The 72,089-nt window shown below is 43.1% G+C and overlaps 2 protein-coding genes across 6 annotated transcripts in view; both read right to left on the bottom strand.

Moving 5' to 3' along the window:
- Window positions 1-7,249, bottom strand: part of LOC139024938 (nectin-1-like) — a 16,255-nt gene extending 9,006 nt beyond the window's left edge. The window contains exon 1 of the mRNA XM_070439936.1: window positions 1-7,249. This exon is cut by the window's left edge and continues 960 nt beyond it. The gene's annotated coding sequence lies outside the window, so the exon portion shown is untranslated.
- Window positions 7,250-34,426: 27,177 nt separating this feature from the next.
- Window positions 34,427-69,073, bottom strand: LOC112072797 (poliovirus receptor homolog). 5 transcript variants are annotated; one of them, XM_070439933.1, is made up of 9 exons: window positions 48,106-48,205; window positions 47,730-47,811; window positions 46,741-47,088; window positions 42,126-42,431; window positions 40,664-40,766; window positions 40,319-40,473; window positions 39,717-39,813; window positions 39,558-39,588; window positions 34,427-39,146 (listed from the first exon to the last, which is right to left on the bottom strand). In XM_070439933.1, the coding sequence occupies exons 2-9, from the start codon at window positions 47,782-47,784 to the stop codon at window positions 39,027-39,029; spliced, it is 1,215 nt and encodes a 404-aa protein (XP_070296034.1). In that variant the 5' UTR covers window positions 47,785-47,811; window positions 48,106-48,205; the 3' UTR covers window positions 34,427-39,026. The 5 variants fall into 5 exon arrangements, 4 of the variants coding, with proteins under 4 accessions (XP_070296034.1, XP_070296036.1, XP_070296033.1 ...); XM_070439935.1 differs by having other exon boundaries at window positions 47,730-47,802; XR_011476336.1 differs by lacking the exons at window positions 46,741-47,088; window positions 47,730-47,811; window positions 48,106-48,205 and adding an exon at window positions 68,636-69,072 and having other exon boundaries at window positions 34,427-35,574; window positions 35,981-39,146.
- Between the last annotated feature and the right edge of the window lie 3,016 nt (window positions 69,074-72,089).

Below are 72,089 nucleotides of genomic sequence, written 5' to 3'. Positions count from 1 at the left end.
TCAACCTCCAGCTGCGTTCCCCCTCTAGCACCAGGGTCAGCGAACTCTCAAATGTTGTTTTTGCCACCATTGTAAGCCTGCCACACACACTGTACGATACATTTATTAAACATAAGAAGGAGTATGTTTTTGTCATAACCTGGCTCGTGGGAGGTGACAAAGAGCTCTTATAGGACCAGGCCACATATAATAATAATAATCAATGATTTTGCTCTTTACTTAGCCATCTTACAAATAAATCCTTATTTGTTCATCAAAAATGGTCTATAACTCACAACAGGTTAATGAGAAGAGTGTGCTTGAAAGGATGCACATAACTTTGTAATGTAGGGTTGTATTGGAGAGTCTTAAATCATTTTCCAAACAGTATGTGCCTGTATTTAGTTTTCATGCTAGCGAGGGTCGAGAATCCACTCTCACATAGGTACTGTACATGGTTGCAAAGGGCATCAGTGTCTTAACAGTACAATTTTCCAAGGCAGGATACTCTGAGTGCAGCCCTATCCAGAAATCTGTCAGTGGCTTCTGATGAAATTACAATTTCACAGAACCGCTTGTTGCAATTTTGATGAGGCTCTCTTGTTCAGATATCGGTAAGTAGACTGGAGGCAGGGTATGAAAGGAATAATGAATCCAGTTGTTTGTGCCGTCCATTTCAGGAAAGTACCTAATTGCGTACCCATGTCAACCAGGTGCTTCGCTATATCACATTTGACGTTGTCTGTAAGCTTGAGTTCATTTGCAGACAAAAAAATCATACAGGGATGGAAAGACCTGTGCGTTCTCCTTGTTAATGCAGACACAAGAGCTCCAACCTCAATGTTGTTCACACATTGAATATAGTTGCGGAGAGTCCATGTAACCCTAGATTCAGATCATTTTATTTTTTATTTAACCTTTATTTAACCAGGTAGGCTAGTTGAGAACAAGTTCGCATTTACAACTGCGACCTGGCCAAGATAAAGCAAAGCAGTTCGACACAAACAACAACAGAGTTACACATGGAATAAACAAACATACAGTCAATAATACAATAGAAAAAGTCTATATACAGTGTGTGCAAATGAGTTAGGATAATGGAGGTAAGGCAATAAATAGGCCATAGTGGCAAAATGAGTACAAATAGCAATTAAACACTGGAATGATAGATGTGCAGAAGATGAGTGTACAAGTAGAGATACTGGGGTGCAAAGGAGCAAAATAAATAAAACAGATAACAGTATGGGGATGAGGTAGTTGAATGGGCTATTTACAGGTGGGCTATTTACAGGTGCAATGATCTATGAGTTCCTCTGACAGCTGGTGCTTAAAGCTAGTGAGGGAGATATGAGTCTCCAGCTTCAGTGATTTTTGCAGTTCGTTCCAGTCATTGGCAGCAGAGAACTGGAAGGAAAGGCGGCAGAAGGAGGAAATGGCTTTGGGGGTGACCAGTGAAATATACCTGCTGGAGCGTTTGCTACGGGTGGGTGCTGCTATGATAACCAGTGAGCTGAGATAAGACGGGGCTTTACCTAGCAAAGACTTATAGATGACCTGGAGCCAGTGGGTTTGGCGATGAATATGAAGCGAGGGCCAGCCAACGAGAGCATACAGGTCGCAATGGTGGGTAGTATATGGGGCTTTGGTGACAAAACAGATGGCACTGTGATAGACTGCATCCAATTTGCTGAGTAGAGTGTTGGAGGCTATTTTATAAATGACATCGCCGAAGTCAAGGATCGGTAGGATGGTCAGTTTTACAAGGGTATGTTTGGTAGCATGAGTGACGGATGCTTCGTTGCGAAATAGAAAGCTGGTACTAGATTTCATTTAGAATTGGAGATGCTTAATGTGAGTCTGGAAGGAGAGTTAACAGTCTAACCAGATATCTAGGTATTTGTGGTTGTCCACATAAGTCAGAACCGTCCAGAGTAGTGATGCTGGGCGGGCGGGCAGGTGTGGGCAGTGATCGGTTGAAGAGCATGCATTTCGTTTTACTTGCATTTCAGAGCAGTTGAAGGCCACGGAAGGAGAGTTGAGGCATTGAAGCTCGTCTGGAGGTTAGATAACAGTGTCCAAAGAAGGGCCAGAAGTACTCAATGGTGTCCGCGTAGAGGTGGATCAGAGAGTCACCAGCAGCAAGAGCGACATCATTTATGTATACAGAGAAACGATTCGGCCCGACGATTGAACACTGTGGCACCCCCATAGAGACTGCCAGAGGTCCGGACAACAGGCCCTCCGATTTGACACACTGAACTCTGTCTGAGAAGTAGTTGGTAAACCAGGCGAGGCAGTCATTTGAGAAACCAAGGCTCTTGAGTCTGCCGATAAGAATGTGTTGATTGACAGAGTCAAAAGCCTTGGCCAGGTCGATGAATACAGCTGCACAGTATTGTCTCTTATAGATGGCGGTTAAGATATCGTTTAGGACCTTGAGCGTGGCTGAGGTGCACCCATGATCAGCTCGGAAACCAGATTGCATAGCGGAAAAGGTATGGTGGGATTCGAAATGGTCTGATCTGTTTTTTAACTTGGATTTCGAAGACCTTAGAAAGGCAGGGTAGGATAGATATAGGTCTGTAGCAGTTTGGGTCAAGAGTGTCTCCCACTGAAGAGGGGGATGACCGCGGCAGCTTTCCAATCTTTGGGGATCTAAGACTATACGAGGTTGAACAGGCTAGTAATAGGGATTGCAACAATTTCGGCTGATAATTTTAGAGAGGGTTCAGATTGTCCTGCCCAGCTGATTTGAAGGGGTCCAGATTTTGCAGCTCTTTCAGAACATCAGCTATCTGGATTTGGGTGAAGGAGGATTGGGCAAATTGTTGTGTGGTGTGCAGGGCTGTTGACCGGGGTAGGGGTAGCCAGGTGGAAAGCATGGCCAGCCATAGAAAAATGCTTGTTGAAATTCTCAAATATTGCGGAATTATCGGTGGTGACAGTGTTTCCTTGCCTCAGTGCAGTGGGCAGCTGGGAGGAGGTGCTCTTATTCTCCATAGACTTTACAGTGTCCCTGAACTTTTTTGAGTTTGTGCTACAGGATGCAAATTTCTTTTTGAAAAATCTAGCCTTTGCTTTCCTAACTGCCTGTGTATATTGGTTCCTAACTTCCATGAAAAGTTGCATATCGCGGGGGCTATTCGATGCTAATGCAGAACGCCACATAATGCTTTTGTGGTGGTCAAGGGCAGTCAGGTCTGGAGTGAACCAAGGGCTATATCTGTTCCTGGTTCTAAATGTTTTGAATGGGGCATGCTTATTTAAGATGGTGAGGAAAGCACTTTTAAAGAATAACCAGGCATCCTCTACTGACGCGATGAGGTCAATGTCCTTATAGGATACCCGGGCCAGGTTGATTAGAAAGGCCTGCTCGCTGAAATGTTTTTTTTGGAGCGTATGACAGTGATCGGGGGTGGTCGTTTGACCGCAGACCCGTTACGGATGCAGGCAATGAGGTAGTGATCGCTGAGATCCTGGTTGAAGACAGCAGAGGTATATTCGGAGATCAGGTTGGTTAGGATGATATCTATGAGGGTTCCCATGTTTACAGATTTGGGTTTTACCTGGAAGGTTCATTGATAATTTGTGTGAGATTGAGGGCATCAAGCTTAGATTGTAGGATGGCTGGGGTGTTAAGCGTGTCCCAGTTTAGGTCACCTAACAGCACAAGCTCTGAAGAAAGATGGGGGGCAATCAGTTCACATATGGTGTCCAGGGCACAGCTGGGGGCAGAAGGTGGTCTATAGCAAGTGGCAGAGGGTAGAGACTTGTTTCTGGAAAGGTGGATTTTTAAAAGTATGAGCTCAAATTGTTTGGGCACAGACCTGGATAGTAAGACAGAACTCTGCAGGCTTTATCTGCAGTAGATTGCAACTCCGCCCCCTTTGGCAGTTTTATTTTGTTGGAAAATATTATAGTTAGGGATTGAAATTTCAGGGTTTTTGGTGGTCTTCCTAAGTCAGGATTCAGACAGCTAGGACATCCGGGTTGGCAGAGTGTGCTAAGGCAGTGAATAAAACAAACTTAGGAAGGAGGCTTCTAATGTTAACATGCATGAAACCAAGGCTTTTACGGTTACAGGAGTCAACAAATGAGAGCGCCTGGGAAATGGGGTGGAGCTAGGCACTACAGGGCCTGGATTAACCTCTACATCACCAGATGAACAGAGGAGGAGTAGGATAAGGGTACGGCTAAAGGCTATAAGAACTGGTCATCTAGTACTTTCGGAACAGAGAGTAAAAGGAGCAGGTTCAAGGCATAATGTACAGATTCAAGGCATAATGTACAGACAAAGGTATGGTAGGATTTTAATGCAGGTGAGGTAAACCTATGCACTGAGTGGCGATTAGAGAGATATTGTCTCTCGAAACATAATTTAAACCAGGTGATGTCACCGCATGTGTGGGAGGTGGAATTTAAGGGTTAACTAAGGTGTATTGAGCAAGGCTAGAGGCCCTACAGTGAAATAAGGCAATAATTACTAACCAAAACAGCAATGAACAAGGCATATTGACATTAGGGAGAGGCATGCATAGCCGAGTAATCATAGGGGTACAGTGAGTGGCTCGGGCCGGAGACATGGCGATTCACGCAGCTAGCGGGCCGGAGCTAGCAAGGTAGCAGAAGGGCCTTAGAGGGACGTCGCGATGGAAGAAAGTCTGTTGTAGCCCCTTCATGCTTGTTATGTCTGCAGACCAGTTGTCGTAGATCAGCAGGGCTTCGTGTGGTAAAAGGGGTCTAGGCCAATTGCCAGAATAGGTATAGTGGCCAAAGAATTTGTCCGATGGGTCTCTTAAGCTAACAGTCCGATATGCTCTAGACAGCTAGCGGGCCACGGCTAGCAGGCTAGCAGATGGGCATTGAGGGGACGTTGCGACTTAGGAGCAAGTTGATAAACCCCCTCGGGCGAAATACGTCGGTAGTCCAGTCGTGAAGGGTCGGCGGGGGTCTAGGCCAATTGGCAAAAGAGGTATTGTAGCCCAAGGAGTGGCTGATGGACCTCTTCGACTAGCCCAGAGGTGGGCCTAGTAAGGCATGCTCCAGGCTAATTGGTTCTTGCGCCGGGACAGAGACGTTAGCCAGGAGTGGCAACTCGGATAGCAGCTAGCTAGCTGCGATGATCCAGATGAAAAGGTTCAGAGCTTGTGGTAGGAATCCGGAGATATGGAGAAGAAAAATAAGTCAGATTTGCTCTGGTTTGAGTCGCGCTGTGCAGACTGGCGAGAGTTGTCTAGGTTAATGGTAGCTGATGACCGCTAGCAGTTTCTAGCTGGCTACTAGCTAGTTTGCTGGCTAGCTTATGTTGAGGGTTCCGGTTCAGAGGTAAAGAAATAGCAGACCCTTGGGTGAGGTGGTTTGCAGGAGAGTATGTTGTAGTTGAAAAAATATATATGCGAATAAAAAAAAGATATATACATGGGACACGACAAGACGTTCAGGCAGGAAAAAACATCAACCAGATAGGCTAGTCGTGGGAGAAACTCATCATCATGCAAGCAGTCAGACAAGTGAAGATTATGGTCAGTAAAGAAAACTTTAAGCTCATCTCGCAATTCAAAAAACATGTCAATACTTTAACCCATGATAACCAGCGCCTTTCTTTATGTCGCTGCCCATATCATTGCATAATGCAGAAAATACACAAGAGTTCAGGGGCCTTGCTTTAACAAAGTTAACCATTTTCACTGCAGTGTCCAAAACGTCTTTCAAGCTGTCAGCCATTTCCTTGGCAGCAAGAGCCTCTCGGTGGATGCTACAGTGTACCCAAGTGGCGTTGGGAGCAAATGCTTGCACTCGTGTTTCCACTCCACTGTGTCTCCCTGCCATGGCTTTTGCGGCATCAGTACAGATACCAACACATCTTGACCACCAAAATATCCTCTCCTGTTGTCCTGGTTTCCAGTGGTTTGCAGAAAAGGATGTCTTCCTTAATTGACCCTTCTTAAACATAACGGACATACACCAGGAGCTGTGCCAGGCCCGCCACATCTGTTGACTCAGCCAGCTGTAACGCATAGAATTCACTGGCTTGTATGCGAAGCAGTAACTGTTTCAAAACATCTCCTGCCATGTCACTGATGCGTTGTGAAACAGTGTTGTTTGATGAAGGCTTTGTCTGTATACATTTTTTGGCCTTTTCCCCCAGCCATATCCGCGGCAGCAGGAAGAATTAAGTCCCCCACAATAGTATGGGGCTTGCCTGTCCTAGCCACTCGGTAGCTCACCATGTAAGACGCTTCTACCCCTGTCTTATTAATAGTATCTGTTGGTTTTATACGTCTTACTACTCGAAAGTCGTCTTAATTCTCACTCAAAACTACTGTGGCTTATTTTTCAAATTGGCATGTTTTGTTTCAATCTGTCTGCACAAGAGTGAAGGTTTCATTGGGAGTTTCATTGTGAGAGTACTTTTGCACGTACAACAAACTGTGGCTGAGGAAAGGCACTACTCCCAATATAAGTGAACCCCAAATTAATGTAGTTCTCATCATATTCGCGCCTCTTCGATGGTCCCACGTCCCTGTCTGTTGTTTGGTGCTTTCCCGGGTAAGGGGGAAGTAGGTTTTCGGCTGCATCAGATTCAGAACTGTCAGTGTCCATGCTAGCTGGGCTATCAACAAATGTAGAATTACTGATGCTATCATGGAAGCAGACAACTTATATCGTCTTCAGGTGCAGGTGTAGTATTGCTAGTAGTAGCTCCCACGTGGTGCAGCAGTCTAAGGCACTGTATCTCAGTGCTACAAGCGTCACTACAGACACACTGGTTCGAATCCAGGCTTTATCATAACCAATTGGGAATCCCATAGGGCGGTGCACAATTGGTCCAGTGTCATCCGAGTTTGGCCGGTGTAGGCTGTCATTGTGAATTTGTTCTTAACTGACTTGCCTAGTTAAATAAAGCAGCAGTACTACCAGTTGAGCTGGTATGTGTCTCTACAAATCCAGGTCTTACTTGTTTTAACCATTTATCATTTTTCGAGCTAACGGAATGAGCAGCAAATATATTTGGCTACATACGGACTGTTAGTGAAATTCCTGAAAGAGTAATGGTTAATGGGATTGGATGTTAATTATTTGATTAGGCTACCTACATTTGACATTGTGTTGTTATTTTGCTGAACACTAGATGGTTTAATTTTGGGGGGGGCAGTGAAACGAGTCTACTCAGTCGAGAAAGAAACATCATCCAAATGTATAGTCCCGTTGGAAAATCTAAATGGACTGTTTGAAAATGTGAATCACATTTTTATTTTTATTTGGCGTACCCCTGAAGGCATTGCGCGTACCCCAGTTTGGGAGTACGCACAGGTAGCCTAGCGGTTAGAGCGTTGGGCCAGTAACTGAAAGGTTGCTGGTTTGAATAACTGAGTTGACAAGGTAAAAAACCTGTCGATGTGTCCTTGAGCATGGCACCTAACTCTAATTTGCCCCAGGTGCTGACCCTGTAGGTAGGCTGTCATTGTACATAAGAATTTGTTCTTAACTGATTTGCCTAGTTAAATAAAGGTTAAAAAAAATGGTAGTTTGTACATGTCAGATATTGTCTCAAGAAGGCAAAATGTACTGCCACAAATCATTGCAGATAAAGTTAAGAATTACAAAATCTTCAATTCTACAACATCTACAGTACAGACCTGCACCATGATAACGATAACTTTGCAGCTTGTAGAAGTACATATTTCTGTGTTTTTGGAGCTTTGTTACTATTTCCATATCAGGAAGACAAAGGTCCTAAATACTGAAATGGTCTTTTAATTTGTACAGTACAGTTAGCACATTAAATGTGAATACAGTAATGTATACTGTACTCTATTGTGCTCTACTGTAATGTACTAAAGTCTAGTTTGTGTATGCTAGCTTACTCAATCATACACCCTAACATACAAGTGCATTGATACATAACATTAAAGTTCTGCAGTGGCAACACAGCTAACACTGTTACATATATTGTTTTAAAACAAGCTCACATCTCAAATAATTGTTGCCTAAATGAGCCATGTAAAGACAAAATAGAAAACACAACAAGCCCTATAGAAACAGGGCCACATCAGAACACTGAAAACATTGTAACAGAAAATTGTCTCTAAGACAGCAACATTGACGGTGCAAAAAAATACTTGTCTGGCTTAATGACAACATAGTTGTCACTATTATCGTCATCTGGTCACTTGGTAAAATGTGAACCCTTTTGTCCACTTCTTTGTCGGACGTGATAGTCAATCTGTAACCACATAGACAGAAAAGTGACCATAACATATGGATATGAATATTAAGTATTTCACCTAATTTGAATAACTTATTGGGTGCTGAACAGTTTTTTTCCAATATCAAAAACATAAACACTATCTTAGTTTTGGATAACTAAGGCTCCATACAGATCTGGATATTGTTTATGTCTCAGCTAATAATACCACAAACCATTAAAGCGTAATTATAATGGATGATTAGGTCAGAAGACGGAAATGCAAAAAGAGATCTCACCATGTTTTGCCTTAACATCGTAAAAGGATCGGAGACTTTTTTTAAGTTTTCGCCTAAAATGACATACCCAAATCTAACTGCCTGAAGCAAGAATATGCATTTTCTTGGTACCAGTTGAAAAGACACACTTTGAAGTTTGTGGAAATGTGAATTGAATGTAGAAGAATATAACAGATTAGATCTGGTAAAAAATAATACAAAGAAAGAAAAAACACTTTTTTTTGTACCATCATCTTTGAAATGCAAGAGAAAGACCATAATGTATTATTCCAGCCCAGTTACAATTTAGATTTTGGCCACTAGATGGTAGCAGTGTATGTGCAAAGTTTTAGACTGATACAACAAACCATTGCATTTCTGTTCAAAATGTTGTATCAAGACTTCCCAAATGTGCCTTTGTTTATAAATAACTTTTCATGTTCAAAACTGTGCACTCTCCTCAAACAATAACATGGTGTTATTTCACTGTAATAGCTACTGTAAATTGGACAGTGCAGTTAGATTAACAAGAATTTAAGCTTTCTGCCAAAATCAGATATGTCTATGTTCTGGGAAATGTTGTTGTTACTTACAACCACATGCTAATCGCATTAGCCTACGTTAGCTCAACCATCCCGCAGGGGAACCACAGATCATGAAGAAGTTTCAAAACCTGTTAGGGCGCATGAACCACTAGCGGAACACCTACAATAACATCGGGTGAAAATGCAGAACGCGAAATTCAAAATACCAAAATCGTAATATTAAACATTCATTAAAATACAAGTGTCATACATTTAAAGCTTAACTTCTTGTTAATCCAACTGCATTGTCAGATTTCAACAAGGCTTTACAGTGAAAGCATACCATGCGATTATCTGAGGTTGGCGCCCCCCCTTGGGTTGTGCCGTGGCGGAGATCTTTGTGGGCTATACTCGGTCTTGTCTCAGGATGGTAAGTTGGGGGTTGAAGATATCCCTCTAGTGGTGTGGGGGCTGTGCTTTGGCAAAGTGGGTGGGGTTATATCCTTCCTGTTTGGCCCTGTCTGGGGGTATCATTCGGATGTGGGGCCACTGAGTTGTCTCCTGACCCCTCCTGTCTCAGCCTCCGTATTTTATGCTGCAGTAGTTTATGTGTCGGGGGGCTAGGTCAGTTTGTTATTCTGGAGTACTTCTCCTGTCTTATCCAGTGTCCTGTGTGATTTAAGTATGCTCTCTCTAATTCTCTCTCTTTCTTTCTTTCTCTCTCTCGGAGGACCTGAGCCCTAGGACCGATGCCTCAGGCGACCTGGCATGAGACTCCTTGCTGTCCCAGTCCACCTGGCGTGCTGCTGCTCCAGTTTCAACTGTTCTGCTGCGGCTATGAACCCTGACCTGTTCACCGCACGTGCTTCCTGTCCCAGACCCGCTGTGTTCAACTCTCTAGAGACTGCAGGAGCGGTAGAGATACATTTATGATCGGCTATGAAAGCCAACTGACATTTACTCCTGAGGGTGCTGACTCTGCTGCACCCTCACAACTACTGTGATTATTATTATTTGACCATGCTGGTAATTTGATGAACATTTGAAACATCTTGGCTATGTGTTCTGTTATAATCTCCACCCGCACAGCCAGAAGAGGACTGGCCACCCCTCATAGCCTGGTTCTCTCTAGGTTTCTTCCTAGGTTTTGGCCTTTCTAGGGGAGTTTTTCCTAGCCACCGTGCTTCTACACCTGCATTGCTTGCTGTTTGGGGTTTTAGGCTGGGCTTCTGTACAGCACTTTGAGATATCAGCTGATGTAGGAAGGGCTATATAAATAAATTTGATTTGAAATTTAATCATATCGCAAGCCACAATCGACCCAAATTTGGCCTACCATAATAAATACTGAACCGTTTGCCGTATTTGGCCCACTTTTGGCCCACATAGGGATGGCCGCTGCCGAGGCAAAGCCAGCAGTGCCAAACAGTTGCTGCAAATAGCCCGGATTTGTCTGCTATCTGGGTAGTTTTGGTTGGTTTGCTAGCAAAGCAAGGGATAAGAATGTTGCCAGCCAGTATTGCAACCAAACTTATAGAACAAATGACCAGCCAGGATGAAATAGCATAAATTGATCTAAATAACAATTTTATTGAAAATATGTCAATCATTATTTGACTATGTTGGCAACCCCTTATATAAAAGTGATAATGCCCTCGAACCCATTGTTTGGAGAATATATTGGCACGGTTGCCAGCCGGAGACAAAATGCCAATATATCCTCCAAACACCAGCTTTTCAGGCATTATCACTTAACTAAAGTAGCTAGCAAGTTTTCTAGATAGTTGCAGTAGTTGCCTTGGTAACCAAACAAACAGCCTTGCTAGTTTAGCTAACCAATCCATCAGTCCTATCATGCTATTATGAAAAATTCTAAATGTTTTCAATTCGACTTTTGCAAGAGCAGCTCAAACGTGGAACATGTAAAAATGAACTATAGCCATTGAATTCTACTGTGCTGATATACTTATCAAAATAATAAACACTCTAGAATGCCCTTCAAGCCAATCAGAAACAAGTATTCAACAATGCCATGGTATACTGGGTGGTCGAACCCTGAATACTGATTGGCTGGCAGCGGTGGTATATTAGTAGGCTACTACAGTACAGTCCTCTAACCACAAAGATTTCAGTAATTTAAAGATAAAGATTTCAATAGGATACGTCTTCATTCAGATAAGAGCCAGGCGAAGAGCAAAAAGGAGCAGCTTGGACAAGACACTCCGCGGACGATCAACAGTCATGTTCCAAGATGGCAGCATGTCAAGTCCTTTGTCTGTGACTAGTACATTTTAACCTACTAATAACATATTTATTTATGTTTGCGTAACTTCGTTGTTGTGTAGTGCAAACTATTTTATTTTTGCTGGTGTAAAGATCACGGGTCCTCAACTCGGCACTTCATTACTTGAAGTTTACCAAAACCCGTTCTCTCTATCGCCCTCAACACCCAATCTACTCACACGCGCAAACACTCACATTGACTCACATACACGCTGTCCATCTCTCCCCTTACCTTCTTTGGCCTCTTATTTTTTTTGTCAGAGAAAATGACAATTTACGTGGTATTGCTTTGTGCACTGACTCTACTGAACTCTGGAGAAAACGAACATTGTCGCAGGGTGAGTACATCTGACAATTTGCTTTCCCGTCCATTAGAAATTTTGTATCATCTGGTAGGCTGTTTGATTCAGTGTCCTCTGTCTCTGTACAACCCTATGTGGATGAACCAGTGTCCTCTGTCTCTGTACAACCCTGTGTGGATGAACCAGTGAGAGCTGGTAAAACTTTTAGCTTTTTGCCATTCTCAATGCAGGTGGTACATAAAGCCCTGAAATCCTTAGATCAAAGAAGGTCCTGATCTTTTGGATCCCTGCTTTTTAAATCTGGCAGCTGATTTCATAGCTGAACCACTTACATATCTGTTCCATCTAACCCTGGAATGTAATGAAATTCCAAAGATCTGGAAATCAGCATTTGTCCTACCACTTTTAAAAGGGGGAGATCCAACTCTTTTAAATAATTATAGGCCAATCTCAAAGCTGTCACCCCTGGTGAAAATACTTGAAACCCTTGTAAGTGATCAGCTAAAAGAGTTATTATTTACTCTATTTTATCAATGTACCAAATTGGGCTTCAGGAAGAAGCATAGCACAATTACAGCAGCCATGAAGGTTTTAAATGATATCACTGAAGCCCTTGACAAAAAACAGCACTGTCTCACTTTTTATTGATCTCTCTAAGGCTTTTGATACAGTTGATCATGCTATACTAAGGCAGAGATTGTTGAGTGTAGGTCTTTCGGAGCATGCAGTTRCATGGTTTGCTAACTRTCTGTCTGATAGAACTCAGTGCACTCAATTTGATGGGCTTATKTCTGTTAAATTGTCTGTCCTGAATGGTRTGCCCCAAGGCTCTGTACTTGGTCCWCTCTTATTCACTATTTATATAAATGATTTAGACAAAAATGTCCAAAATGCRCAACTTCATTTTTATGCTGATGATACTGTTATTTACTGTTGTGCCTCGTCTCTTATAAAAGCTTTCCAGAACTTGCAAACTGCTTTTTATACTGTTCAACATACCTTGTGTCAATTGAAGCTTATCCTCAATACTGACACAACTAAACCAATGGTGTTTTCTAATGCAAGAAATAGACCTCTGAACCTTTCACCTATTACTACCTGTCAGGGCAAGGAGATTGAGGTTGTAACCTCATATAAATATCTTGGAATTCTAATTGATGACGGCCTCTCTTTTAAATTGCATATTCAACAACTTACAAAAAGTGAAGCTGAAATTGGGATTTTATTTTAGGAAGAAGGCCTGTTTTTCTTTTGAAGCCAGAAGGAGGCTAGTATCAGCTACATTTATGCCTTTACTAGATGGGGATATTTTATATATGAATGCTTCCGCTCAGTGTTTGAGATCAATTGACACTCTTTACCATTGCACTTTGAGATTTATTTTAAACTGCAAAACCCTTACGCACCACTGCACTTTGTATACCAGGGTTGGCTGGCCTTCTCTCGTCACTCGGAGGCTCAGTCACTGGTATACTTTTATTTACAAAGCCATTTTGGGTTTACTACCTTTTTATTTGGGCATTTTTATTGTTCAGAAATGTGGTGGGTACTCTCTTCGTTCGCTGGACTTTATYCTGCTAACTGTTCCAAATGTCCGAACTGAATTTGGTAAAAGGTCTTTTATGTACTCTGCGCCATCGTCTTGGAACACCTTACAAAATAATTTTAAACTGGAAGAACTTGTCCCGATTTGGTGTTTTTAAATCACTGATGAAGGATTTTGAGGCTGATTCCCTGACCTGTCAATGTTTTTGATTTGCTGTTTTTGATTTTGTTATACTCTTGTGAATTCAATGGTTTTTACTAGATTGCTTGTAGTTTTTCATGTCTGTCTGTAATTTTTGTAATGACTTGGTACTGCCTAGCTTGGCCAGGATGCTCTTGAAAAAGAGATTTTAAATCTCAATGAGCCCTTCCTGGTTAAATAAAGGTTAAATAAAAAATAAAAAGAGGAATATGACTAATGCAACTGTCTAACCTAATATAAGCAAATAATTAATAAGGACCTATATTCATTATTTATGTAAGAAAGTTATATAGGCTAGATCAAATTAAAAAGAATGTTGACTACACTGCAATTTATTCGAGCAATCATCACTCTTTCATGAAGACTATGCACATCTTGCAATGAAGCCCAAATATATATATATTTTTAATAAACAATAGTGCTGAGTGATTAACCACATGTCAGTTATTTTTCAGTTTTTAAAGAACTCATTTACAGACTTCAGTTCAATGCCTTGAATTACATTTCATTTCCCCCCCTGCTATGTCAATGTGTGGTTTCTGTATACAGTGCCCTCAACTAATATTGGCACCTTTGGTAAATATGAGCAAAACGTTGTCATGTATGCTCTCTCTCCGGCGTCCTGCGGCAGGAGCCGCGCGTCCCTCTCTGGCCTCTAGGTCACCAGGCTGCTGATTTATTGCGCACACCTGTCACCATCGTTACGCGCATCAGCGCATAATGACACTCACCTGGACTCCATCAACTCCTTGATTACCTGCCCTATATATGTCACTCCCTTTGGTTCCTTCCCCAGGCGTCATTGTTTCTGTTTCATGTCTGTCTGCTGTTAGTGTTTCTTGTTATGTATTATGTTCGGTTTATTTATTAAATATTAACTCCATGTACTTACTTTCCGGTTCGCAGCGCACATCGTTACAAACGGGCTGTGGAAAAATGTCTTTGCTGTTGCTCCTCTTGGTCTTTCATTCAAAATATTCACAAAAATCAAACCTTTAAATTAAGCAACATGATTGAAAATAAATAAATATGAAATATTTTTCTCCGAAACATGTGTGCCACAATTATTGGCACCCTTGGAAATTATGAGTAAAATCTAACTGAAGTATATTCCCATTCATATTTTAAGTTTGTAAGTTCACCTGAGTGATTACAAAGACTTAAGTGACTTCCTGTTTCACTGGGGTTTAAATATGAGGTGACACACAGGCCAAGTTCCCATACTCATCCACACTATGGGAAAGACCCGAGAATACAGTAAATATGTGCGAGAACAGGTTGTTGAGCTGCACAAATCTGGAAATGGCTATAAGGAAATAGCTCAAATGGTGTAAAATGGCCATTTCCACTATCAGGGCAAAAATTAAGAAGTTTAAAGCAACTGGAGATTTTACCAATAGGCCTGAAAAAGGACCTGTGTCTATATTAACCCCACGCACAGTGGGGAGGATGGTTCGAATGGCCAAAGAATCTCCAAGGATCACAGTTGGAGAATTGCATACTTAATTTGGGATTTGGGGCCAGAAAGTCTCAAACTATAGCTGTCATCACACAACAAACTCAAGCACCTACAGTTTACCAAACATTACTGGAACTTTCAATGGGACTGGGTTCTATGGTCAGATGAGACCAAAGTAGAGCTTTTTGGAAACAAACACTAGAGGTGTGTTTGGCATAGACAGAAAGATAGCCATACAAAAAAGTACCTCATCATGGGAAGTATGGTGGTGGGTCTTTGATGTTGTGGGGCTGTTTTTCTTCCAAAGGCCCTAGACAACTTGTTAAGATACATAGTATCAAGGATTCCATCAAGTTTCAGCTGATATTAAATCAAAACTTGACGGCCTCTGCTAGGAAGCTAAAACTGGGCTGTGGTTGGAGGTTTCAGCAGGACAATGATCCAAAGCACACCTCAAAATCAACACAAAATTTGTTCACTGACTACCGAATCAAGGTTTTGCCATGGCCATCCCAGTCCCCTGACCTAAACCCCATAGAAAACCTGTGGGATGAGCTGAACAAGAAAGTCCGCAAGCGTGGACATCGAAATCTGAAGGATCTGGAGAGATTCTGTATGGAACAATGGTCTTAGATCCCTTATCATATGTTCTCCAACCTCCGTACGCATTATAGGAGAAGACTCAGAGTTGTTATGTTGGCAAAGGGAAGTTGCACAAAGTATTAAATGCCAATAATTGTGCCACTATTTGAGAAAATTATTTGTTTTTTAATGACAATCATTAAATTATTTTACTTTAATGAAAGGTTTGATTTTTGTGAATATTTTGAATGAAAGACCAAGAGGATAAACAATAAAGACATTTTTTCACAGACAGTTTTGCTCATATTTACCACGGGTGCCAAAATTAGTGGTCTCTGTATATCACACTCTAAAAAATACTGGTTCGTTTGGATGACCCATTTTCTGAGTTGCAGGTATTGGGTAACTTAGTTGGGTTGTTTTCTTTAAAAAGAGCAAGGTCGGGTATTTAATTCTGAGTTATCGATGTTCGGTTGTTGAGATATGACCCAGTTGGTGTGTTAATTCACCCGCCAAATCCAGATGATCAAAGTGATCCAGCATGCTCATGAATGAGGATTGTTGCAACTGTAGCAAGCGCTGAGTACAATTACTTTTCGACTGACAAATGGCCAAGGCATTGTGGCTGACCAAAAACGTAACATTACTAATGATTCATTCAGGTTAAATGCACCTGGCTATCATAATTACATACTATCGCAGTCATTGACAATTTTAGACAATGTTAGCTGGCAAGTGAACAACCTCATGCATGCTAGCTCAAACATTAGCTAGCTAGCTACTTACTTACAAAAACCAAGCCATGAGGTCGAAGGAATTGTCTGTAGAGCTCTGAGACAGGATTGTGTTGAGACACAGAACTGGAGAATGGTACCCAAAAATGACTGCAGAATTAAAGGTCCCCAAGAACATAGTGGCCTCCATAGTTCTTAAATGGAAAAAGTTTGGAACCACTAAGACTCCTAGAGCTGGCCGCCCAGCCAAACTGACCAATTGGGGGAGAAGGGCCTTGGTCAGGGAGGTGACCAAGAACCATATCGTCACTCTGACAGAGCTCTAGAGTTCCTCTGTGGAGATGGGAGAACCTTCCAGAAGGCCAACCATCTCTGCAGCACTCCACAAATCAGTCCTTTATGGTAGAGTGGCCCGACAGAAGCCACTCCTCAGTAAAAGGTACATGACAGCTCACTTGGAGTTTGCAAAAAACAACTAAAGACTCTCAGACCATGAAAAACAATATTCTCTGGTCTGATGAAACCAAGATTGAACTCTTTGGCCTGAATGCCAAGCGTCATGTCTGGAGGAAACTGGCACCATCCAGGTGAAGCATGGTGGTGGCAGCATCAAGCTCTGGGGATGTTTTTCAGCAGCAGGGACTTGGACACTAGTCAGCATCGAGGGAGAGATCCTTGATGAAAACCTGCTTCAGTGCGCTCAGGACCTCAGACTGGGGAGAAGGTTCCCCTTCCAACAGGTCAACAACCCTAACAACAGCCAAGACAATGTAGGAGGGGCTTCTGGAAAAGTCTCTGAATGTCCTTGAGTGGCCCAGCCAGAGCCTGGACTTGAAACCCATCGATCATCTCTGGAAAGACCGGAAAATAGCTATGCAGCGATGCTCCCCATCCAACTTGACAGAGTTTGAGAAGATCTGCAGAAAATAATGGTAGAAACTCCCCAAATACAGGTGTGCCAAGCTTGGTGCATTACTATCAAGAACACTCGAGGCTGTAATCACTGCCAAAAGTGCTTTCACAAAGTACTGAGTAAATGGTCTGAATACTTATGTAAATGTGATATTTCAGTTGTATTTTTTCAATTGTTTTGCAAAAAATACTTTTTTTGCTTTGACATGGGGTATTTTGTGTAGATGAATGGGTATTTAAAAAAAAATATTGTATAATAAGGCTAGGAGCTCCCGAGTGGCGAAACGGTCTAAAGCACTGCACCACAGTGCTAGAGGTGTCACTACAGACCCTGGTCCGATCCCGGGCTGTGTTTACTTGGCTCATTGCGCTCTACGCGACTCCTAGTGTTGGGCCGGGTGCCTGCAGGCTGACCTCGGTGGGTAGTTGAAAGGTGTTTCCTCCGACACATTGGTGCGGCTGGCTTCCAGGTTAAGCGGTTGGGTGCTAAAACCTGTCTAGGACTGGGGTTCCGCTAGCGGAAATTGCAGGGAGGCTGGTCGATTTTCAACCACCTATCAATCACCTATTGAAATCCCAGTGGGATATGGATCTGTTTGCACTTCCTACGGCTTCCACTAGATGTCAACAGTCTGTAGAACATTGAATGAAGCTTCTACTGTGATGTTGAGCCGGATGGGAGCTGTTTGAGTCAGTGGTCTCGCAGAGAGCCAGGTCCTGGTCACGCACATTCCACATGATATCGACTTGCGTTCCATTACTTCTATAGACACAAAGGAATTCTCCGGTTGGAACGTTATTGAATATTTATGATAACAACATCCTAAAGATTGATTCTATACTTAGTTTGACAAGTTTATTCGACCTGTAATATAACTTTTTACTGGGATTGAGTAGCAGGCAGTTTACTCTGGGCACGCTTTTGATCCAAATGTGAAAAATCTGCCCCCTATCCCAAACAGGTTTTAAGAAGCGGGGTTTGTCGTGTCATGCTTTGGAGGACGCATGACTCGATCTTTGTCTTCCGAGCCCATTGGAGAGTTGCAGCCATGAGACAAGATTGTAATTGTGGAGAAAAAGGGGTTGAAATAAAACAACAACCCAAAATTATAGTAATAAAAAAATGATATAAAAAAATATGAATAAGGCTGTAATGTAAATGTGAAAAAGTCAAGGGGTCTGAATACTTTTCAAATGCACTGTACCTTTAGTTTTCCAGGTGTACCAATTTATTGGTGAATTCTGAAAAGCTATCCAGGGATTGTTCCATAAGGTTGTGTTTTTATGGAGTGGTTTTTGTGGAAAATGTTTCATTTTCTTCCATATTGTTATAGTGTTCTTAACTATTAAGTTATTAATGTTCTGAGCTTTATCCTTTGAAAACAGACACGTAAAAAGATTATGGGGATGAGAATGGCATCTTCAATATGTAAAAATGTTTTTTTTACTATACTTAATTGTTAATTTTTACATACATTTTTCTGTATTTATAAATTTATGAATAATGGTAGAATACAGTGAAATTTATATTTAACTTTCGTTGTGACGAGATAATAGGAAATGTCAGTAAATGCGAAATACATTAAACTTCCTGTATTTTTACAGACATGCATAATTTTTCACAACAATAAGCTGTAGAAATACAGTAATAAACATTATAAAGAAACAACTATATTTACCATTGTTTTATGGATATAGGCAGACCTAGCAAATGGTTGTATTGCATTTAGGCTTCAGTACAAATCTACCCAACTAGCTAACTAGAATACTTATTTAAATTTTTTACCTTAAGTATTTAAGGTTTTTTGCCATCAATGTGACCATACAGAGTTGGCTACTTTTACCAGTGTGAGATTGTGCTTACATGTTTCTATGTAATGTAGGTAGACTGCATTCTACCTTGACTCTACCTTGACACCATGCTATATTGTAATTTTTTTACATTAACATCACCACTTCAGCAATTTTGGCCTCATCAGAGTATTATTCATTATGACCAATCATTATAATCCAACATTCTCTTCCATATCAGACACTTCCTCCTCTATTTCAAAGTCACCATCCTCTACATCACTATTCGGAACTATTAAAAATGTTAATGTAATTAAAGACTAGTCAATATTTCACATTGCCTTTTTCCATTTCCATTGGAAACCATTTGACAACGAATCAGAAACACGTTGGAGACCAGACCATTCAAATGCCCACGCACAGAACTGGCGCCAATTGAATGCAGCAGGCAGCAGCTTGGCACATACATCGATAGGAGAGCATTACCACCAAACGTTTGCTTAATTGTTTAACATAAAGTTTAAATAGTTGACAAAATTGATAGATTTGCAGCTTATTAACTTTGTGTTGTATTTGTTAGCTAATATCGTGGAGTTTGGGGTTGGCTGCTCACACGTTAGCAAGGTAACGTAGCTAGCTAATATTACCCAAGCTAGCTACCAACCAGACCTTGGTTAGCTAGCGGCAAGCCAGCTAAGATAAGCAGATACGTTTTTTGTAACATATGTTGACTGTTAACGTTTTATTAATTCAGAATTTTGAAGCATTGACATTCAGTTATTTAGATAGATTGCTAGCTGAATTTCATAACCTAGCTAGCGCGCTAACTTGCTAGGTAGTTTGCTGTAAGCCAATCCACCCTGACAACATAAGTTTTTCTCTGTCTTTCTCCTTCAACAGTTACTTTAATTGGAATTGAGTAAATTCCCTGCAATCCTCAAACTGAAATAAGATTAATATCAAGCTTAGTTTAGCAAACATAGTAGTTTAGCATGAAAGTACAAACAAATAATCGCTGTTGTCCCCTTTTTTAAGTCCATTGTAATCAAGCAAATCAGAAAGATACACTTCAGTAGGGGATAGGAGTCCCGCTAGCGGGACACCTTCCAGTGGAACTGGAGGGCGCCCAATTCAAATAGATATTATGGATTTTAAACATTTATGTACATATACGTGTCTTATATTGGCTGAAAGCTTAAATTCTTGTTAATCTAACTGCATTATCCAATTTACAGTAGCTATTACAGCGAAAACATGCCATGCGATTGTTTGTGGACAGCGCCCCACAGGTTTCATAAATTCACATATAACGATTAAATAATCACTTACTTTTTGAAAATTTTCCCTGATTTGTCATCCAAAAGGTCCCAGCTATAACATGTAGTGTCGTTTTGTTAGATAAAATCCTTCTTTATATCCCAAAAAGTCAAATTAATTGGCGCCATCGATTTGAATAATCCACTCGTTCAATTTGCAGAGAAAGGAATGCAAAAACTTACCCCTGAACTTTGTTTCAACAAGTCAAAATACGTTTCTATTTACTCCTCAGATACCCTAAAATTTTATCAAACTATAATATTTCTTTCGGAATGAAGTATGTTCAAAAGGAAACCGATTTCAGCAGGTGCATAGTGTCTGCATGGCGCACGCAAACATGAATTGATATTTATTCGTTTTTGAAGTTACAAACCTGAAACCTTGAACATAGACTGCGGACATCCTGTGGAAGCCATAGGAATTGCATCCAGGGAGCAAATAACCTTTTTAATATGACCTTACTCTTGCATTTCTAAGAGGATGGTCTCTCCAAAAAGAAATAATTCTGGATGGTTTTTCTTTGGATTTGCTCCTACCATATCTATTGTGTTATATTCTCCTACATTATTTAAACATTTCTACGAACTTCAAAAGGTTTTCTTTCCAATGATACCAAATATATGCATATCCTGGCTTCAGGGCCAGAGCTACAGGCAGTTTGCTTTGGGCACGTCATTCAGACAGGAAGTGGAGAAAAAAGGGGCCTAGCCCTAAGAAGTTTTAATTGGAACCTAGTTTTAAATCTACAAGCTACTTTTTTTGTTTGTTGTTACAAGTAAGTTAAATATAGAGAAATTGGGAACATGTCAGGTCTTTCCAAAGAATTGGGCCTCACTGTTTAAACGTTACGAGGTATTGTGGATCATTAGTCATTATACCAACATGAAGAAAATGGCCAATATGTATCCTGCAAATCTGTTTACAAAATATAATGCTTTTAAAAGTCATATGTGTTGTCATCATAGTCTGCTGTATCTGCTGTATCACAACAATGACATGATGCAAGGGCCGTTTACATGTGAAAATCGTCATTGTCAGAAACAATGCCTTGATCTGAATGATATTCTTGGTCACCTAAGGTCACATGTTTCAAAAAGAGAAAAGGTCAAATGCCCATTCAGAGACTGGCAAAGCCTTTATATTAAGATCCTCTTTAACCTCCCACATTTCAAGGCAATATAGGTATGCTACAGCTGCTCATGTGTCCAATTATTCGGTTCTTTCGGTGAGTTCTCACGATGCTGAAAGTCTGTTCGTTGTAGATTTTATTGATGAAGGCCCAGAGGATATACTGAACCCAGCTGTTATGAAAAGTCTGTATATAATCTGTATGTTTTACATGAAGTTACAAGGCAAAAATCTAATTCCCTCCTCTACGATACAAATGGTTGTTGATGAGATTAATAGTCTTAAAACCTCTATCGAGTCACCCTCCCGGATCCGGGATCCTCCTCATCAAAAAAGCTGACTAGCATAGCCTAGCCTAACGGGACAGGGATATCATATAATATAATTTTCATGAAATCACAAGTCCAATACAGCAAATGAAAGATAAACATCTTGTGAATCCAGCCATCATTTCCGATTTTTAAAATCTTTTACAGCGAAAACACAATATATATTTATATTAGCTCACCACAATAGCCAAACACACAACGCCATKTWTTCACCATGTTTCCACCGCATAGGTAGCTTCACAAAACCCACAAATAGAGATAAAATTAATCACTAACCTTGAACAACTTCATCATATGACAGTCTTATAACATCATGTTATACAATACATTTATGTTTTGTTTGAAAATGTGCATATTTGAGGTATAAATCGTAGTTTTACATTGCAGCCACCATCACAAATAGCACCAAAACAGCCCGAATAATTACAGAGAGCAACGTGAAATAGATAAATACTCATCATAAAACATTTATGAAAAATACATGGTGTACAGCAAATGAAAGATAAACATCTTGTGAATCCAGCCAATATTTCCGATTTTTAAAATGTTTTACAGCGAAAACACAATATATATTTATATTAGCTCACCACAATAGCCAAACACACAACGCCATTTATTCACCGTAAAGATAGCTTTCACAAAACCCACAAATAGAGATACAATTAATCACTAACCATTGGACAACTTCATCAGATGACAGTCTTATAACATCATGTTAAACAATACATTTATGTTTTGTTCGAAAATGTGCATATTTAGAGGTACAAATCCTGGTTTTACATTGTGAATATGTAGCCATGATGCACCAAATTGTCCGGAGATATTTTGGACAGTCACGTAATCTAACCAAAAAACTCATCATAAACTTTACTAAAAAATACATGTTGTACAGCAAATGAAAGATACACTGGTTCTTAATGCAACCGCTGTGTTAGATTTAAAAAAAATAACTTTAGTACAACATACAGCATGCAATATTGTGAGACAGCGCTCACCAATTCTCCGCCTTGTTGGAGCCAACATATTCCACAAAAATACAAAATAACATCATAAATATTCTCTTACTTTTGATGATCTTCCATCAGAATGTTGTGCAAGGAGTCAYAGTTCCAGAATAAATCGTTGTTTTGTTTTAGAATGTCCATTTCTTCTGTCGAATTAGCAACTTTGGCTAGCCATGTGGAGGGCACATGTCCAATAAATCTTTGCGCCTGGAACGAAAAATTCCAAAATTCCCAATAAACGTCGAATAAACTGGTCAAACTTGGTTGAAAATCCCACTTTATGATGTTCTTCTCATATGTATCCAATAAATCCAATTTCGTCGTGTATACCTAACGCTTTTCAGAAGACAATGTAAGGTTCCCTGGTGCGCAGTTGATTACTGCCAAAAGAGCGGACCTGTCACTCCAAAAGCTCTCCTTCGGTCTCACATCAAGCTAGACACCCCATTCAACATTCTACTGCCTGTTGACATCTAGTGGAAGGCGTATGAAGTGCATACAGATCCAGAAATATAAGCCAGTTGAATAGGCAGGCCCTGACACAGAGCCTCATTTTCAGAATTTTCACTTCCTGTTTGGAAGTTTGCTGCAAAATTAGTTCTGTTTTACTCACAGATATAATTCAAACAGTTTTAGAAACTTCAGAGTGTTTTCTATCCAATAGTAATAATAATATGCATATTGTATGATCTAGAACAGAGTACGAGGCCGTTTAATTTGGGCACGATTTTTCCCCAAAGTGAAAACAGCGCCCCCTATTAAGAAGAAATGTTAACCCTCTTGGATCAGAAAAGAAGAATCAAGATTGTGGGGGTCTACATTATTGATAATGTACAGCTCATGATATTGTGTAATGAGAGAGACTACAATACTGTTGGATCTCAGAGATTTAGAAACAAATGGGTTGGAGATATCTGGCCATGCTGTAAAGGCAGCAGTCTTTTCCATTATTAGTGATCATTTGGGGTCTCACAACATAGGAGGCTTCTCAGAAAGTTGTACCTCCAACTACTGCTGTCGATTCTGCCTTGCAACTAGAAGCAAGCTGTTTGATTTTAATGAACCTGCTGTTGCCAGAACAGTACAAAATTATGAGGCAGTGAAAGCACTACAAGATGGTAATGAGACAGAATCCAGAGTGTTAAAATTTAACTCTGTATTTAATTCCCTCAACCACTTTCATGTCTGTCAGCCAGGCCTCCCACCATGCATTGGTCATGATTTGTTTGAGGGGATAGTGGCATATGACCTAGCATATGACCCATATGACCTATTTATATCATGTATTTTGTTAAAGTAAATCAATTCTTTACATAATCAGAGCTTAACCGCAGGATCAGGCAGTTTAGCTACCAAGGATATGATGTGAATTCCACACCCTCAGAAGTTAGTGAAAAGGGAATTAAATTAGGTGGCCAGGCAACAAAAAATGGTCTCTTTTGAGTCTCCTCCATGTGATAATAGGCAAAAAGATTACTGATATAGAAGATCGGGGATGGCAACTAACAATCCTACTTAAAGAACTTGTGGAAGTAATCTGTGCCCCCTCCATTTCTGTGGCTCAAGTTACTTTGCTCAACGTTCTGATTCCTGAGTATCTACAGACAAGAAAAGAGCTGTTTCCTTCTCACAGGCTGAAACCAAAGCAGCACTATCTGATCCACTTTCCTGCTTAGATACTAAAGTTTGGCCCCCTTAAGGCTGTGGACAATGAGGTTTGAAAGTAAACATCCATATTTCAAAAGATGTGTCCGGAGAGTGCAAAATAAAAAAAAGTGTGTCAAAAGCTTGCCAATAATCACCAACTTCTGCAAAGCTATCTGAACTCAAGTTCCTTTTTTGCTCCTGCTCTGCAAGTAAAATATCCATCCCCTTTCAGTGCTGAGTTATACAGTGATGCTGTATGCAATGCAGTTGAGGCAAGCTTGCTTGGGGGACCGGATATTGTGGTGTCCACTGAGATACATTTGAAGGGCACCTTTTACAGACAGGGCCTCTTTCTATGGCCATGCAATGGTGTGACATCAGAATTTGGGCAGATAGATCTTATGTTGATAAAGGAGAACAAGCATGTCTGCCTTCTTGTTACATGTCATAGCTCATCTTATTCACCAGACTGTGGACTGTATTTGGACTGTATGAAGATCAAAGTGCTATTGAGGGCATGATGTGTCTTAATGCAGAACTATATTTGGATTACTACCCATTACCTGCGTATGCTTTCCACAGAACTGGAGTCATTTCACTGAAACATAGCATGGTAGATGCTGAAGAGGAAATCAATTAAGTGTTAGAAGTGGTAGAAGTAGATAGTTCAAATAACACGAGTTTGGACAAAAATACAGTTGAATAGAGACCACGTGAACAATTTACTTTTTTTGTTTAGTAGACATGGATGATCAAGACAGTGCTCTTGCATCATTTATATATTCTGTGCTGCCAAACTCAAGTGGACATCAGTCAGTGCTGGATTCTCTTAAGACATTGGGTGTGGAAAAGCTGGAAGACATGAAGTATGTCCAGGAGGCAGATGTCCATGTCCTGAGGCCAGTAGAAGCAAGGAAACTGATAGCCCAAGTGATGCTACATGCAAGTGTATCAGTTTGTTACATCAAGAACTCATGATAACTGTCATTAAACCATGGTATTGTCACTATGTAAAATGTGTTAAGCATGGTGCGAAAAGTAGAACATGGTACACGGCCTGATTCCCAAACTCTTATTTTTATCCAAGGTGAAAAGGAAAGTACTGAATGGAATGATCCAACACCCAGAAGTATGTCTAGTAGCCCCCAAACACCCCGCAGCGAGGATTGTTCCTTTGCTATACATATGTACATAAGAAAACGCTAAACAGGCTATACATTTACTGTTTAAAAAGTGGATATACACCCAAAACTTAAATGGGCTCAATGTGTGACGATATGACCAAGAAAATATTTTCAAGGTGGGGGTCAAGTCAGGTAATATTTGTTTAATTCAAATAGTTCAAATCATAAACTTTGGTAAAGTCTTTCGAGCTATACTACCGATGATTTCAATCTACAGACATTAGAACTGTCTCATCTAGGCTCAGTTTCTCAGACTCTGATTAAGCCTAGTGTAGCCCTACTATTCATGGTGTCAAATATAGTTTTGTGGCTTTTATCAAATGTTTTATGTCATAATAATCATGTTATTTAATTAACAAGCAGACAAATTATAGCAAGATGTATATGTTACAATGGGAGTTAAGGTTGGATTAGAAACTCGGTGATGATAATGTATGTGTTGTCAGGGAGGAAAATGTTGAGTTAAGAGAACCCCAAATGTGTTTTTTTGTGCACTTTCTCAGGTGGTAGATACAACACTGAAAGCACAAGCTTACCACCGGCTAGCTCAAGTTCAAGCGCATGCTCCAGCCCCAGTAGACGGGCAGCAGTGGACAATAACTGGCACTTCAGTTTTGTAATTCCTTGGAATCGAATGCCATCTGAGTTTACAAGAATGCTGGAGAACAAGGAGCTATTGCAATAGACATTACTTTCTTTGCACACATTTCAAATAACTCTAGTCTGGTGTTGTCATCTGGGATGCCTTACTGTTAACGGCAACTTTCAATTTCAAAACAAAACCACACCAGTCCCTTGTTTGGCCAATAGAAATGTAGCATTTCAGGATACACTTTTTATGCACTCAATATACTTTCTGATGAAAAAATATTTTGAAACTGTCACGTGCTCCCTTTCCGGCCTCTAGGTCACCAGACTGCCGGTTATGGCACATACCTGTCACAGGCATTATGTGCAAAATGACATTCACCTGGACTCCATCACATCCTTCATTACCTGCCCTTTATGTCACTCCCTTTGGTTTCTTCCCCATCGTCATTGTTCCTGTTTCATGTCGGTGCGCTGTTTGTGTTTCTAGTTTTATTCATTTATTAATGACATGTATTCACTCCCTGAACTCGCTGAGCGCATCGTTACAGAAACATTATCGTTCCACTGTTACTTTAACTGTATCATAGACATTTTCTAATATTACATTGCAAACATCCTACATATAGCTCCTTTCAATTAGATACAATTATTTTTGCAGGTACATTTTTGTTAGTCAACGAATCAAATTATTGTATCTGCAAGGTAGAGGACCACTGCTAGTGATTAAGAATGGCGGACACACTAGTATAAACATTATTTATGTTATTTCATCCAACGCAGGTGCCTATTCAAGATCACCCCAGATAAGGGGTCCAAAGTGGAGAAGAACTCAAGAAAGCAGCATGCAATCAATCCCAAAGTTATTTATCTGATCTCAAGCATTGCAGACTATGAATGGAGGGAGTAGCCTTGCGCACGCACACATACAGGCACTTAAATACACCGACTGCAGCACACAGTCAAGAAACAGCCAGATGATAAACACTTGACCAAAATGTTAGAACTGAATGTTTTTACATTAGCATGTGGTAAGTTGCTTTTAAGTGAATGTTTGACACAGTATATGTAAAGTTTGAGTTCAACAAATGTTTTTGCACTAGGATCGACATACCTTGTCCTACTCACATCTCACCCCCCACCCCCTCCATATAGTTGTGGGTTAGGACGATAGAATAAAAACTTGACCTACATTTTATAACCAAAATGTCAAGATACTGATATTTATTGTAAAAAACATGCTTTAATTGAATGTCCTATGTTTGACACCGTAATTATCAATTGTATAGTTTCAGAAATCTTTGTACACTGAGATTACCTGATACCCTTCTTCTTAACACCCTCCCTTTCTACCCCTTTACCTCTCTGCCATGCCACTGCAAACACAGGTTAAGGTTTGAACGTATATTGAATAACTTAATATATGTAATAAAACTTGTAAAAAGCTATATATAAGGAAATCCTTGAGTAATGTCTGTTATTTTGTTTTTATTTGCTGGAGAATTCTTTATTTTCACAACCAATAATAGTTACATTGAGTATTCTTTTTTAAATATATTATGATAATTATGTTTTCTAGATTTATTTTGTCATCAATTAAAGAGCTGTCTGTTTTGTAGGCGACCAATTCTCTATTTTCACAACTGATACCAGTTGAGTTGAGTAGTTTTTTGTAATATAATGACAGTTATCTGTGTTCTAGCTATATTTTTGCATCAATTAAGGAGTAGTCTGTTTATTCGCTTAACAATTCCCTAGTTTCACAACTGATGCCAGTTAGATCAAGAGTAGGTTGTTGTAATATTATGACAATTATCTATGATTTTGTGTAACTTTTGCATCAATTAAGGAATTATTTCCGTTTTTTAACTGACCAATTCTCTATTTTCACAACTGATACCAGTTATATTGAGAGTAGGTTTTTGTAATATTAGGATAATTATCTGTGTTCTAGCTATATTTTGGCATCAATTCAGGAGTCATTTCTGGGTTTAAGCTGTCTAATTCTGTCACGACTTCCGCCGAAGTTGGTCCCTGTCCTTGTTCGGGCGGCGTTCGGCGGTCGAAGTCGCCGACCTTCTAGCCATCGCTGATCCTCTTTTCATTTTCCTTTGGTTTTGTCTTGTCTTGTATCACACCTGGTTCCAAACCCATTCATTACATGTTGTGTATTTAACCCTCTGTTCCCCCTCATTGTCCTTGTCGGTGATTGTTTGTTTGTAAGCTATGTGCAAGATATGTTCTGGTGTGCGACGGGTTTTGTACCCACTTGTATTATTTTGTATATTTTGGTTTTCGGAGTTGTTGAGCACTTATTAAACTGCTCCGTTTTCTACCAAGTTCGATCTCCTGCGCCTGACTTCCCTGCCACCAGCACGCACCCTTACCAGTTAAATTGAGAGTAGTTTTTTGTAATATTATGGTTATAATCTGTTCTAGCTATATTTTGTAATCAATTAAGGAGTTTTAGCTGGCAAATTCTTTATTTTCACAACCAATGCCAGTAAAAAGAGAAAATTGTTGTAAATTGCAGTAATATACTTTATTTGGTGGAAAGTAAATCACTGTTTTTATACAGATTATGTATGTACATTTTTAGTCTGTACTTTTACAGTCTTTCTGGCACCTGTGCAGCCATACTTTACCCTAAATTAACAGGATGTTATTTTTTTTTGCAGTGTACCTACCCATTGTTCCTCTTTAGTCCATTTAACTATATGTCGCAAGTAAAAGCCTTGGGTAGCGAGTTGATACAATATCCGCAACGTTAAAACCACTCTCAGACTTAGGAAGATGTAAAACTTTATTTTTTATTCCATTAGTTTTATTTGCCTATATAAAGTCTAATGACCGAGTATACTTTTTAAAGAATGTCTTCGGTGGGGTGGGTAATTGGTATTACCATTAATTTCTATTCAGAAGAACATTCAAATAATGTATCAGCGGTACAACTGCTCTTGCCTTCTCTCTCCTTTGTGTATGAAGAAAGTAGTGAGCAGAGGGATACAGCTGAATGCTTCACATAAATAAAGCCATGTGAGTGAGGCACTCCCATGACTTACTGATCTCTGCCGTTACCATAGTGATTACGTYACGGGACTTTCCATCACAGTCACTAGTCCATATTAGATTGCATGGGTCCAGTTCTCAGAGTAACAGCATAATAATCAAGTTAGGAACCTGGCTGGAGGCTTGGCTACTATCATTCAGTTCTGAATCTGGTGTAGAGGGCAGAGGCTTCTAAACAGTGACTTCTTTTAGAAAAAGAAGACAGCTTCAATGTCTGTTATCTGATTTATTTTTCGTGATAGTTCTTTTTATAGTATTTATTAAATATATTTTGTTAAGCCTCTGTATCACCCCTCTGTCACTGGAACTTCTGTCCGCCACCATTTATTTTCTGCCAGAATTTAGGCTGCCTAAAAATAAAGCTAGCATTGTGGGCTGAGTGGCATTCTGATGCTCACGTGATCTTGTTGTTCCAACCACACCAGAAATCATAGTAGACCGGTGAGAAAGAAAACCCTAATGGAATTATGATGAGTGATGCATTTCCCCACATTGAGTACATACCAGCTGTAGAATACATATCCTCATTCATTCAGGACAAAGATAGTTTCTGTCTGCCCTCTGTTATTCAATAGCACAGAGGTTCAACATACAAACACATCATCCTACCCACGGCTTACTGTATCCATTAACCCTATCCTACTATCTATGTATCAGTGAGTTTCACCTGACTGCCTCTCCCATGCTGGGTCTATAGAGAAGCTTCCGACCAATAGTTTTGTAACCTTAAATGAGCTGTGCATAGGTACCTGCACTCTTTTTAGTTTGTAGTGGGAAGTTGGGTTTTATTTCCATATTCTTTCAACACATGTTGATTTCATGACCGAATGTGAGACAAACGGCACAAGTGTTTAACGATGATGGTATTTTGTGATATATCTATTTATGTTTTTGCTATGTCTGCACTGTACTGTGGAATTACAGTACCAGTCAAAANGTGAGAAAGAAAACCCTAATGGAATTATGATGAGTGATGCATTTCCCCACATTGAGTACATACCAGCTGTAGAATACATATCCTCATTCATTCAGGACAAAGATAGTTTCTGTCTGCCCTCTGTTATTCAATAGCACAGAGGTTCAACATACAAACACATCATCCTACCCACGGCTTACTGTATCCATTAACCCTATCCTACTATCTATGTATCAGTGAGTTTCACCTGACTGCCTCTCCCATGCTGGGTCTATAGAGAAGCTTCCGACCAATAGTTTTGTAACCTTAAATGAGCTGTGCATAGGTACCTGCACTCTTTTTAGTTTGTAGTGGGAAGTTGGGTTTTATTTCCATATTCTTTCAACACATGTTGATTTCATGACCGAATGTGAGACAAACGGCACAAGTGTTTAACGATGATGGTATTTTGTGATATATCTATTTATGTTTTTGCTATGTCTGCACTGTACTGTGGAATTACAGTACCAGTCAAAAGTTTGGACACGCCTACTCTCCATGGTTTTTCTCTATTTTTACAATTTTCTACATTGAAGAACAATAGTGAAGACATCTAAAATATGAAATAACACATACGGAATCATGTAGTAACCAAAAAAGTGTTAAGCAAACAAAGACTCTTCAAAGTAGCCACACTTTGCCTTGACGACAGCTTTGGACACGCTTGGCATTCTCTCAACCAGCTTCACCTGGATTGCTATTATTTTACAATGTAGAAAATAGTAAAATAAAGAAAAACCTTGACTGAGTAGGTGTGTCCAAACTTTGCCTGGTACTGTATATATGGAGTGTTTTATAGCTGGGATTCTTGGCCAGGTCTCCCTTTTCTGGCCTAGATGGGACTTCATGTCACACCCTGATCTGTTTCACCTGTCTTTGTGCTTGTCTCCACCCCCCTCCAAGTGTCACCCATCTTCCCCATTATCCCCTGTGCATTTATACCTGTGTTCTGTTTGTTTGTTGCCAGTTCGTCTTGTTTCGTCAAGCCTACCAGCGTGTTTTTCGTACTTCTGTCACACAAAGGACAGGGTCCGACGGGAACCCGGGTGGCAGGCAACCCTGGAGGAGTGAGCCCACTCCAGGACTAGGGCCCCCTGATAACCGGATGAGAACGCTGCACCTCACGGACCTGGTTCTCAATACTCCAGATGAGTGCCACACTAAACTTCTTGTGATCCATCAACACAACGAAAGGATGTTCCCCCCAACCAGTGCCTCCACTCCTCCATAACCATCTTCACCGCGAGAAGCTCACGATTCCCCATATTGTAATTCCTCTCCGTGGCATTAAGACGATGGGAGAAGAAGGCGCGGGGATGCAGCTTAAGGTCCAGTGCAGAATGCTGGGACAGGATAGCTCCCACTCCGACATTCGAAGCGTCGGCCTCCACCACGAACTGACGGGATGGGTCGGGATGGACTAATATGAGAGCTGTGGTGAATCAGTGCTTGAGGTCCAGGAACGCTCAGTCAGCAGCTGGGGACCACGTGAACGGAAACTTGGAAGAGGTGAGTGCAGAAAGGGGAGAAGCCAGGGTGCTGTAACCCCCGGATAAAGGCGGCGATAGAAATGTGCAAAACCCAGGGAGAGCTGCAGCTGCACTCTGGACGTAGGTTGGGACCAATCCACCAACGCTCTCACCTTTCCGGGATCCATCTGCACATTACCTGCAGCGATATTGTAACCAAGGAAGGTGGAGCGATGGAATTTTCACTTTTCAGCTTTCACAAAAAGCTAGTTYTCCAGGAGGCACTGGAGGACCTGTCGGATGTGGAGCGCATGTTCTTGGGCTGAGCGGGAGAAGAGGAGGATGTCGTCGAGGTAGACGAACACGAACCGGTTCAACATGTCACGGAGAACATCGTTAACCGGGCCTGGAACACAGCTGAAGCATTGGTCAGACCAAATGGCATAACCAGATATTCATTGTGTCCGCTGGCCATGTTGAAGGCTGTCTTCCACTCGTCCCCTTCCCATATCCGCACTAGATGGTAGGCGTTCCACAGGTCCAACTTGGAGAAAATGGTGGCCCCCTGTAGCGGCTTGAAGGCCGAGGCAATGAGTGGTAGCGGGTAGCCTCAATGATGTCATTGAGGCCCCGGTCATCGATGCATGGGTGCAGGATTTTGTCTCTCCTCCACAAAGAAGAACACTGCGGTGGCAGGGGAGGAAGAAGGACGGATACACCCTGCAGCCAGACAGTCCTCAATATAAGTCTCCATAGACTTGGTTTCCGGACATGACAGCGTATACAGTCGTCCCCGGGGTGGTGTGGTGCCCGGGATAAGATTGATCCCGCAGTCATAGGGTCAATGCATTGGAAACAAAGTGGCCCTGGCCTTACTGAAAACCTCCCGGAGGTTCTGCTACTCCGCGGGAATGGCGGAGAAGTCAGAGGATACTTCCGAGCCGACAGGTAGTCACCCCGGGGCAGGCTGCACGACTTCAGGCAATGGGCGTGGCAGAACGGGCTCCAGTCAATGATAGCCCCAGCAGTCCAGTCGATGAGGGGATTGTGTAGCTGGAGCCAACAGAATCCCAATACCACAGGAACCTGAGGAGACTTAATCAGCATGAACTGTATAGCCTCGCTGTGGTTCCCTGACACTCGCAGGTTGACAAGAGTGGTATTGTGGGTGACCCTGCCAATAGTGCGTCATTACAGCACTCTATCGTCTATGGGAATGGAGAGGGGCTGAGTGGGGATGCCCAGTTCTGACACAAGGGTAGTGTCCATAAAACTCTCATTGGCCCCAGAGTTGATGAGTACCCGGAGAGATTTCGACTGGTTCCCCCACAGCAGGACGGTATGGATATGGGTGCGAGTAAGGGGAGAAGGAAAGTTCTCCGTATGCCCACCAGAGTACTCGCTCCTACCGGTGAGCATAGTCTTTTAGTGGACAGGTAGACACGAAATCACCAATAGTCCCGCAATACAGGCAACTCTTCGTGTTAAGCCTGCGTAAACGTTCATCAGGAGACAACCTAGCTCTGCCTAGTTGCATCGGCTCGGGAAGAGGCGAATCGTCAGACTTCGGAGACACTTGGGTAGCCTCAGATTCTCTCGGACACGTAGACGTCAGGGACTTCCGGGATGCCTGGGAGTCCTTGGGCATGCAAGGGGGTACGGAATTGGACCTCCTCTCCTTCCTACGTTCCCGTATCTGCCCATAAATCCGGATGGTCAAGGCGATGAGCTCGTCTTTAACTTCCTCCGATAACCGTGCAGGAACGTGTCAAACAGGGATTCCGGGTTCCAGGCTTGCCGAAGCTGGAATAACTTCTGGGCAGCCTCTCTACCGGACAACGGAGCATTGGAAACATTCTTCACCTTTGCCACAAACTCCTCCAAACTGAAGCACATGGCAGACTGTTGTTCCCACAGTGTCCTAGCCCTGCCGAGAGCCCTCCCGGAAATGAGCGTGATGAGTTACGCTAACTTTGAGCGGTCCGAGGRGAAGGAGGAGGGCTGCAGCTCGAAGATGAGAGAAACGCCCAACAGTTTTCGGACCCTCTCACGAAGCATTCAGGGGGAGGTAAGCAGAGTTCTCGGAAAGCCGGGGTGGCAGGGAGAGACGAGCTGCTGACAGCCAGGTTACTGAGGGGCTGGGTGGTTACCGTCATGGTAGACTGCCTAGTCGACAACCCGCGGAATTGCTCCAGCAAAGTATTCAACCTACAGTCATGGCATTCTGCCAGAGTCTGGAAACCTTCCATGAGACCAAAAAGCAACTCCTTGTGCCTCCCAATGGTGGCTCCTTGGGAGGAGACAGTGTTGCGGAGCTGGTCCGAGTTTGCTGGGTCTATCATGACCAGTTCATACGATTACGGCTCAGGAAAAGACCCAAATGCAGACAGTTCAGGCAGCTTCATTAAATAGTACCTGCATAACACCAGTCTCAACGTCAACAGTGAAGAGGCGACTCCGGGATGCAGAGTTGTAAAAAAAAAAGCCATATCTCAGACTGGCCAATAAAAATAAAATATTAAGATGGGCAAAAGAACACAGGCACTGGACAGAGTAACTCTGCCTCGTAGGCCAGCATCCCGGAGTCGCCTCTTCACTGTTGACATTGAGACTGGTGTTTTGCGGGTACTATTTAATGAAGCTGCCGGTTGAGGACCTGTGAGGCGTCTGTTTCTCAAACTAGACACTCTGATGTACTTGTCCTCTTGCTCAGTTGTGCACCGGGGCCTCCCACTCCTCTTTCTATTCTGGTTAGAGCCAGTTTGTGCTGTTCTGTGAAGGGAGTAGTACACAGCGTTGTACGTGATCTTCAGTTTTTTGCCAATTTCTCGCATGGAATAGCCTTCATTTCTCAGAAAAATAGACTGATGAGTTTCAGCAGAACGTTCTTTGTTTCTGGCCATTTTGAGCCTGTAATCAAACCTACAAATGCTGATGCTCCAGATACTCAACTAGTCTAAAGGAGGCCATTTTTATTGCTTCTTTAAATCAGCACAACAGTTTTCAGCTGTGCTAACATAATTGCAAAATGGGTTTCTAATGATCAATTAGCCTTTTAAAATGAAAAACTTGGATTAGCTAACACAACTTGCCAATGGAACACAGGAGTGATGGTTGCTGATAATGGGCCTCTGTATGCCTATGTAGATATTCCATTTAAAAAAAACATCAGCYGTTTCCAGCTACAATAGTGATTTACAACATTAACAATGTCTACACTGTATTTCTGATCACGTTCATGTTATTTTAATGTACAAAAATTGTGCTTTTCTTTCAAAAACAAGGATATTTCTAAGTGACCCCAAACCTTTGAACGGTAGTGTATGTTTAATTAGCAACCAACCAATTAACACAAAGACATGTACGGACTAGTACTGTACACACACACACACCACCCCTAAACCCACATACCTGTCTCTCATTGTTGATTAAAAAAAGGCAAGTGTGCAGACTAGGTTCCTCTTTAAGCATATTTCAACTTGATAAGAGGCCCGACTCCAAGCTACAGCTTGTCCCTGTGTGTTCCTATTTCCAAGGCTGAAAAACAAGGACATTAGAGTGCACTAACCAAAGCAAGGCCTTGAATACTAACGTAGTAAACCACTGGCATTGTAACTACTAATGTAGTGAAAATACCTGCATTCTAACTACTAACTACCTACAGTAACTACTGGTGGCCAAAAATGCCATGCTACACTAATACTAATCTAAAACAACAAATAATACAGCGTTCATGAGGGATAGGATTAATGCGTGGATCATAAGGAGCTTCTGTTCCCAGTGGATTACCTGGTTTCATGGTTCCTTTTACAGTATAACTGCTCGCTGTACCAAAACTGCATAACCGCGTAATATAAATTTATTTATTTTGGAGCCGCCGCAAGTAGTACCATCAGCCAAAGGTGTGTGTACAGTAGTTGTAACTGACAAGGTTCTCCATTTCATACATATGTAATTTAGCTTATACCAGGGCTCCCTTTAGTTGGCTTCAACACGTACAGTACAGTTCATTCAGAAAGTATTCACACCCCTTGACATTTTCTACATTTTGTTGTGTTACAGTCTGAATGTAATATGTATTACATTTAGATGTTGTGTCACTGGCCTACTGTAACGCTTGTCTATTTCGTCCTCCTCATCGGACGAGGAGAGGCGAGAAGGATCGGACCAATATGCAGAGTGGTTCGTGCTCATGATGAATTATTAAAACTGAACTGAACACTGAAATACAAAAAACAATAAACGATGTGCAGAAAACCGAAACAGTACCGTGTGGTGAAAACACTAACACGGTAGACAAACACCCACAAAACACACGTGAAACCCCGGCTGCCTAAGTATGATTCTCAATCAGGGACAACGATTGACAGCTGCCTCTGATTGAGAATCATACCAGGCCGAACACACAAAACCCCAACATAGAAAACAACACATAGACAACCCACCCAACTCACGCCCTGACCATACTAAATAAATACAAAACAAGGGAAAACAGGTCAGGAACGTGACACCTACACATCATACCCCATAATGTCAAAGTGGAAATATGATAAAAAAATACATGAAAAGCTGAAATGTCTTGAGTCAATAATTATTCAACTCCTTTGTTATGGCAGGAGAAAAAAAAGTTACTAAGTTCAGGAGAAAAAAAGTTACTTAACAAGTCACATAAGTTACATGGACTCACTCTGTGTCCAATAATAGTGTTTCAAATGATTTTTTGAATGACTACCTCATCTCTGTACTCCACACATACAGTTACTATAAGGTCCCTCAGTCTAGCAGTGAATTTCAAACACTGATTGAACAACAAAGACCATGGAGGTTTTCCAATGCCTTGCAAAGAAGGGCACCTATTGGTCGACAGGTAAAAAAAGCAGACACATTGAATATCCCTTTGAGCATGGTGAAGTTATTAATTACACTGTGGATGGTGTATCAATACACACAGCCACTACAAAGATACAGGCGTCCTTTCTAACTCAGTTGCCGTAGTAGAGGAAGGAAACCGCTCAGGGATGTCATCATTAGACCAATGGTGATTTTGAAACAGTTACAGAGTTTAGTGGCTGTGATAGGAGAAAACTGAGGATGGATTGCAGTTACTCCACAATTCTAACCTAAATGACAGAGTGAAAAGTAGGAAACTTTCTACAGAAAAAAATATTCCAAAACATGCATCATGTGCATCCTAAAGTGAAAAGAAATTAACTTTATGTCCTGAATACAAAGTATTATGTTTGTGGCAAATCCAACACAAAACATCGCTGAGAACCACTCTTCATACTCTATTTTCAAGCATGGTGGTGGCTGCATCATGTTATGGGTATGCTTGTCATCGGCAAGGACTAGGGAGTTATTTTGTATAAAAATAAATGGAATAGAGCTAAGCACAGGCAGTGTCCTAGAGGAAAATCTGGTTCAGTCTGATTTCCAACAGATACTGGGAGACAAATTCCCATTACAGCAGAACAATAACCTAAAACACAAGACCAAATATACATTGGAGTTACGTACCAAGACGACATTACATGTTCGGGAGTGGCCTAGTTAACGTTTTTACTTATTCTGGCTTGAAAATCTATGGTAAGACTTGAAAATGGCTGTCTAGCAATGATAAATAACCGACTTTACAGAGCTTAAAGAATTGTAATAATGTCCAAATATTGTACAATCCAGGTGTGCAAAGCTCTTAAAGACTTACCCAGAAGGACTTACTGCTGTAATCACTGCCAAAGGTGATTCTAGCATGTATTTGGTTGGTTCATGCTCTACAACATTCGCAGAGTACGACCCTGCCTCACACAGGAAGCGGCGCAGGTCCTAATCCAGGCACTTGTCATCTCCCGTCTGGATTACTGCAACTCGCTGTTGGCTGGGCTCCCTGCCTGTGCCATTAAACCCCTACAACTCATCCAGAACGCCGCAGCCCGTCTGGTGTTCAACCTTCCCAAGTTCTCTCACGTCACCCCGCTCCTCCGCTCTCTCCACTGGCTTCCAGTTGAAGCTCGCATCCGCTACAAGACCATGGTGCTTGCCTACGGAGCTGTGAGGGGAACGGCACCTCCGTACCTTCAGGCTCTGATCAGGCCCTACACCCAAACAAGGGCACTGCGTTCATCCACCTCTGGCCTGCTCGCCTCCCTACCTCTGAGGAAGTACAGTTCCCGCTCAGCCCAGTCAAAACTGTTCGCTGCTCTGGCACCCCAATGGTGGAACAAACTCCCTCACGACGCCAGGTCAGCGGAGTCAATCACCACCTTCCGGAGACACCTGAAACCCCACCTCTTTAAGGAATACCTAGGATAGGATAAAGTAATCCTTCTAACCCCCCCCCCCCCTTAAAAGAGTTAGATGCACTATTGTAAAGTGGTTGTTCCACTGGATATCATAAGGTGAATGCACCAATTTGTAAGTCGCTCTGGATATGAGCGTCTGCTAAATGACTTAAATGTAAATGTAAATGTATTTACTTATGTGTGTGATTACTTATGTAAATTAGATATTTCTGTATTTCATTTTCAATAAATGTGCAAACATTTCAAAAAATATGTTTTCACTTTGTCATTATGCGTTATTGTGTGTAGATGAGTGAGGAAAAMATATTTTTTTACAATTTGAAATTCACGGCTGCAACACATCAAAATATAAGTCAAGTGGTATGAATAATTTCTAAAAGCACTGTACATACATACTGTACATTCATACATACATACTGTACATACATACAGGAGAGTTGATGTTCCCGCTGAAGCAACAAAGCCCCTCAACCACAGCAAGGCGGAGTCCACGAGAGGGGAACAAAAATCTGAAACGAGGACCAGCACTGGGTGAAGCGGTGATTGAGTCGAGGTTTCCAATGTCCTAGAAGATATTGTTCATTAGATGATTGGAGAATGTGCTTATTCTGTTTTATTTTTGTATAATGTTTTTAAACTTTTGACCCCTTTTTCGCCACAATTTTGTTGTATCCAATTGGTAGTTACAGTCTTGTCTCATCGCTGCAACTCCCGTATGGACTCGGGAGAGGCAAAGGCCAAGAGCCATGCATCCTCTGAAACACGACAAAACCAAGCCACACTGCTTCTTGACACAATGCCTGCTTTACCCGGATGCCAGCCACACCAATGTGTCGGAGGAAACACTGTACACCTGGCGACCGTGTCAGCGTGCATGCGCCCAGCCCGCCACAGGAGTCATTCAAGCGCGATGGGAGAAGAACATCCCTGCCAGCCAAACCCTCCCCTAACCCGGCCAATTGTGCGCCGCCCCATGGGTCTTCCGGTCGCGACAGAGCCTGTACTCGAACCAGGATCTCTAGTGCCTTAGACCACTGCTCCACTCGGGATAATGTGCCTATTCTTTGCAGATGGTTAGAACATTGGAGAATGAGATTTTTCTGGCATTCACTTAAAACCTGTCCGGCAGTTTCTTCGAGCTAACACAATAAATATACTTAATGAACAGACAATCTATCAAACATGAAAAACATTTGGAATAATACAAATTAAAAATAAAATGTTTCCAAAAAACAAATAAGGTATATTGTTCCATACATCATGATACTTCTTCCTCTTCCTCAGGCTCCTTCCTGGTTTGGACAGTTGCAGCCAATGAGTCATCTTCACCTTCCTCAACCTTGTCATGTCTCCTCGTCTTGGAAGATACTGATATAGTCTGGAATCAAACAGACATTATTACAGTATCATTACATAGAAACCAGTGGCTAATGAGAAACCTAATTCGTAAGTTTAGTCACAAAACAATGGAGGACAGTGAAATACATATGTAGCAACTTCATTTGATCACCCAGTTGAGGGAACTGGAGACCTTCCCTGCAATGTAGGACATTTAACACTTGTAGTGTATTTGAGGTTTAAAAAGGCTTCTAAAGTTTGCAGTTTCCGCTTTGAAATTCCAGATTACATTTTCCTCAAGAAAAATGTATCAACCCTTACAAAAATGTCTATGAATAATAATTTTCATAATAATTCACATTTTCTGTTGCTGCACGATTATTTTCCTGCTGTAGCAAACTGACTCAAATTAAGATCCTACATCTGTAACTATTCACAAACCACAGCATACCTGTTCTGGTGCCTTGGCCACTATTGAACTCCTGGAAAATATAGTCCAGAAAAATAAAATATATTAACTTGAGCAAAATCAATATATGATCATCTAATGCAAATGCATTATTATCACAATGCAAAATTCAGTTCATGATATTACAGTAGTTGATATTACCAAGGAAACTGTCCGTATTTCCACCAGAACCATCCAAGTGCAGCAGAAACAATCAGACATAGAATGACCAGTAGAACCCAACAGGCAGCAGATGTCTCTGTGAGGAGAGAGGAGATACAATTAATATAAGAAACAGTCTGTATTTACAATTACATGTAATCATGTTGCCCTAGCAACCATCACAGCTCTGATGCAAACACTTCCTGCAGAAAGCAAAGAGATAATACCAGGTTATAAGAGATGTACATATGCAGAAAGAGATAAGTGTGTATCATGACCAAATTAGTTAGTGGTTATACAGTAATTTCCTATAGAAAGCGGAATAATGCCATAAGTCTGATACTAACACATGCAGTGAATGATAAGTGAACATCTGGCTCAACTTTGTTATCCATGCTACATCACACTTCATATATGTGTTTTATACGTATGCCAGGAATGCCTATATTGTTGCCAGACAAATTTCCCTATGGGACAATAAACTATTCAATCAATCAATCGTATAACAATTATAAGCATCTTATAAAACAGCATAAGCAACTAGTTAAGCAACCAGCATGAATAGTGTGTGTGTGTTTCTCACTCTCGCAGGTGCTTCTCACCAGAGTATATGTGTACATAGAGGGAGCCATTTGCTCGTCCGTAGGGGTTGGAGGCCTCACAGACAAAGAGACCATTCAGCTCAGAGCTGAGACTGAGGAAGTGCAGTTTGTCTCCCTCTGCTCTCACTGAAGACCCAGGCCATGGCTGGACCACTCTGGGGGAGAGAGAGAGAGGAGGGGAGGGGCTGAATGTATGTGTGTGAGATAGGCAAAGGCATCATTTGACTACCAGCATAATATATGAACATACTTAAGCTTCAAGCTAATCTGTTTCATATGTTTAAACAAGTGTACCTAACATTTACATTTAAACTGGATTGAACTAGTTTACATAGGAGTGAGTACCTGCTCCAGGTGTAGTTGGGGTGTGGGTTGCCGTCTGCTACACATAGTAAGACTGTGGCTTTAGAGGCCTCACTAAGTGTAACGTTCAATGACTGAGGTGGATCTGAGAGAGAGAGAAAGAGAGAGAAAAAGCGATAGAGAGAGAAGGTTACAGTTACTGCAGATATAGAATGTAAATAGACCTACACACTCATACCAAGACAGACCCATAACAATGACACTACAGGATCTGAGCAGTGGGCAGGGGTGAAACTTGAATCCACAAATGAGGCAACACTAAGAAATATTTGTTTGTGAACCTGTTCTTCCTTCATTTCAGTTTGATAGATTACTTGCAGAAGAGGAGCAGTACAATGAAAGCGGGTAAAGGTCCATACGACTTGTGTGCCTCTGTGGATATCTATAGTGTAGGACAGTGGTATTTAGATATACTTACAGTGGATGTCTATGGTCTAGACAGTGGTAGTAGAATATACTTTACAGTGGATGTCTATGGTCTAGGACAGTGGTAGTAGAATATACTTACAGTGGATGTCTATAGTGTAGGACAGTGGTAGTAGAATATACTTACAGTGGATGTCTATAGTGTAGGACAGTGGTAGTAGAATATACTTACAGTGGATGTTATGGTCTAGGACAGTGGTAGTAGAATATACTTACAGTGGATGTTTATGGTCTAGGACAGTATGGTAGTAGAATATACTTGCAGTGGATGTCTATAATGTAGGACAGTGGTAGTAGAATATACTTACAGTGGATGTTTATGGTCTAGGACAGTGGTAGTAGATATACTTACAGTGGATGTTTATGGTCTAGGCAGTGGTAGTAGAATTACTTGCAGTGGATGTCTATAATGTAGGACAGTGGTAGTAGAATATGCTTACAGTGGATGTCTATAATGTAGGACAGTGGTAGTAGAATATACTTGCAGTGGATGTCTATAATGTAGGGACAGTGGTAGTAGAATATACTTACAGTGGATGTCTATAATGTAGGACAGTGTAGTAGAATATACTTACAGTGGATGTTTATAGTGTAGGACAGTGGTAGTAGAATATACTTACAGTGGATGTCTATGGTCTAGGACAGTGGTAGTAGAATATACTTACAGTGGATGTCTATAGTGTAGGACAGTGGTAGTAAGAATATACTTACAGTGGATGTCTATAGTGTAGGACAGTGGTAGTAGATATAACTTACAGTGGATGTTCATAGTGTAGGACAGTGGTAGTAGAATATACTTACAGTGGATGTCTATAATGTAGGACAATGGTAGTAAAAACTTACAGTGGAGTCTATAATGTAGGACAGTGGTAGTAGAATATACTACAGTGGATGTCTATGTTAGGACAGTGTAGTAGAATATACTTACAGTGGATGTCTATAATGTAGGACAGTGGTAGTAGAATATACTTACAGTGGATGTTTATAGTGTAGGACAGTGGTAGTAGAATATACTTACAGTGGATGTTTATGCTGTAGTTGTAGGTCTTCTCTGCTACCAGGGCAGACTGGTTAACCACACACTGGACCTGCTGCTGATTGGCTGCCTTGGTTGGTACCCCGAGCAGGAGGCTGAGTACTGTGGTGGTGCCGTTGGCGTGCTGGGTGGAGTTGGTCACCGTCCTCAACAAACTGCCGAATTCACCGGTCTTCCATGTCACTTCTGCCTGTGGCTTGGCACCAGCAGCCACGCAGGTTGCCAAGACAACCTCATTCTCCCCAATGACAGGAGCAACATCAACTGTCACACTCACCACTGGAGGAACTATGACCAGAACACAAACCAACAGAGAATAGAAAACAGGAACAAGTCACTAATTATAAATGGGGAACCATACATGAAAAAAACAACGAAAATACATGTCATGTTTTGTCATTGATCGTCATGTCTTGTCCCTGTGCTTCCCTCTGCTGGTCTTGTTGGGTTCTTTCCCTCTTTCTATCCCTCTCTCTCCCCCTCCCTCTCTCCCTCTCTCGCTCTCTCTCTCTATCGTTCCGTTCCTGCTCCCAGCTGTTTCTCATTCTCCTAACTGCCTCATTTGCTCTTTCACACCTGTCCCCTGTTTTGCCCTCTGATTGGAGTCCCTATTTCTCCCTCTGTTTTCCGCTTCTGTCCTTGTCGGATTCTTGTTTGATGTTTGCTGTTCTGTGTCCTTGTTCCGCCCTGTCGTGTTTTTGCCTTCTTCAGATGCTGCGTGTGAGCAGGTGTCTATGTCAGCTACGGCCTGTGCCTTCCTGAAGCGACCTGCAGTCTGTGGTCGCGTCTCCAGTCGTTCCTCTCTACTGACGAGAGGATTTCAGTTTCCTGTTTTGGATTTACCTAGGATAATATCCAGGAGAATTATTGTTTGTTTAAGACTGGAATAAAGACTCTGTTTCTATTACGTCGMTTTTGGGTCCTCATTCACCAGCATAACAATACACACAGCCCGCCRTGTAAAGCTTATCCAAATGCTCATGTCACATGACCAACAAACTTTAAATAAACCCTTTCATGTTCTCTATCTGGCCAATTGCAATATGCATCATTAGTAGCTACACATTTACTGTATTGGAGGTTTGGTCAAATCCAGTTAACAGGTTTTAGCTCACCCTGATGAGAGGTACCTGCACCTGAGGTATTAAGTTTCACACACATCACTAAAGCTGTGTTTCCATTTTCAGCAGTTCCACTGAAAAGCATTCACAGCCCAGTGATTATGCCGTTAAGGAATGCAGGATATAGTGGTGTATTCTGTATATTCCAACATCTGTTCCACCATTAAGGAAACTATTAATGCCTGTACTCTCCTGGTTATAGCTTGAGTAAGAGGATACACTCTTAGGAAAAAGGCGCTAAATACAACCATATAATGTAGTGTTCTTTGGTTTGTCCCCATACAGGAACCCTTCTTGGTGCTAGGTAGAACTCTTGGAAGAGTTGCTGCTTCATTATACTGTCACATACACCAGATAAGTGCAGTGAAATGTGTTGTTTTATAGGGTCAGCCATAGTAGTACAGCACCACTGGAAATTAGGGTTAAGTGTCTTGCTCAAGTGCACATCAACAGATTTTTCACCTTGTTGGCTCAGGTATTCAAACCAGCTACCTTTTCGGTTACTGGCCCAACGCTCTAACCGCTAGGTTACCTGCCGCCCAAGAACCCTTATATCTGAAGGAATCCTCCTAGAACCCTCTATGAATGGTTCCACCAACCTTATTAGCCTTTTTAATTACATTCTTTATGACAATGCATTACATACAGTATATATCATAAAGCCTTTCTTTGAGTGCCTAGTTATACCCTAAAAAGGAAACTCATGCTTTACAGGCCACATCAGGCCTGCAAGTCACATTATGCTGACTTGGAAAGTGATGTGTAATTGCTATTGGAGTCTAGCCACTGAGGATATAAAACAATTGCAACACGCAACTTGCATTCAGAATGACTGCCAGGGTAGGTAAGACTGATAAATAAGACTACCTAAATCATCTGAACTGGAATAACTTTCTCAGTAATGGGTGCAATAAATCCAACTTGTAACAGATTGGATTAGTTTTGAAAAATAAATGTTATTTATCTTAGTGTAGCATAATATTAATATACTAATCACTGGACTTGCAAAAACACCGATATTGAAATAAACAATAAATAATAAATCTACCTCCAATAGAGCACGCTGAGAAATATGATAATGATGGGCGTGGTTTTGAGTGTTTTACTCTACACCAGAAAAAATATATATACAGTGCCTTCAGAAAGTGTTAACAAATAGAAATATATTTCCTGAACTTTCTTAAATCTCCCAGATATATTCTTTGACTGTCTTTTTTTGCCATTAATGAATGTATTATTCAATGTGTTTCTATGGGCTATAGTAGTAAAGGCAGATTGTATGTACAAATATTGCCATATACTGTACGTACAGTTTAAAACATGTTTTGAAATTCATCAGATTACTGGAACTCTTGATGTTAAAGTAAAAAATAATTATAATAATATTAAAATGAAAGTCTTATAAAAATTCAGAAGGCATCCATGTCCTTTCTTGCCTTCCAAGGAATCATCAAAGAACCCTTCCTTCCAAAAACGGTTAAGATAAAGGTTCAATGTAGAATCCTATCCCTCTGGAAAGAACCCCTTTGGAACTATTATTTCTAACTGTAGGGAAGATGCATTTTCCATGGCAAGGTAAAACCTGTAGATGAGGTCTCTGACTCTTGCTTCACTTGAATAATGAACCTACCTCTTTAGAATGAAATGGCTGCCATTTTTGTATTTATTTATGTAAAAAGTATACTTGGTAATAACATACTTTATATGGGCAAATAAAATGTGAAGAATAGAAAGGAAAGTTTTACATCTTCCTAAGTCTGAGGATTGCTTTAACCTGCCAGACTTGGAATTGTATCAGCTTGCTACCCAAGGCTTTTACTTGCGACATAAAAGAGGAGCAATGGGTTGGCTACATATTGAAGATGCACATGTTCATCCCCAGAATCTTTTCACGGGTCTATTTGCAAAGGATAAAGCTAAGAACATTAACAACTTCATAGTTAAGAATATGAAAAAAATGAAACATTTTACAAGAACCAATATCACTCCCTAGAAACACAATCTTATGGAACAATCCTTGGATAGCTTTTCACAATTCATCGATAAATTGCCCCACAAGGAAAACTAAAGGCATAGAAACCGTAAATGACTTGGTAATAAGCAATACATCCATTTCCATGACAGCTTTAAAAAGCAATTTTGGGTTGACCAATGTAGACATTTAAAAATAAATGCAACTTAAAAGTTCTATTTCACAACATTTCAATTAGACATCTTTTGGACATCAGAGCAATTTTGAGGGAATCCTATGAGTCAGAAAAGGATGTTTATATGATTGGTAAGTTTTACAAAACCTTGCAGAGAGCCTTTTCAACAGACAATATAAGCGTTTGGAAGATTTAAAAATAACTGATATTAGCACAAGATGGAGGGAAGGTTGGAACATAACTAACGAGATTACAGTTAACAAAAATGTTCTCGTAATCCAGTATAAATTAATTTATAAAATGTAAATACAGGTCAGAATTCATAAATTCTACCACACAACGGCAGTCATGTCTGAAGTGTAAAACTACTAATGACTCAATAATTCATGCCTTCTGGGAATGTTACAAAATTCAAAAGTAATGGGTGGAGTTGGAAAGATGCAGAGGTATTGCAATGTAAATATACTATTAATTTGTCCGTCTGTATATTTCAAGACATGACATATGAGGGTGCAATGAGATACCCGATGGGTTGGACAAAACTTATACACAAAAGCTGGAAATAAGACAATCCTCCGTTTTTCACGAAATGAAAGTTCAATGCTTTATTAATTTTAAAAAATTGAAAGAGCGTGGGCGACGGAGAGAAACAAAATCATGCAGTTTGAAGCCATATGTCAGAAAGTGTTGCGTGCGCTGAAAATAGGGCTAGTGGGTCTGGCGGGTGTGCTGTAGATGTGTAACGTCCTGACCAGAGTTCTTATGTGTTGTGCTTGTTTTAGTGTTGGTCAGGACGTGAGCTGGGTAGGCATTCTATGTTGTGTGTCTAGTTTGTCTGTTTCTGTGTTCAGCCAAATATGGTTCTCAATCAGAGGCAGCTGTCAATCGTTGTCCCTGATTGAGAATCATATATAGGTGGCTTGTTTTGTGTTGGGGATTTTGTGGGTGGTTGTTTCCTGTGTCAGTGTTTGTGCCACACGGGACTGTGACGGTTAGTACGTTTGTTGTTTTGTATTCTTGTCTAGTTTTCATGTCATTAAATTATGGAAACTTCCCACGCTGCACATTTGTCCTCCGATCCTTCTCGCCTCTCCTCGTCTGAGGAGGAGGAAGAGCTAGACTGCCGTTACAAGATGTTTGTATGTATGATGTAGTTGTTTGTATGTGTCTGTTTTGTATTGTTTATAAAACATCAAATAAAATCTTGTAATTATTTTTTTAAATGTACCAACCAACTTTTTAGCTGTCTAGTGTTGGTTATCACACGCAGTCTTTCTAGACTTTCAAAAGTAGAAACATCGAATCAAAGAGTGAAGGAAGAGTTCTTACCTAGCACAGTCAGAAGTATCTCTGTAATGTATGCTCCACTGGGGAAAACACTGAAGATACATGTGAAGGTGCCTTCATCCAACAGTCTGACAGCTGTTATTCGAATAGATCCAAGGTTCTCTGATGGGTTCCCAATAAACTGGACTCTATCTGTCAATCCATTCGGTGCAATAAACTTAGTAACCCCATTGGGATAAATCAGCATAAAATTATGGTTCTGTGTTTCTTCCGCAGTACTTTTCTGCCATGTTATCTGTTCGAGATCCTCGGTTGTCTCTATCAGTCTGCAGGATAAGTCCACATCCTTCCCCTGTACCACAGTCCTGCGTCCTCCAATCACACGTGTACCTAAAGAGAAAACACAAGCCAAAAAAACAGTCCAAAAGATACCTGTAGAATAGATGTTTATGAACTCTAATAAACAGATGTTACCTAAACACAGAGACAAGACCATTAKTAGTATTTAGCTGTGCTATGAACTATGATATCCTATTGATGCTGAAATGTGGCTATTGCAACAACAAATGTGCCAATTGCTCAATCTTTGACCCCCTCCCCATTTGGACAGCCATAGTCAGAGGAGATGGCTAAAGCACATACTGATCTGGGACCAGTCTAGTCTGAAACTACTTAGTGAATATGTTATTAGAACAATAAGCAAAAGGCTCTGACTCTGTTCTTACACTTAATCAAGAGTCAGATATTCAAGACATTCCTAGATACTTGTGCATGCTCAGCATATCTCAAAACATACTAAGTTAAAAACATAGTAAACATGCTGAGGTAAAACAGTAAACATAATGATTTAAAACATAGTAAACATACTGAGCTAATATGTGTGCCTTATCGTACCCTAAAAGTACCAGGACTGCAATTTAATGGTGGGGCTTTGTGGTTGTTATTGTCCTTGCATTGTGTCAACATTAAAAGAGAGAAAAAAAACATGCACTCAAAAGTATGGGATTTTATGACATCAATCGGAAACCTACTTTCTGTATCCCGCTGGATGATGAGTAGAATCACACAGCACAGCTTCCGTAACATTCTTTGCTCTTCTCATTGCTCGGGTCACTACGTAAAATGTAATAAAAGCATTATATTACATTTTGAGATGGGCGTTTTTTAATAATGAGGACCTATTCATTGTTTATGTACGGCAGTTATGTAGCTACATCGAATGTTAAAGTATGTTGAATACAATGCTAATTATTCGAGCAATGGTCTGCAATCATTACTCTTTGATGGAGACTATGCACATCTTGCAATGTAGCCTACACCTTATTACAAAAATAAACAAACAGTCCTACATTGGTCAGTAATAATGGAACAAAACAGATGCAACTGTAAATGTAATAGGCCACAAACCTTTGATGAATGTAAGTTCTTCTGCTGAAGCAGCCGGAACGTTATTCCGGTAGGAAAACGCTTATTCAGTAAAGGTGTCCAACCGAAAAGGTTCTTCTTCTTCAATGAGGTTTAACAACGGTTGACATCGAATAAATGTTGCATTACCGCCACCTACTAGACTGGAGTATAACTTCTTTATACTTTGCTTAAAAAAATAGACCAAAAAAAATAGACAAATACCCTACCATCTAACCCTACACTCACTTAAATCAAAAATAAAAACACCACCCTACTCCACTATTTAAATATATTTAGTCCTACCTCAGGCCAACAGGCTGAAAGCATGGGACGCCACCACTTAACAAATCAAATCAAATCACAGGTGTAGTAAACCTTACAGTGAAATGCTTACTTACAAGCCCTTAACCAACAATGCAGTTTTAAGAAAAATAAGTGTTAAGAAAGTATTTTCTAAAATAAACTTTAAAGAAGAAAATGTGTAAAATAACAAATAATTAAAGAGCAACAATAAAATAACAGTAGAGAGGTTATATACAGGGGGGACCAGTACAGAGTCAATATGCAGTGGCACAGGTTAGTCGAGGTAATTTAGGTAATATGTACATGTAGGTAGAGGTAAAGTGACTATGCCGTGCGGTAGCAGAGAGAAAAGTCTATGACTAGGGTGGTTTAAGTCTTTGCCAATTTTAGGACCTCCCTCTGACACCCGCCTGGTATAGAGGTCCTTGATGGCAGGAAGCCTGGCCCCAGTGATTTACTGGCCATACGCACTACCCTCTGTAGTGCCTTGTGGTCGAAGGCCGAGCAGTTGCAATACCAGGCAGTGATGCAACAAGTCAGGATGCTCTCGATGGTGCAGCTGTAGAACATTTTGAGGATATGAGGACCCATGCCAAATAATTGTTGTCGTGCTCTCTTCATGACTGTCTTGGTGTGTTTGGACAATGATAGTTTGTTGGTAATGAGGACACCAAGGAACTTGAAGCTCTCAACCTGCTCCACTCCAGACCCGTTGATGAGAATGGGGGCGTGCTTGGTCCTCCTTCCCTTGTATCGCACAATCATCTACTTTGTCCTGATCACGTTGAGGGAGAGGCTGTTAACCTGGCACCACACTACCAGTTCTCTGACCTCCCTATAGGCTGTCTCATTGTTATCGGTGATCAGGCTTACCACTGTTGTGTCGTCTGCAAACTTAATGATGGTGTTGGAGTCGTGCTTGGCCATGCACTCATGGGTGAACAGGGAGTACAGGAGGGAACTGAGCACGCACTCCTGAGGGGCCCAGTGTTGAGGATCAGCGTGGCAGATGTGTTGTTGCCTTCCCTTACCACCTGGGGGCGGCCCGTCAGGAAGTCCAGGATCCAGTTGCAGAGGGAGGTGTTTAGTCCCAGGGTTCTTAGCTTAGTGATGAGCTTTGAGGGCACTATGGTGTTGAACGCTGAGCTGTAGTCAATGAATGGCATTCTCCTGTAGATTTTCCTTTTGTCCAGGTGAGAAAGGGCAGTGTTGAGTGCAATAGAGATTGCATCATCTGTGGATCTTTTGGGGCGGTATGAAAATTGAGTGGGTCTAGGGCTTCTGGGATAATGGTGTTGATGTGAGCCATGACCAGCCTTTCAAGCATTTCATGGCTACAAATGTGAGTGCTACGGGTCGGTAGTCATTTAGGCAGGTTACCTTGGTGTTCTTGGAAACAGGGACTTTGGTGGTCTGCTTGTGGCTATAAACAGGGGGTACCAGTACAAATCAAATCAAATCAAAGTTTATTTCTCACGTGCGCCGAATACAACAGTGAAATGCTTACTTACCAATAGTGTGAAAAAAAGGTATGTGTGTGTGTGAGTGTGTGTGTGGTGTAGGTAAGTAAAGAAATAAAACAACAGTAAAAAGACATTTGAAAATAACAGTAGCAAGGCTCTATACAGACACCGGTTGGTCAGGCTTATTGAAGTAGTATGTACATGTAGGTATGGTTAAAGTGACCATGCATATATGATGAACAGAGAGTAGCAGTAGCGTAAAAAAGGGGTGGGGGCGGGTGGGTGACACAATGCAGATAGCCCGGTTAGCAAATGTGCGGGAGCACTGGTTGGTCAGGCCAATTGAGGTAGTATGTACATGAATGTATAGTAAAAGTGATAAGTGACTATGCATATAAGATAAACAAAGAGTAGCAGCAGCGTAAAAGTGGTCACGATCTCCGCTTCCTGAGTCTGTTTTTGCCTTGTGTTTGTCCTGGAGTGTTTTTTCCTGGTGTTCCGTGGTCCGGAACGCACCCTGTCTGGTTGCCGGGGATGTAGCTAGTTGGAGGATCTCTGAGTACCCGCACCTGTATCCCATCAGCTATCTGCACACCTGGTCCTGATCATCACCCCTCCACTTCATAAGCGCTGACTTGACATCCATTCCCTGCCGGATCGTTAGCCATGAACAGTATGTTGTGCCAGCGTATCAGCCTCCAGTTTGATAGAGTTTGTTTTGTTGTTTTGTACGTCTTGCTTGCCTTGAATTTACCTCCGTTTTTTCTCTCTACATTCATTCACCCGGAACACTCATCCCATCCCTACCTGGTCGTCGGTGACTTCAGTTACTTCCTTGGATCTGCTTACTCAATTCCATCAACTCACCTCCGCTGCCCGCTCCGCTACTTGGATTTTTCTATCACTACATTTAAACTTGTAAATAAATACTCACCTTCGTCTTACTCTCCTTGTCCTGGTCTGCTTCTGGGTTCTACTTTAGAGAACCGTGACAAAAAGAGAGGTTGGGGAGGGGGGCACACAATGCAAATAGTCCGGGTAACCGTTTGGTTACCTGTTCAGGAGTCTTATGGCTTGGGGGTTAAAACTGTTGAGAAGCCTTTTTGTCCTAGACTTGGCACGCCGGTACCGCTTGCCATGCGGTAGTAGAGAGAACAGTCTATGACTGGGGTGGCTCAAGTTTTTGACAATTTTTAGGGCCTTYCTCTGACACCGCCTGGTGTAGAGAACCTGGATGGCAGGCAGCTTTGCCCCAGTGATGTACTGGGCCGTACGCACTACCCTCTGAAGTGCCTTGCGGTTGGAGGCCGAGCAATTGCCGTTCCAGGCCGTGATGCAACCGGTCAGGATGCTTTCAATGTTGCAGCTGTAGAACCTTTTGAGGATCTCAGGACCCATGCCAAATCTTTTTAGTTTCCTGAGGGGGAATAGGCTTTGTCGTGCCCTCTTCACGACTGTCTTGTTTTTTTTGGACCATTCTAGTTTGTTGTTGATGTGGACACCAAGGAACTTGAAGCTCTCAACCTGCTCCACTACAGCCCCGTCGATGAGAATGGGGGCGTGCTCGGTGCTCCTTTTCCTGTAGTCCACAATCATCTCCTTAGTTTTGTGTGGAGTAAACAGCTGATGCTCTCATGCATGCTTCAGTGTTGCTTGCCTCGAAGCAAGCATAGTTGTCATGTAGCTCATCTGGTAGGCTCGTGCAGCTCGCGGCTGTGCTTCCCTTTGTAGTCCGTAATAGTTTGCAAGTCCTGCCACATCTGACGAGCATCAGAGCCGGTGTAGTATGATTCAATCTTAGTCCTGTTTTGATGCTTTGAGTGTTTGATTGTTCGTCGGAGAGCATAGYGGTTTTTCTTACATGCGTCCATGAACTTGGCAGCTCTTCCCTTTAGCTCAGTGCGGATGTTGCCTGTAATCCATGGCTTCTGGTTGGGGTATGTACGTACGGTCACTGTGGGGACCACGTCATCGATGCACTTATTTTGTATTTAATGTTCATTTAGCTAGACAAGTCAGTTAAGAACAAATTCATATTTACAATGACGGCCTACACCGGCTAAACCCGGACCACGCTGGGGAAATTGTGTGCCACCCTATGGATGACCAATCACGGCCGGTTGTGATACAGCCTGGAATCGAACTAGGGTGTCTTTAGTGACTCCTGAAGCACTGAGATGCTGTGCCTTAGACCGCTGCACCACTCGGGAGCCCAGTGATTGATGAAGCCACTGTCGGATGTGGTGTACTCCTCAATGCCATCAGAAGAATCCCGGAACATATTCCAGGCTGTGTAGCTTAGCATCTGCGGCATCTGACCACGTCCTTATTTAGCGAGTCACTAGTGCTTCCTGCTTTAGTTTTTGCTTGTAAGCAGGAATCAGGAGGATAGCGTTATGGTCAGATTTGCCAAACGGAGGGCGAGCGAGAGCTTTGTACGCGTCTCTGTGTGTGGAGTAAAGGTGGTCCAGAGTGCCAGCATTGATTTGTGTTGGTATCAGACAGCTACGAAAAATATAGATAAACTCTCTTGGGAAATAGTGTGGTCTACAGCTTATCATGAGATACTCTGTCTCAGGTAAGCAAAACCTAGAGTGTTCCTTAATATTAGATTTCATGCACCAGCTGTTATTTACAAATAGACACAGACCACCACTCCTTGTCTTACAGGAGGCAGCTGTTCTATGTTGCCGATGGACCGAAAACCCAGCCAGCTGTATGTTATCCATGTTGTCGTTTAGCCACAACTCGGTGAAACATAAGATATTACAGTTTTTAATGTCCCGTTTTTAGGATAGTCTTGATCGGAGCTCATCCATTTTATTATCCAGTGATTGCACATTGGCTAATAGGACTGATGGTAAAGGCGGTTTACTCAGTTGCCGTGGGGTCCTTACAAGGCACCCCGAACTACGTCCCCGATATCTCTGTCTCTTCTTCATGCGAATAACAGGGATTTGGGCCTTGTTGGGTGCTTGAAGGAAATCCTTCATGTTCGACTCATAAAAGAAAAAATATTTTTCCAGTACGAGTTGAGTAATCGCTGTCCTGATATCCAGAATCCATAAGAGATGGTGGCAGAAACATTATGTACAAAATAAGTTATGAATAACGCAACAAAAAAAACACACAGTAGCACAATTGGTTAGGAGCCCATAAAACGGCAGCCATCTCCTCTGGCGTCATCACACCCTGTAGTCTCGCACACCCAAATACCTCTCTGCAGCTGCCACCACAACATCAATTTTCTGCGACTTATGTTCCATCCCTGCAGTACAGATGATAACTATTGCTATAAATGAAAAAATCCAATCTTACTGAAACATAAATCACCTATCCCTCTGTACTAGTACTACTATTCACACCACTCTTCTCATGATCCCTACCCCTTGACCCATCTTCCTCTACTTTTTCACTGCCTCAGCATATGACAACTTCTGTGCTACTCTAACCCTGGAAACTTCAACCTGCCTCTCTTACACTGGACATTTCTGATCCCCAGCCCCATGGGCACCCCTACAATTAATTAACATACACCATTACTTAATCCAATGCTACACATTCCTTTTTCTCATGCCCTTCTGCACATTTCTCACACCTTGGAACCTCCCTCTTACAAACTGCAGCCACATGTGCATAAGCTTGACACCTGTAACAACATAATGTATTTGGCACAACATCTTGTACTGGATAACTTATACTGTATATCCTACCAACACTTTGTTGGGCAAAGACTCAACATCAAAACTCAAAAGAACAGACAATGACTCTTCTGTTTCACCACTCATGCCACTCACTCACCACTCACGCCGGTCTACGTCGCACCAAACGACGAGCATCACAAACACCTGGAATCTTCCCCTTCAGTTGGTCAACTTTCACATTTACCGCTTCCCCAGTAATCACTCCTTTCAATGGTGCCCTTTTCTTGAGAGCAAAACAATTTATATCTCTTGTCCACCTTCGTGTAACACAGAGCGCCTGCCTCCTTTGACCAGCAGAAACACAAACAATTATATAGAGACCACTTTTGGTTACTACCTTAACAGAGTTGGGTGCTGTGAAATCAGTGTTCACCCACCCTGAAACCACAAATGGATCAGCCAAAAGGCAAGGGTCCACTTTTTCCAAAAGTGCACTCCTACTACTACAGACTCATCTATATCCTGACCCTCGGCGCAAGCATCAGGCTTTGAGAACTTCAGCACACCTACCAACTCCGATACCTCACCCTCATTCACTTCCATTTCTCCTCCTGTCTTTGATCCAGCTTACCGCTCACTCTGCTTACACAATGGCAATATTATCTTTATGAATGCAGCTGCCACTGTATTACGGGTGATAGGCTCACTACATATCATTGCCTTTTGTATTAGAAAATACAATGTAATGTCCATCTTTAAAGTCTCGTAGATAGTTGCATTGTGCTCTTTTTGTATATAAATTCCTTTTGCATAAACTTCCCACATACCTTACCTCATTTCTAAATGAAAATTCCACCCAAAAACGATATGTTGGTATTTGTTTCATTAGTTAATTGTTGATATGGTCCCAAAATGTTTGCATGTCAGCAATCAAGGTTTCAAGATATATAACTTTCAAAAAACAGAAATACTGCTGGTATGATGCTAAATGGATCATACCGGCTGTATTTCTGTATTTTGAAAGTTACATATCTTGAAAACTTGATTGCTGACATGCAAAACATTTTGGGAGAAAGTGCAGAAATGTATTCTTGTCAATAAATCTGTGGGCAATCTCTCTCACGCCCACAAATGTATTAGAAGGGAGTCATGCTGAGCACTTTTGCAGATGAGTCCTGCATGAAACCATCAATAAACAACAATTACACTATACATTTCTACAGCACACATTAATGACACAGTACATAAAAAGCAAACACAAAACATGAAAAGCAAAACACAGTCATATGAAACAAACACATTCTTCAGTAAAAAGGACCTCTAACATCCGTCTGAATTGCCCAAATCCACTAACTTTAAGGACTTTTGGAGGTCATTCCATGAGAGGCACAGACAAACTAAAAGCACATTTAACAAACTCAGTGGAGATTGAAGGGATCTCCAGGATTAGCCTTTCATAAGTCTGCGTCTTGTAACTTAAAGTATATACTTAGAACAGAGTCGGCCCGGGAATTGAACCCTGTGGTACCCCATAGAGACTGCCAGAGGTCCGGACAACAGGCCCTCCGATTTGACACACTGAACTACACTGCTCAAAAAAATAAAGGGAACACTTAAACAACACAATGTAACTCCAAGTCAATCACACTTCTGTGAAATCAAACTGTCCACTTAGGAAGCAACACTGATTGACAATACATTTCACATGCCTGTTGTGCAAATGGAATAGACAAAAGGTGCGAAAATTATAGGCAATTAGCCAAGAGACACCCCAATAAAGGAGTGATTCTGCAGGTGGTGACCACAGACCACTTCTCAGTTCCTAGCTTCCTGGCTGATGTTTTGGTCACTTTTGCATGCTGGCGGTGCCTCTCACTCTAGTGGTAGCATGAGCCGCAGTAGTCTACAACCCACACAAGTGGCCCTAGGTAGTGCAGCTCATCCAGGATGGCACATCCAATGCGAGCTGTGGCAAGAAGGTTTGCGTGTGTCTGTCAGCGGTAGTGTCCAGAGCATGGAGGCGCTACCAGGAGACAGGCCAGTACATCAGGAGACGTTGGAGGAGGCCGTAGGGAGGCAACAACCAGCAGCAGGATCGCTACTCCGCCTTTGTGCAAGGAGGACCACTGCCAGAGCCCTGCAAAATGACCTTCCAGCAGGCACCAAATGTGCATGTTCAGCAATGGTCTCACAAGGGCTTCTGAGGATCTCATCTCGGTACCTAATGGCAGTCCAGGCTCCTCTAGCGAGAACATGGAGGGCTGTGCGGCCGCACAAAGAAATGCCACCCACCACCATGACTGACCCACCGCAAACCGGTTATTGCTGGAGGATGTTGCAGGCAGCAGAACGTTCTCCACGGTGTCTCCAGATTCTGTCACGGTCTGTCACATGGCGTGTGAACCTGCTTTCATCTGTGACAGAGCACAGGGCGCCAGTGGCGAATTTGCCAATCTTGGTGTTCTCTGGCAAATGCCAAACGTCCTGACGGTGTTGGGCTGTAAGCACACCCCCACCTGTGGGACGTCGGGCCCCATACCACCCCTCATGGAGTCTGTTTCTGACCGTTTGAGCAGACACATGCACATTTGTGGCCTGCTGGAGGTTCATTTGCAGGCTCTGGCAGTGGTCCTCCTTGCACCAAGCGGAGGTAGCGGTCCTGCTGCTGGGTTGTTGCCCTCCTACGGCCTCCTCCACGTCTCCTGATGTACTGGCCTGTCTCCTGCTGTAGCGCCTCCATGCTCTGGACACTACGCTGACAGACACAGCAAACCTTCTTGCCACAGCTCGCATTGATGTGCCATCCTGCATGAGCTGCACTACCTGAGCCACTTGTGTGGGTTGTAGACTCCGTCTCATGCTACCACTAGAGTGAGAGCACGCCAGCATTCAAAAGTGACCAAAACATCAGCCAGGAAGCATAGGAACTGAGAAGTGGTCTGTGGTCACCACCTGGCAGAATCACTCCTTTATTGGGGTGTCTTGCTAATTGCCTATAATTTCCACCTTTTGTCTATTCCATTTGCACAACAGCATGTGAAATGTATTGTCAATCAGTGGTGCTTTCCATAAGTGACAGTTTGATTTCACAGAAGTGTGATTGACTTGGAGTTACATTGTGTTGTTTAAGTGTTCCCTTTATTTTTTTGAGCAGTGTATATCAGAGAAGTAGTTGGTGAACCAGGCGAGACAGTCATTTGAGAAACCAAGGCTGTTGAGTCTGCCGATACGAATACGGTGACTGACAGAGTCGAAAGCCTTGGCCAGGTCGATGAAGACRGCTGCACAGTACTGTCTTTCATCGATGGCGGTTATGATATCATTTACTACCTTGAGCGTGGCTGAGGTGCACCCGTGACCGGCTTGGAAACCGGATTGCACAGCGGAGAAGGTATGGTGGGATTCTAAATGGTCAGTGATCTGTTTGTTAACTTGGCTTTCGAAGACTTTAGAAAGGCACGGCAGGATGGATATAGATCTGTAACAGTTTGGGTCTAGGGTGTCACCCCCTTTGAAGAGGGGTTGACCGCGGCAGCTTTCCAATCTTTAGGAATCTCGGACGATACGAAAGAGAGGTTGAAGGGGAGAAGGACCAAAATGCAGCGTGGTACGTATCCATAATATCATTTAATTGAGAATGAATACAAAATACAAAAGAACAAGAGAATAAAGGAAAACCGAAACAGTACCATATGGTGCAAACACTAACACAGGAAACAACTACCCACAACCCATAGTGGGAAAACAGGCTACCTAAGTAAGATTCTCAATCAGAGACGACGATCGACACCTGCCTCTGATTGAGAACCTTACTAGGCCAAACACATAGAAATACAACGACTAGGACAAAACATAGAAAAACAACATATAATGCCCACCCCAACTCACACCCTGACCAACTAAAATAAAGACATAAAAAAGGAACTAAGGTCAGAACGTGACAGGCATGGACTCTACAAGGTGTGGAAAGCGTTCCAGTGGGATGCTGGCCCACGTTGACTCCAATGCTTCCCACAGTTGTGTCAAGTTGATTGGATGTCCTTTGGGTGGTGAATCATTCTTGATACACATGGGAAACTGTTGAGCATGAAAAACCCAGCAGCTTGACACACTCAAACCGGTGCGCCTGGCACCTACTACCATACCCTGTTCAAAGGCACTTAAATCCTTCTTTAACCTGTCTCCTCCCCTTCATCTACACTTATTGAAGTGTATTTAAAACCTCTACAGGATCTGTGTGTCCCCCGCGGGACGGTTGAGCTGACGTACKCTAATGTGATTAGCATGAGGTTGTAAGTAACAAGAAAAGTTCCCTGGACATAGACATGTCTGATATGGGCAGAAAGCTTAAATTCTTGTTAATCTAACTTAAATTATTGTTAATCTAACTGCGCTGTCCAATTTACAGTAGCTATTATAGTGAAAGAATACCATGCTATTGTTTGAGGAGAGTGCACAGTTATGAACTTGAAAATGTATTAATAAACCAATTAGGCACATTTGGGCAGTCTTGAGAAAACATTTTGAACAGAAATGCAATGGTTCATTGGATCAGTCTAAAACTTTGCACATACACTGCTGCCATCTGGCAGCCAATATCGAAATTGCACCTAACCTGGAATAATGCATTGTGACCTTTCTCTTGCATATCAAAGATGATGAAAATATAAAATGCATGTTTTTTTCTTTGTATTATCTTTTACCAGATCTAATGTGTTATATTCTCCTACATGCATTTCACATTTCCACAACCTTCAAAGTGTTTCCTTTCAAATGGTATCAAGAATATGCATATCCTTGCTTCAGGTCCTGAGTTACAGGCAGTTAGATTTGGGTATGTCATTTTAGGGGAACATTTTTAAAAGGGTCCAATCCTTAGTGACATCAATAAGGCGTCATAAAGCTTTCACCTGGATTCAACTTGTCAGTCTATGTCATGGAAAGAGCAGGTGTTCCTGATTTTTGTACACTCAGCGTATGTCAAAACTGTAACTAGTCCACTCAGGAACATTACATTTTGTCTTGGTAAGTAACTCCGTTATATATTTTGCCTTGAGTTTTAGGTTATTCATGCTGAAAGGTGAATTTGTCTCCCAGTATCTGTTGGAAAGCAGATTTTACCAGGATTTCTTCAAGTATTGTGGTCCCGGCGAAGGGGTCCCGGCGTATACCGTACGAGCCATCATGGACTCAAGGCGTCGGGCGAGGGGCCTTCAGTACCTCGTGGAGTGGGAGGGGTACGGTCCGGCGGAGAGATGCTGGGTACCGGTGGAGGACATCCTAGATCCTTCTTTGCTACAGGAGTTTCACCGTCTTCACCTGGATCGCCCTGCGTCCCGTCCTCCGGGTCGTCCCCGAGGCCAGTGTCGGCGCGCTGCAGGAGCCGCGCGTCAAGGGGGGGGTACTGTCACGACTTCCGCCGAAGTCGGCCCCTCTCCTTGTTCGGGTGGTGTTCGGCGGTCGACGTCACCGGCTTTCTAGTCACCACCGATCCATGTTTCAATTTCGTTTTGTTTTGTCTGTACTACACATATCTGGTTTCAATTCCCATATCATGTTCCTTATTTAACCTTCTGGCATACCTTTCTGTTCTGTCCGTGATTGTTGGTGTCTTAGTGGTTGTTGTAGATGTTAGTTTGTATTTTCCTTATTGGTGTTGTCACGATCGTGTGGAGGATTGACGGACCAAAACGCAGCAGTAGGAAAATAAGCCATCTTCTTTTTATTAAGAAGAAGGAGAACCGAAAACAAAACACTCTTACAAAACTAACAAAACAAACAAACGACCGACCGTGAAGCTAATAAACGTAGTGCACATACAGGCTACAAACGTTCAGACATAGACAATTACCCACATCAAACGAAAGCCTATGGCTACCCTAAATATGGCTCCCAATCAGAGACAACAGAAATCAGCTGTCTCTAATTGGGAACCCATTCAGGCAACCATAGACTCTCCTAGACAACTACACCAACATAGACACAGCTAGACACATACACCCAACACAAACCCATACACTACAACCCAACACCCCCTTTACCATATAACCACCCAAAACGATAAAACCAAACATTCCCCATGTCACACCCTGACCTAACTAAAAAATAAAGAAAACAAAGAATACTAAGGCCAGGGTGACATAACCCCCCCCTTAAGGTGCGAACTCCGGGCCACCAGCACACAGTCTAGGGGAGGGTCTGGATGGGCTTCCTTCACGGTGGCGGCTCCGGCACTGGTCGTGGTCCCCACCCACCACAGTCACTAACCGCTCCTTAGCTTCCTCCAAATGACCCCCTCCACATTAACCCCACTGAATTAAGGGCAGCTCCGGCTAAGGCCGGACTAAGGGGCAGCTCCGGACTAAGAGGCAGTACCAGGGTAAGGGGCAGCACCAGGATAAGGGAGAGCACCAGGATAAGGGAGAGCACCAGGATAAGGGGCAGCTCCGGACTGAGGGACGGCAGCTCCGGACTGAGGGACGGCAGCTCCGGACTGAGGACGGCAGCTCCGGACTGAGGGACGGCAGCTCCGGACTGAGGACGGCAGCTCCGGACTGAGGACGGCAGCTCGGACTGAGGACGGCCCATGGCTGGCTGACGGATCTGGCTGCTCATGGCTGGCTGACGGATCTGGCTGCTCATGGCTGGCTGACGGATCTGGCTGCTCATGGCTGGCTGACGGATCTGGCTGCTCATGGCTGGCTGACGGATCTGGCTGCTCATGGCTGGCTGACGGATCTGGCTGCTCATGGCTGGCTGACGGATCTGGCTGCTCATGGCTGGCTGGATGCTGCTCATGCAGCTGGATCTGGCTGCTCATGGCTGGCTGACGGATGGCTGCTCATGGCTGGCTGACGGATCTGCGCTCATGCTGGCTGACGATCTGGCTGCTCATGGCTGGCTGACGGATCTGGCTGCACATGGCTGGCTGACGGATCTGGCTGCACATGGCTGGCTGGCGGATCTGGCAGATCCTGTCTGGTTGGCGGCTCTGGCAGATCCTGTCTGGTTGGCGGCTCTGGCAGATCCTGTCTGGTTGCGGCTCTGGCAGATCCTGTCTGGTTGGCGGCTCTGGCAGATCCTGTCTGACGAATGGCTAGCGGCTCCTGACTGACGAACGTCTCTGACGGCTCGGGACAGACGGGCGGCTCTAATGGCTCGGGGCAGACGGATGGCTCAGATGGCGCTGGGTAGACGGATGGCTCAGATGGCGCTGGGTAGACGGATGGCTCAGATGGCGCTGGTGTAGACGGATGGCTCAGATGGCGCTTGGCAGACGGGCAGTTCAGGCATCGCTGTGCAGACGGCAGACTCTTGCCGCTGAGGCGCACTGTAGGCCTGGTGCGTGGTGCCGGAACTGGTGGTACCGGGCTGGGGACACGCATCTCAGGGCTAGTGCGGGGAGAAGGACAGGGCATACTGGACCCTGGGAGCGCACATTAGGCCTAGTGCGTGGTGCCGGAACTGGTGGTACCGGACTGTGGACACGCATCTCAGGGCTAGTGCGGGGAGCAGCAACAGGACGCACAGGACTCTGGGGACACACAGGAGGCTTGTTGCGTGGTTTAGGCACTGGTGGTAAAGGGCTGGAGACACGCACATAGGGCTAGTGCGTGGAGGAGGCACTGGTGGTACTGGGTAGGGGCGGGAGGTGGCGCCGGAAATACCGGACCGTGCATGCGTACTGGCTCCCTTGAGCGCCGAGCCTGCCCAACCTTACCTGGTTGTATGCTCCCGTCGCCTGACCAGTGCGGGGAGGTGGAATAACCCGCACCGGCCTATGTAGGCGAACCGGGGACACCATGCGTAAGGCTGGTGCCATGTACGCCGGCCCGAGGAGACGCACTGGTGACCAGATGCGTTGGGCCGGCTTCATGACATAAGGCTCAACGTTCAGTCTAGCCCGGCCGATACGTGGAGCTGGAATGTACCGAACCGGGCTATGCACGCGTACAGGAGACACCGTGCGCTCTACTGCGTAACACGGTGTCTGCCCGTACTCTCGCTCTCCACGGTAAGTACAGGAAGTAGGCGCAGGTTTCCTACCTGACTTCGCCACACTCCCTTTAAGGCCCCCCCAAGAAATTTTGGGTTGTACTCACGGGCTTCCAGCCTTGTCTCCGTGCTGCCTCCTCATATCGCCCTCTCGGCTTTAGCTGCCTCCAGCTCTTCACGAGGAAGGCGATATTCTCCCGGTTGTGCCCACGGCCCTTACCATCCAGTATCTCCTCCATGTCCAAGAATCCTGTGTAGGTGGGTCCTGTTGCCGCTTTACATGCCGCTTGGTCCTGTATTGGTGGGTAATTCTGTCACGATCGTGTGGAGGATTGACGGACCAAAACGCAGCAGTAGGAAAATAAGCCATCTTCTTTTTATTAAGAAGAAGGAGAACCGAAAACAAAACACTCTTACAAAACTAAACAAACAAACAAACGACGCGACGTGAAGCTAATAAACGTAGTGCACATACAGGCTACAAACGTTCAGACATAGACAATTACCCACATCAAACGAAAGCCTATGGCTACACCTAAATATGGCTCCCAATCAGAGACAACAGAAATCAGCTGTCTCTAATTGGGAACCCATTCAGGCAACCATAGACTCTCCTTAGACAACTACACCAACATAGACACAGCTAGACACATACACTCAACACAACCCATACACTACACCAACACCCCCTTTACCATATAACCACCCAAAACCGATAAAACCCAAACATTCCCATGTCACACCCACCTAACTAAAATAATAAAGAAAACAAAGAATACTAAGCCAGGGCGTGACAGGTGTCACGTTCCTGACCTGTTTTCCCTTGTTTTTTGTATTTATTTAGTATGGTCAGGGCGTAGGTTGGGTGGGTTGTTGATGTGTGATTTTTATGTTGGGATTTGTGTGTGTTCGGCCTGGTATGATTCTCAATCAGAGCAGCTGTCAATCGTTGTCCCTGATTGAGAATCATACTTAGGCAGCCGGGGTTTCACGTGTGTTTTTGTGGGTGTTTGTTCTTGTGTCAGTGTTTCGCCACACGGGACTGTCACGGTAGTTATTTTTGTTATTTTGTATCGCATATTGTTTTGTTGTATATTAATTCACTATGGAAACTAACCACTCTGCGTATTGGTCCGATCCGTCTCGCCTCTCCTCGTCCGAGGAGGAGGAAAAAATGATTATCGTTACAGAAACTCCACCACCAAAGGACCAAGCGGAGTGGAAAAGGCAGCGACAGCAGCGCAGAAGACACAGGACTCGTGGACTTGGGAGAGATCCTGGACGGTAAAGGACCCTGGGCTCAGCCAGGGGAATATCGCCGTCCCAAGGCAGAGTTGGAGGCAGCGAAGGCAGAGAGGCGCTGGTATGAGGAGGCAGCGAGTGCGGTTGGAAGCCCGAGATTCAGACCAAAAATGTATTGGAGGTGGAGGGAACACGCGGAGGTGTGCAAAGCCGGGTAGGAGACCTGAGCCAATCCCCGTGCTTACCGTGGAGTGAGAGCGTCGTACTGGTCAGACACAGTTTATGCGGTGGAGCGCACGGTGTCCCCAGTACGCGTGCTTAGTCCAGTGCGGGCTATTCGGGCTAGGTTGGGCATCGAGCCGGGTGCCATGAAGCCGGCCCAACGCATCTGGTCTCCAGTGCGTGTCCTCGGGCCGGCGTACATGGCACCAGCCTTACAAATGGTGTCCCGGTTCGCCAGCATAGCCCAGTGCGGCGATCCACCTCGCCGCACTGGCAGGGCTACGGGGACCATTCAACCTGGTAAGGTTGGGCAGGCTCGGTGCTCAAGAGCGCGTGTACTCCTTCACGGTCCGGTATATCCGGTGCCACCTCCACGTACCAGTCCTCCGGTGGCAGGTCCCGCACCAGGCTGGCTCTCCGTCTTCTCTCTCCAGTTGCTCCCACCTGTCCAGTGCTGTCAGAGCCTTCCTCCTCTCCAGTGCAGCCAGAGTCTGAGCTGCCTGCCTGCCCAGCGCTGTCTGAACTGCCTGCCTGCCAGCGCTGTCTGAACTGCTGCCTGCCCAGCGTTGCTGAGCTGCCTGCCTGCCCAGCGTTGTCTGAGCTGCCTGCCTGCCCAGCGCTGTCTGGCTGCCTGCCTGCCCAGCGCTGTCTGAGCTGCCTGCCTGCCCAGCGCTGTCAGAGCTGCCCGTCTGTCCTGAGCCGTCAGAGCTGCCCGTCTGTCCCGAGCCGTCAGAGCTGCCCGTCTGTCCGAGCCGTCAGAGCTGTCCGTCTGGCCCGAGCCGTCAGAGCTGTCCGTCTGTCCGAGCCGTCAGAGCTGCGCCGTCTGTCCCGAGCCGCTAGAGCCGTCGCCAGACAGGAGCAGCGAGAGCCGTCCGCCAGACAGGAGCATTCAGACCGTCCGCCAGACAGGAGCAGTCAGAGCCTCAGCCAGCCATGACCAGCCAGAGTCGTCAGCAGCCATGACCAGCCAGAGCCGTCAGCCCCAGGAGCTGCCAGAGCCAGCCAGCATGTAGCTGCCAGAGCCAGCCAGCCAGAGCTGCCAGAGCCAGCCATCCAGGAGCTGCCAGAGCCGCCAGCCAGCCAGGAGCTGCCAGAGCCGCCAGCCAGCCAGGAGCTGCCAGACGCCAGCCACCAGGATCTGCCAGAGCCGCCAGCCAGCCAGGATCTGCCAGAGCCAGCCAGCATGGAGCTGCCAGAGCCATCCAGCCAGGAGCTGCCAGAGCCGCCAGCCAGCCAGGATCTGCCAGAACCGCCCGCCAGCCAGGATCTGCCAGAGCCGCACGCCAGCCAGGATCTGCCAGAACGCCAGCCAGGATCTTGCCCCTCAGTCGGTGCTACCCTTGGTTCAGTTGGGTTGATAGGAGGGTGGTTGTAGTTAGGAGGCCACGGGGGCGATTGAGGAGGCGGGAAAAACATTTGTTTAATGGGGTCCACGTCCGCGCCAGAGCCGCCACCGCGGACCAGACGCCCACCCAGGGACCCTCCCCTAAGTTTAGGTGGTGCGCCCGGAGCTCGCACCTTAAGGGGGGGGGTTCTGTCACGTTCTGACCTGTTTTCCCTTGTTTGTATTTATTTAGTATGGTCAGGCGTGAGTTGGTGGGTTGTCGATGTGTGATTTTTTATGTTGGATTTGTGTGTGTTCGGCCTGGTATGATTCTCAATCAGAGGCAGCTGTCAATCGTTTGTCCCTGATTGAGAATCATACTTACGCAGCCGGGTTTCACGTGTTTGTCTGAGTGTTTGTTTCTTGTGTCCAGTGTTTTGCCACACGGGACTGTCACGGTAGTTATTTTTGTTATTTTGTATCGCATATTGTTTTGTTGTATATTAATTCACTATGGAAACTAACCACTCTGCGTATTGGTCCGATCCGTCTCGCCTCTCCTCGTCCGAGGAGGAGGAAGAAAATGACTATCGTTACAATTGGAATATTGCTTGTTTGTTTTATTGAGTAAACTCAGTTGTTTTACTCTAAACTGTGTCCTGCGCCTGACTCCGCTACATTTCTGCACCCAATCGCTGACACTGTGCTTAGCTCCATTCTGTTCATTTTTATCCCCCCCAAAAATACCCTTGTCCTTACCGATAACAAGCATACCCATAAAATGATGCATCCATCACTATGCTTGAAAATATGAATAGTGGTACTCCGTAATGTGCTGTGTTGGATGTGCCCCAAACATAACGCTGTGTATTCAGGACATAAAGTTAATTTATTTGCCACATTTTTTGCAGTTTTACTTAAGTGCCTTGTTGCAAACAGGATACATATTTTGGAATATTTTTATTCTGTACAGGCTTCCTTCTTTTTACACTGTCATTTAGGTTAGCATTGTGGAGTTACTACAATGTTATTGATCCATCCTCACTTTTTTCCTATCACAGTCATTAATCTCTGCAACTGATTTAAAGTTACCATTGGCCTCATGGTTAAATCCCTGAGCGGTTTCCTTCCTCACCGGCAACTGAGTTAGGAAAGACTCCTGTATCTTTGTAGTGACTGGGTGTATTGATACACCATCCAAAGTGTAATTAATAACTTCACCATGCTCAAAGGGATATTCAGTCTCTGCTTTTTTTACCCGTCCACCAAAAGGTGGCCTTCTTTGCGAGTCATTGGAAAACCTCCCTGATCTTTGTTGTTCAATCTGTGCTTAAAATTYACTGCCTGACTGAGGGACCTTACAGATACAGTGCCTTCAGAAAGTATTCACACCCCTTGACTTTTTTTCACATTTTGTTGTGTTAGAAAGTGGGATTAGTTTAGCTGTTATTTTTGGTCAAAGATCTCCATCAAATTTTCTGTAATGTCAAAGTGGTAGAAAGATTTGTCAACACTTATGGAAATAATGCATAATATATTTTTTTAGGAATAATGAAAATAATAAGCCATAGAAACTAATGTACACACAGCCACAGTCACAGCTGCTTCTCCTTGTTGATAAAAAAAGGCAGGTGTGCAGACTAGGTTAATCTTTAAGCATGTTTCAGCTTGATAAGAGTTAATATATTTTGGGTGAGGAGGTTGGGAGGAAGTTGAGGCTGGAACTGTTCTGGAGGGAATCAATCTAAAATCAAAGCCCCATGTGGTCTATAAGAGCCCCTCCCATAACATCAGTCAGGCAGACAGAGCATAACCACAAAGAGCTTTTCCCTGTGCGTTCCTAGTTCCAAGGCTGAAATACAAGGACTTTCGTCTATCTATAGTGCACTAAACCAAAGCAAGGCCTTTCATTAACTTTGAACAAGGCATGACAGAACAATGTATTATACCACAGCATTGTTGAATACTAGTTTCTGATTGGCTACAAGGGCATTCTTGTCACGACTTCTACCGAAGTCGATGCCTCTMATTTTTTGGCCGTTGTCACCGGTCTCCTAGCCATCATTGATCTATGTTTCATTTTCCATTGGTTTTGTCTTGTCTTCCTACACACCTGGTTCCAATCCCATTCATTAATTGTTGTGTATTTAACCCTCTGTTTCCCCTCATGTCCTTGTCAGAGATTGTTTATTGTTATGTTCATGTTGTATGTATTGGTGTGCGACGGGTTCTTGTACCCACATTTATTTTTACATTTTACATTTACATTTTAGTCATTTAGCAGACGCTCTTATCCAGAGCGACTTACAGTAGAGTGCATACATTTTATTACATTTTTACACACTGAGACAAGGATATCCCTTTCGGCCAAGAGCAGACGCTCTTATCCAGAGCGACTTACAGTAGAGTGCATACATTTTATTACATTTTTTTTTTACATACTGAGACAAGGATATCCCTACCGGCCAAACCCTCCCTACCGGCCAAACCCTCCCTAACCCGGACGACGCTATGCCAATTGTGCGTCGCCCCACGGATCTCCCGGTTGCGGCCGGCTGCGACAGAGCCTGGGCGCGAACCCAGCCCAGCCTGGGCGTGAACCCAGAGACTCTGGTGGCGCAGCTAGCACTGCGATGCAGTGCCCTAGACCACTGCGCCACCCGGGAGACCGGGGTCCATTTTTATTATGGACTTTGGTTTTGGAGTTTATATTTTAAGTTATTAAAATACTCCATTTATACCAAGTTTAATTCTCCTGCGCTTGTGTCATGTTCTGACCTTTATTTCCTTTGTTTTGTCTTTATTTAGTATGGTCAGGGCGTGAGTTGGGGTGGGCAGTCTATGTTTGTATTTCTATGTTTTCCTATTTCTGTGTTTGGCCTGATATGGTTCTCAATCAGAGGCAGGTGTTTTGTGTTGTCTCTGATTGGGAACCATATTTAGGTAGCCTGTTTTGTGTTGGGTTTTGTGGGTGGTTGTCTTCAGTCTTCGTGTGTCTGCACCAGACAGAACTGTTTCGGTTTTTCACATTTGTTGTTTTTGTATTTTGAGTGTTCACTTTAAACAAGATGAACAATTACCACNTGTGTCATGTTCTGACCTTTATTTCCTTTGTTTTGTCTTTATTTAGTATGGTCAGGGCGTGAGTTGGGGTGGGCAGTCTATGTTTGTATTTCTATGTTTTCCTATTTCTGTGTTTGGCCTGATATGGTTCTCAATCAGAGGCAGGTGTTTTGTGTTGTCTCTGATTGGGAACCATATTTAGGTAGCCTGTTTTGTGTTGGGTTTTGTGGGTGGTTGTCTTCAGTCTTCGTGTGTCTGCACCAGACAGAACTGTTTCGGTTTTTCACATTTGTTGTTTTTGTATTTTGAGTGTTCACTTTAAACAAGATGAACAATTACCACGCTGCACATGGGTCCTCCGATCCTTCTAACTTCTCCTCCTCAGACGAGGAGGAAGACGAAAGCCGTTATAGCTTGACTTCCCTGCCACCTACATACACGATGTGACAGAATCTCTGACCCTATATGAAGTCAGCAGGAGAAAATACCCCGGACATGGAGGTGGAGGAACGCGTCCAGGAGCATACGGAGAGGCTTTACCATCTGAGCATCGCCATGGATCGCATTGTCCAGAATATGGACCGCTGGGAGAGACAGGGAGTTCTTCCAGTGCCTCCACCAGCACAACCGGGGTCTATGCTGAGCGCCTCTCTCCCGCCTGAACCCAGTGGGATCCGTCTATCCATGCCACGGGGGTACGMCGGAAGTGCTGCCAACTGCCAGGGTTTCCTCCTCCAATTAAACCTTTATCTGGCCATGGTCCAACCAGCTCCATCGGACCATGAGAAGGTTTTTGCCCTCGTCTCGTGCCTCACCGGGAAAGCACTGGAGTGGGCCAGCGCCGTTTGTGGAGGGGAAGATGCGGCGTTGGACCATTTTGAGGAGTTGTTTTCGACCACCCACCCGAGGGTAGAGCGGCGGGTGTGCGTCTCTATCATCTGAGGCAGGAGACGAGGAGCGAGCAGGAGTTTGCTCTGGAGTTTAGGACCATGGCTGTCTGCGCCGGATGGAACAACAGGGCCCTTATCGATCATTACCACTGCAGTCTATGCGAGGACGTCCGTCAAGAGCTGGCCTGCAGAGACACCACCCTCACATTCGACCAGCTGGTGGACCTGTCCATCCGGCTGGACAACATGCTGGCTACTCGTGGACGTCCAGATCGGGGTCTAGTGGTTCCATCCTCCCTCAACCCCTCCCCGATATCATATGCAGTCTTCTTACACTGTCAAAAGTAGAAACAGTGCTGTAAAGAGTGAAGGAAGAGTTCTTACCTAGCACAGTCAGAAGTATCTCTGTATTGTATGCTCCACTGGGGAAAACACTGAAGATACATGTGAAGGTGCCTTCATCCAACAGTCTGACAGCTGTTATTCGAATAGATCCAAGGTTYWCTGAYGGGTTCCCAATAAACTGKACTCTWTYKKYCAATCMATTYGKTGCAATAAACTTAGTAMCCCCATTGGGATAAATCAGCATMAAATTATGGTTCTGTGTTTYTTCYRMAGTACTTTTCTGCCATGTTATCTGTTCGAGRTCCTCGGTTGTCTCTATCAGTCTGCAGGATAAGTCCACATCCTCCCCCTGTACCACAGTCCTCCATCCTCCAATCACACGTGTACCTGAAGAGAAAACACAAGCCAAAAAAACAGTCCAAAAGATACCTGTAGAATAGATGTTTATGAACTCTAATAAACAGATGTTACCTAAACACAGAGACAAGACCATTAKTAGTATTTAGCTGTGCTATGAACTATGATATCCTATTGATGCTGAAATGTGGCTATTGCAACAACAACAAAAAAGCGGCAATTGCTCAATCTTTGACCCTAACCCTATTTGGGCAGCCATAGTAATAGATGGCTAAAGCACATACTGATCTGGGACCAGTCTAGTCTGAAACTACTTAATGAATATTTTATTAGAATAATAAGCCAAAAGACCTGACCCTATTCTTACACTTCTCTATTTATTTTTATTTAACCTTTATTTAACTACGCAAGTCAGTTAAGATAAAATTCTTATTTAAAATGACGGCCTACCAAAAGACAAAAGACCTCCCGCGGGGACGGGGGCTGGGATTAGGACAAAACACACATCATGACAAGAGAGACAACACAACACTACATAAAGAGAGACCTTAGACAACAACATAGCAAGGCAGCAACASATGACAACACAGCATGGCAGCAACACAACATGGTAGCAGCACAAAACATCGCACAAACATTATTGGGCACAGACAACAGCACAAAGGGCAATTATTATTCAAGAGTAAGATATTCAATACATTCCTAGATGATTGCGCACGCTCAGCATGTCACAAATCATACTGAATTAAAAACATAGTAAACATACTGTTACGTGCCTCCTAACGGAGGGATGTGCCGGAATCAGGAGCAGGAGAGCAAGGAAATCCCAGTGGTGAAGTAGTTTATTGAGCAGTCTCAACTCAACTACAACATGGGACTGAAACACGCCCAAACGAGGTTGCCACACACACAGGGAAATAAAGCTCTACACACGGAGGAGAAACCTCTACTCCTAAACTCAATACCAAACGGCACAACTGCCGTGAGAAAAGAAACCCTGTGGTGCAGACACGCACCCCTAAAAATCTAACCACAGAAAACAATCCCACACAAAGACTAGCAGGCAGCGGAGGTAAATGTACCCACCGAAATCAACTAATAAGACACAGGTGTAAACAATACAGACAGACACAAACGAAAAGGAAAAATGGATCGTGGCAGCTAGTAGGCCGAGCACCGCCCGAACAGGGAGAGGAGCCACCTTCGGTGGTAGTCGTGACACATACTGAGCGGAATCCCTCACCAACAGCCAATGAAATTGCAGGGCGCCAAATTCAATCAACAGACATCTTATAGTTCAAATTTCTCAAACATACAAGTATTAGACACCATTTTCAAGATAAAATTCTCCTTAATGCAACCGCTGTGTCAGATTTAAAAAAAACTTGCAAACCATGCAATAATCTGAGGACTGCGCTCAGAGACCTAACACAACCAAAAAGATATCCCCCATGTTGTGCAGTCGACAGAAGTCAGAAATAGCATTATAAATATTCACTATTCACTTACATTTGATGATCTTCATCAGAATGCACTCCCAKGAATCCCAGTTCCACAATAAATGTTTGATTTGTTCCATAAGACCATCATTTATGTTCAAATAACTCCTTTTGGTTCGCGCGTTCAGTACACAATCTAAACTCACGAAGCGCGGGCAGATCCAGGCAAAAGTTCAGACGAAAAGTCATATTACAGTTCGTAGAAACATGTCAAACGATGTATAGAATCAATCTTTAGGATGTTTTTATCATAAATCTTCAATAATGGTCCAACCGGAGAATTCCATTGTCTGTAGAAAAGCAATGGAACGCGAGGTAACTTTCACATGAACGCGCTTCACGAGCTCGTGGTTCTCTGCCAGACCTCTGACTCATTCCCCTCTCATTCCCCTCTCCTTTACAGTAGAAGCATCAAACAAGGTTCTAAAGACTGTTGACATCTAGTGGAAGCCTTAGGAAGTGCAACATGACCAATATCCCACTGTATCTTCAATAGGGAATGTGTTGAAAAACGACCAACCTCAGATTTCCCACTTCCTGTTTGGATTTTTTCTCAGGTTTTCGCCTGCCATATGAGTTCTGTTGTACTCACAGACATCATTCAAACAGTTTTAGAAACTTCAGAGTGTTTTCTATCCAAATCTACTAATAATATGCATATATTAGCAACTGGGAATGAGGAGCAGGCAGTTTACTCTGGGCATGCTTTTCATCCAAACGTGAAAATGCTGCCCCCTAGCCCAAACAGGTTTTAACTCAGTATGTTTACTATGTTTTTAACTCAGTATGTTTACTAGGTTTTTATCTCAGCATGTTTACTATGTTTTTAACTCAGTATGTTTACTATGTTTTTAACTCAGTATGTTTACCATGTTTTTAACTCAGTATGTTTACTATGTTTTGAGACATGCTGAGCATGCACAAGTATCTGAGAATGTATTGAATATCTTACTCTTGATTAAGTGTTAGAATAGCGTCAGGGCTTTTGGCTTATTATTCTAATAACATATTCACTAAGTAGTTTCAGCCTAGACCAGTGGTTCCCAAACTTTTTACAGTCCGCCACCCCTTCAAACATTCAACCTCCAGCTGCGTACCAGCTGCGAGGTTGAATGTTGTTGTTTGCCACCATTGTAAGCCTGCCACACACACTATACGATACATTTATTAAACATAAGAATTAATGTGAGTTTTTGTCACAACCCGGCTCGTGGGAAGTGACAAAGAGTTCTTATAGGACCAGGCCACAATAATAATATAATAATAATCAATAATTTTGCTCTTTATTTAGCCATCTTACATATAAAACTTTTTTTGTTCATCATCAAGTGTGAATAAGTCACCACAGGTTAACGAGAAGGGTGTGCTTGAAAGGATACACATAACTCTGCAATGTAGGGTTGTATTGGAGAGTCTCAGTCTTAAATCATTTCCCACACAAAGTCTGTGCCTGTATTTTGTTTTAATGCTAGTGAGTGCCAAGAATACACTCTCACATAGGTACGTGGTTGCAAATGGCATAAGTGTCTTACCAGCGCCATTTGCCAAGGAAAGATACTCCGAGCACAGCCCTATCCAGAAATATRTCAGTGGCTTCTGATTAAATTCMATTTTCACAGAACCGCTTGTTGCAATTT

Source organism: Salvelinus sp. IW2-2015, unplaced genomic scaffold, assembly GCF_002910315.2.
Source record: "Salvelinus sp. IW2-2015 unplaced genomic scaffold, ASM291031v2 Un_scaffold2044, whole genome shotgun sequence".
In the NCBI taxonomy this organism is placed as follows: Eukaryota; Metazoa; Chordata; class Actinopteri; order Salmoniformes; family Salmonidae; genus Salvelinus; species Salvelinus sp. IW2-2015.
This window is presented reverse-complemented; position numbering and strand designations above follow the sequence as displayed.

Bases quoted from the DNA above. Each gene is read 5' to 3' on its own strand.
- LOC112072797 (XM_070439933.1), bottom strand. From the start codon at position 47,784: ATGTTACGGAAGCTGTGCTGTGTGATTCTACTCATCATCCAGCGGGAT. The intron at 40,767-42,125 runs GTAAGTATATTC...TCTCTCTCTCAG, and splicing joins CTACAGCATAAACATCCACT to ATCCACCTCAGTCATTGAAC. The intron at 39,147-39,557 runs GTATGCTGTGGT...GTTTGATTCCAG, and splicing joins TGGCCAAGGCACCAGAACAG to ACTATATCAGTATCTTCCAA.